This window comes from Medicago truncatula, chromosome 7 (genome assembly GCF_003473485.1).
Source record: "Medicago truncatula cultivar Jemalong A17 chromosome 7, MtrunA17r5.0-ANR, whole genome shotgun sequence".
Taxonomy (NCBI): domain Eukaryota; kingdom Viridiplantae; phylum Streptophyta; class Magnoliopsida; order Fabales; family Fabaceae; genus Medicago; species Medicago truncatula.
The window spans coordinates 51,611,601-51,682,687 of record NC_053048.1 but is presented as its reverse complement, the minus strand read 5'-3'; the positions used below and the strand labels follow the sequence as shown (position 1 = coordinate 51,682,687).

The following is a 71,087-nucleotide window of genomic DNA, read 5'->3' as shown; positions in this document are numbered from 1 at the left end:
TGAGAAAGGATTTCGTTGGAAAGTACTTAGGCTTGAAAATACGAGATACAAGAGTATTAGGTTCCGTGAGAAACTTCCAACCTTACTTGCCTCACATCGATATTGAAAGCTGAGAGGTCCTTAAACCCCATGCCACCGTATTTTTTATGCATTGATAACTTTTCCCAACTCAGCCAATTGATACCTTGGTGATTAGTTCTACCATGGCCCCACCAGAACGTGTTTATCATACACTCAATAGTAGTGATCAGCGTTGACGGTAAATGAAACAAACTCATGTAGGAGGGAATGGCTTGAAGAACCGACTTGATCATAACTTTGCGCCCTACCTTGGACAAACACTTGCTGCTCCAAGAATTTAATCTTTGCCACACCCGATCTTTAATGTAAGCAAAGGTGGTTGTTCGGTTCCTCCTAATCATAGACGGCATACCTAAATACTTTCCGGTGCCTAATGATGACACTAGGTCATATATCACTTTTGTTATAGTTTTTATGTAATTTTGGTTGAGTTCGGGTGATTTTGCATGAGATAGAAGCTTCAAATGACACATTTGATGTTGGCAAACAAATAAGAAATCGTGCTCCGATTTACAGCATCGTGCTCCGATTTTACAGCAAATTTGAGACATTTTGTCTCGTAAAAAATCGTGCTCCGATGGAACCAAATCGGGCTACGATTTGGCAGACGCTCCAGCCAGGATATGACTTTAATGAAGCCATCGTGCTCCGATTTACAGCATCGGAGTACGATTTTGGCGTATCTGAGAATTTTCCTATAAAAGGGAAGTTGTTTTCTGAGCCAAGGGTTGGAAAATTTGGAGAAAGAAACTGACTTTTGGAGCTGGAGATCTGGAGAGAAGGTGTGAGACCATCGAAACTCATATTCGGTTACCAATTTCATGTAATGAATCCTTCTTTTACATTAGTTATTTGTGCTTTAGTCATGAGTAGCTAGATCCTTTGTGATTAGGTCAAGAGATGATTTTGTTCTAGCTCATGTTTATGTAACCTGCAACTCTTAATCTTTATGAATGTCATTCTAGTTTATTCAGTATAAATTGTTCTTAAAGCTTTTATGATTCTGACCCAATATAATTGATTTTAGAGTATATATGACTACCGACACTAGCGTTTAACTCTGACATATTTATACTGTTCAATCTAACGGACAATCTAGGGATGGAGCGTTGTTAGGTTGTGATACTTGAATTAACGGACTTAAAACCTTTGATGACTATAGGTTCACCTAAGGGATTAGGGAATTATAATCAGAAAAGAGGGCTTAGGATCAAGGGATTGACCTAAGCTATTTTGTTAATTTGTCGTAAACTTTATAGCGTTCGTAAACGTAAGAAATAGGTTGCTAATGAGCGATGAGCAGATGAATCGAATGACCTAGTCATCACTCCATATTATTTCTTAAACCAATTTTTCCTTAACCATTTTATTTTAACTTGCAAATTAAACCAATTGCCTCAGTGCACCCCCCATTTTACAAACATCCTTAATAATAACGTTACTATCGAGTAGAAGTTGAAACAGTCCCTGTGGAAACGAATCTTATAAATTTTATTACTTCGATATAAGTTAGTACACTTGCTAATTATCTATCACCTAACACTGCACGAACGCCCAATATATTAGCAATACTGTTTTTCAACTCATCTGAAACGTTCCTACTGTAAAAAATCTCGAACTTCGGTAAACTGTTAGCTCGCCCCGCACATTCTATATTTGTTCTTTACACCTTTACTTTACTATTTCAGTTTCACTTGTTTTTTCATTGTTCCTTGTGTTACAATGAATCTTGTACCTCCTACGTTAAATTGAATTTCATTTTATGGACTGCCTATAACAATGACGACCTATTTTGGTAATTCAAACATGTTTCCGTGCCATTTGCCTCTTGCATACAATTGATTAAAATAAAAACAACAAATTCTCTAAATATAAGATTCAACAACCACAGAAACCAACACCTTAAATCAATATAATGCTGAGCTGGTTCTCTCAAAGTTTATGTACAATTATAGTATATAAACTTGTTTTCTTCATGTATTTTCTATCACAAATCCCCACAGTTCAATATCCCCTGCCAAAGCAGGGGGTGATTATAACCTTTTATTCATCTCTCTCCATCATTCATTCTCTCTACAATTATGGAACCAAATCTTGAAAATTCTAACATCACCATTCCAAATCTTCCTCAAGAAGACGTTGAGCCCAAGCCAAAACCAGTTCTCACCCGAAAGAGGAACAATGGTGCAATGGATGTTATTAGGCTGGCACTTTTCATGTTGCGAGGACGTTCTAAAAAGAAAAGCGTGATTCCGGTAGATGATAAATCTACAAGCATTTGGAGAAAAATTGTTGGGTCAATTAGACCATTGCATCTTCAAAGCAACCAATCACCGCCTTTATTTTCTCAATCCAACAGCCAGAAATTCGATCAACCGGTCATTTTGCTACCGTCATCTCCTCCTCAATCTATTGGTGGTGGCAGCGTGTTAACCGATTTTCCAGCCGAGGAGCCTTTTTCACCTTCACCAATGTCACCGGCGAATAGCTGTTATGCTTCGGCCATAGGGTTGAATGAACTCGTGCAAAGTGACGAGAATAGCCGTTATGCTGCTTCGGCCATAGGGTTGAATGAACTTGTGCAAAGCGATGAGGATATTCGTTATGCTTCGGCCATAGGGTTGAATGAACTCGTGCAAAGCGATGAGGATAGCCGTTATGCTTCGGCCATAGGGTTGAACAAACTCGTGCAAAGTGATGAGGAGAACGACAGAAATGACTTGATTATAGAGGAGTGTAATGAAAATGGGGATGACAAGATTGATGATAAAGCCGATGAGTTTATTGCTCAATTTTATCAGCAAATGAGGTTGCAACGATTGAATAACGTTGATCGTCGTTATCAAGAGCGAAGCCAAAGGTCATTAGGATTGTGATCATTATCGTGTAAAAAAGTGTTTTGAATCATAATATCAAAACAAAAAACAAAAACAGAAACAAGAGCATTAATCTCAAACTTAAATATAACCTCATGCATGCTTTTGTTAATTGTTCAGTTACGTCTTGCAGGCGTACTATAATAATGTTTCCGATATCTAATCACGTATGTATATGTTCAAAATTTTCTAATTTCTTTCTTTTTATTGATTATTATTATTGATGGGGAAGGTTGAAGGCAAAAAGAAACAGAGAAATGAAGAAATGTTAATAAGTAATAACCATAGTCGATATCATATTAGGGAGGAGGATTAAATTAAATTGTATTAATCTATCCCTTTTAGGTTGAAATAAACTACTACGGAACGTCATGGTTTTATTATGCACCTTGCATTTCCTCCCCCTACTTTCTTCTTGATGAACTCTGGTCATTCTTGGGATTTAGATTCATGATCTTAGCAGAAGATATATTTCAAACAAAACAATTGTGAAGAAAGTATTATTAAAAGTTTGTACCTTGAAATCTTGGTCTGCCTAACGAATGAGGTTGTGTTTGAGTAATTAAAATCAATTTGTTTGTGCTAATCGCAAATTGGCACTTAGCACAAATGTTTTCAAGAATGCATACATGAGATAAGAGTAAAACAAAAGCATATACAATGCATTATCAGATATTGATGACCGTAACATTAATGCATTTGTACATTGCATAAAAGTAATAGCTATTACTATTAGTAGCCATGAGTGATTTGAGAGCATTTTTTCTTGATCCATCGAAGTCCTTTCTTGAGTGTAGCTTTAACTTTCCCTTCCACGCTGTGAACTTTATACTTGGCTATCCTTTTCTTCCTCTTTGCTTCTGGATCGTTGAATCTCCATGGCTTTTCATTCCCCTGAGTTGAATTTGCTGACCGAGTTCCACTGGAACCGTAGCCTTTCCCGCTCATCACTACATCCACCCTTCTATTGCCGTCGTAGGATGGATGACCCGACCTGTATCCCTCCATGTCGGATCACACCTACTGCGACTAGGAGTAGTGAATTTGGGTTTGGAATTTTTAGGATGAATTGAAAATGAAGCATGGAAACGTGTATGTGCAATGTTTTGATATTGGAAAAGTGGGCTCTGCTTGAAATCTGGAATGGTACTTTCTGTTTTGTTATTAAACAAATAAATTAATAGTAGTGAGCATCTTTTGCTAAAACCAATTTGTTGGATTTATTCAAATAAATTTTAAAATTAAGAACTAAAATTAGCGTTATGAATCTTAAGATGTACACTATGTTGTTGCAACTTGCTTGAAACATATTTTCAATGGAATCAGACTGCATATGATAATATTTGAAACCCCATGTGCGATGATTCGTTTCGTTTAACATAAGACATGCACCAAAATTGACACGCTTCTCACGTCTCGAATCCCAGTGGTGTGGTGTTGGGGCCGGGAGTTTGACACTTCAAGTTTAAAAGATCAGAGGCCAAATTATCTTCAACACCAAGTGTGAATTTCTTCAAATAAACATAAAAATTCCAATTTACTATTTTAGAACACGTAGTTTATAGTATTATCGGCTTTGCCTTTGCCAAATCCGATGCCAATCTTTCTTTTAATAAATAAAATAATTTGTTCTGAATTTTTTTAAGTGAAATTGCGTTTGGGTCTTTCAAAAAGTAAAAAAATCGAAAATAAAATAAAATATGATGTTTTCTTGTTAAGTTTTTTCCTTGCACATTTCAATTGTGAAGAAGTTGGGTATCCGGGATTGAAACTCCGACAATTGTACATAATATGTAATATCCCTATCAACTGATTATCTCTTATCTCATGTATGCATTCTTCCATAGAGATAACCGAGCATGGATAAACAACAGATGTTGTGATACACCGTCTATATCCTTATTTCTGAAACAAACGTAGATCATTCTTCCATAGAGAAATTAATGACATGAACATTAAAACTAGAGCTTTCATAAAGAAGAGAGAAATTTAGAAGGACATGTTTTTACTTTAATGCACGAGAATTTTTATCCGTTTTGCTTATGTCTAATATGTTACAACAATTCTCCTTTTATAGTCAATGAGGTACACTAAAAGACGGACAACACAATTATTCATGCCCGTGTCATTATTTCAAGTATTATTGGTATGTTTTACAATTATACACGACACACTTTCATAATACATTAAAAGATGAAACACAATCATTCATGTCCATATACCATTACTTCAAGTATTATCGGAGATACTCTTACAAAAACACAAATACAGATAAAATTATTTCGACACACACATCATTAAAGAAAATTAAATTAAAAGATAAATAAATTAGTCACATCATTAAACAATTTTCTCTTTAAAAAAGAAGTATTCGTGTGAGTGTGTCTAATTTTTTTTTTGTTGGAGAAAGTGCGTCTAAATTTTTTTAATTTGGGTTTTCCCCTAAGCTAGTATTTATCGTATTATTAATATGTTTTACAACTATGAACGGCATACTTTCATAATTTACTCGCTTTACTTGTAACCTACTCGTACTTTTGGCCCATAAGTAGCTTTTTGACTAAATAATACCAACACAACTTTTGTCTCACATACAAATTTTCAAAAATACCAAAATAGCTTTTTGTCGATCCAAAAATCGTATAAGATAAAAAATTATTTAATACTATAAAAATTTATTATATATTGTTTTGTTTTGTGTTGTGTTGTTTTATCTTACGGTATTATATCTTGTACATATTATTTAACATATCAAATGCATCTCGTATCTCAAAGATATAAATTTTAGTGAGCAGTTGGAATAAAACATATCACTCTAATTATTGTGTTTCTGATTATTTTTTTGGATTCTATTTTTTTAAACCTCTGTATTATGTGTTTCTGGTATAAATTTTGTCCCTGTAAAGAGTTATGTTAAAAATGATCGGAATAAAACAAAAATATTTGTAAAAAAATTATTTGTCTATTTTTTTTTTATCAATCTACTTAAATTGATTTGATAGTGTTGATTTAAGTATTGACATGAGACATATGTATAGAAATTAACTTAATTTTATATTATAGTAGATGATTTTTTTTGCTAAACTTAACAGTTTACGTAACTTTCTTAAAGCGGGTCTTTAAGCTAAATCTAAGGCAAACACGAAAAAAAGATAACGTATAAGATAGAGAATGATTAGCCCCTTTTCACTTCCTAGAGCATTCTACAAAGGTCTTCTTTGTTGCACAGGATATCACGTTATCATACTCCTCTCATTAGTTAATTACTTCATAATTGATAAAATTACACGTGGCAAGAGGCTAACAATGCCACATGTAAGTGGCAAATCCAGAAAGTCCCTCCCATTCTTTTTTCCTTCTCAACTCTTCTTAATTCTTCTTCAGTCTTACTCTACCACACAGCATATATAGAACTCTTCTTAATTCACATCAAGACACAAAAACAAAACGCAACAACGTTATGATGCATCTAAAACTAACTCTTGATGTAACAAGAAAATCATACCAAGCTTTTTCTTCTTCAGCAATATTTATTAAACGAGAATTCGCCTCTCGTAGCCACACCGCAGACCCTGATATTCATTCAGGACAGCAGAAACCCGGTTACACTAACTACAGAAACTCACCCCAAGTAAGAATTGATAGAAATTCATTTTCTAAGTTGTATTATTATATTATATATATGTACATATTTATGAGGACTAAGAAATAATAATATTGTTGTAGGGTACAAGTAGAGGTGATAGTGACACAAATACAAAGTTTGCTGAAACAGAAAAAGAAGAAGGAATTTTCGAGTCACCAAAATCTCCATATCAATCTTCCCCAAAACTAAGGAGCACAGGGGTGAATGAACGATTGGATCCAAACATTCAACAAAAGAGGAAACAAGGGACAAAAGCTGCTTTAGAAGATTTGAGTTGTGCAGGTTTAGACGGAACTCCATGGCCTGAAGAAGAAAACGACAGGACCAAAGACGAACAGAATGAAGATAACAAAGAATACTACAAGCATCACAAAGCGTCTCCAATATCGGAGTTTGAGTTTGCAGATACAAGAAAGCCTGCGGAACGTGTCATGCACGGGACTGTGGATGCTAAACAAAATGGAGATGTGATTGGTTGGTTGCCGGAACAGCTTGAAACTGCGGAGGAGACTTTGTTGAGGGCGGCTGAGATGTGGCGGCAGAGGGCTATGCGTGGTGACCCTGATGCACCTCATTCAAGGGTTCTTAGAACTCTTCGTGGTGAAGACTTTTGAAATTTATGATATAAATGAATGTTATGTAATAATGTATATGCGTGGTTTCAATCAATATATATTATAATAATAGTAGTGTATTGTGAAAATAAATTAACATTACATCTAATTTTAAACAGTCTCTTAAAAGCAGTTTTAGATTGTAATATTTGATATACTGGAATCTGGAAAATGTTATGACAATATTTTCAGCACAATGAATTTCATTAGTCTTACGAAACATGAATTTGTGTTCTTCTACTAGGGTAATTGTAACTTTGATAAAATTCTGCCAATGAGAATTTTGATCGACAGGCATATGGACAGAACACCAACACCCTCAAAAGAAAAACGCTACATGATACTTTGATGGAAAAATAAGAACTAATGAAATTCATGATGATGTGAGTAATATGACAGCACGCCAGCACCCATATTAATAGCCTCTCAAACAACAGAAATCCTATCAAATCAACTCAAAATCACAAGACACTATCAGCTAACAATGGAATGTTGTTGCATATTCCAACATAAGTGTTTGATATTGTGGTTATTTTTATAATTAAATGTTTGTTGGCCAAGATTAGAGTTTTAAATCATTAGTGGTTGTATGGCATATGGTCATATTATATTCCGTTAGTGTGGAAATATGGAAGATAGCATGTTTATGGGAGATTGGAGGCCATTAACAGTTGAGGCTCTAATGGTTGTTCAGCATGTAAATGTGGTGCATTGCTTCCTTTACAAATTATTGGTGATTCCTGACTTTGAATTAATGCGGTCAATTTGTTTTTAGAAAATTGCTAGTAGTATAATAATTTTTATTTTGCATATGAAAATTAGTTGTGCCAAGTTGATTATGAATGAAGTAAGCTAAGTAAATTATTAGCCAACACTAATGTAAGAAGTTCAAGTCTTTCTGGATAAATCGGCATTGTCTTAGTTGCAATGCAAGAACCTGTTTGTAATGTTTTCACGCTCTGAAATTTGGAATTTAAGAGGATGAGATGTCATTGCAGTTTTTAGGTTCGGAATGTATGCTTTATTTCACACTAACAGAAACCCTGACGTCTATTTATTTTTTCTTTTGTAATTTGTTGTATCTGCACAATATCAGTTTTACTTTAATTAATTTGTTTGATTCAGTTTTATAATATCTATATCATCTACAATTTATCTAAATTTCAGTACCAAATTAACCATCAATAATTTTAAAATTTGAAGAATTGTGTCGTTGAGAGTAAGTTTCTACCGGAAAATATTCAACTAGAAGTTAGTTTTGGAGTTCCGTATAATTATGATGTATATTTAAGTTTAAAAGAAAATCTAAGAGTGAAGTTGCCCAGATAAAAAACCAACCAAAAGTAGCTGTTATCTTGGCAGTCAAGTTTAGAACATCTTTACAATATAATGGTATAGATGCACTCAGCATCTAAGTTAACAATTTGGCACACATATTACTTACTATTGCATGTATTCATAATGCCTAGTTTTTTACTTTAACAGGTTTCAATCCGCAAATGGTTTGAGAAGATGCAGGCAGTTAGCGAAGCTCGAGAACTTGTTTCATCTTCACAGAACACATTTGGTGCTAGAGTTTCCAACAGATTTTGCGTCACCGTGTAAAGGAATAAGGATCGACATAATCTCGAAAACTGAATTCGATATATGGTGCTGTTTATTGCTAAATGTAGGTTTTTCTGAACACATCATTACATGAACACAAATTTCAAGGGGGCAAAGAAAAGCATAAATACTTAACTATTTGGTGTTTACCTATCTAGTTTACACATACTACGTGCAAGAGAAATTCTTTTACTAGACAGAAGAAACTGCCATGAGCCGAATCAATGTCGAAGCAAAATAAAAAAAAATCTCACAAATACTAAATGTGTTCCTCTTCTTAGTATAGAAGAACATCCACACAGCTACTGTTGCTTTCTACGTGTTATAATGAGAGGAAAATGAAGATCTAATGAGAGGAAAATGAAGATCGTAGAAGAGGGGAATAAAAACCCAACCAAAAAACAACCAAAGAGACAAGATCAGTGCTTCTTTACTTTGGATCTTCCCAGTTTTTTGGAATTACGGGTAAGTGGGTATTTCTTCTTCTTACGTGAAAGCTTACCATCAGAATCAATTGGTAGAATCCCTTTCAAGAGTAATCTATGAAACTTGCTCCTAACTCCCCATGTCTTGTATCGATATCTTGTTGTCAGGGAAGCTTTCAACTCGGCGGTTGCATTTGATATAGCCTTAAAGAGTGGTTTAAACGGTCCAGGTTTGGCATTAACAATGTCAGATACAATGCGGCTCTTGCTAGTTCCTTGATGAAATGAACCTACTGTAGCATCTCCCACCTTATCCTCTTGCTGCCCATATAGGAAACTCAATATTATGTCATCATAGTAAATGCTTGAGTCCTTGTTTGGGTTACCGATTTCAAGGCTATAAAAGATGGTGCCATTTTGATCTGAAGGTCGGTCTATAGAGATTACCACGATGGAGAAGGAGGGGCTATTTGGTCGTAAGGCCAGCCATAGGCACAGAACAAGAAGGCCTAGGAGGCATATAACTTGCAACAGCCATATATAAAAACTCTTCCCTTCTTCACACATCATTTTACAAAAATGTCAGATAATGGAGAGAACGCGTTGAATTTATTATCAAGTGGTGGATGGTGCAGTAAGCTTTTGTATTTAAAAGGGTTGGAAAAGGTTAATATTTTGAGTGAAGAGATGACTAACTAGAGGAATATATATAGAGGTGAAGCAGGTCACCAAAGTATCAAGGGATTGCCAAAGTAACAAGGGAAAGGAATCCTTTTTGAAAAAATAAATCAAGGGAAAAGAATACATGCATTTCTTTAGAATGACCCATACACTACATGAGAGAAACAGTAAGCATCAATGATATTCTTATGCAAGATTTTTTTCCCATTTTAGTTCAAGCTTTTATGTTATTTCCATCATTTTTGTCCCTATGCTGCTAAACAACATGGGGCATGATGAACAACAACAAAATTTGAGAATCTTTTGACATTCTCTACATGAGGATTAAAAAAGTTCGAAACTTAATTTTCGTATTAAAATGCACTGCAATAAGAACTACAACATGTACCACAAACATGTTATTTCAAACAGATACAGATCTTCCACTACAAGATATATTTTGGGATGTATTAGTCAATAGATACAAAATTGACAAGACTTGTGCGCAAACCTAAAATATGTCTTCAACTCAATACAATGCATCTCCATTTGACATAGTTAAAAATGGGAGAACAAAAGAGAGGGGGAAATGACCTCCAAGAAGCAAAAATATAGTCATTGATCGTATTGGATGAATCTATTTATCCTCAGCCATCTTCTTTCGTATCTCATGAGCCACATTAAAAATGCCAAGCGTAGGCTGATTGCAGACAAAACACTTCTTATTCTTTGCATGATGCTGCAAGTAAAATGAACAGAAGTTAGGCATAATTAAAAGGGAAAAAGAAATTAAGCATTACTAAATAACTTGAAACTGTTATAAATTGAAATTTAATTGCTTTGAAGTTAAGGGTGTACCTTCAATGCACAATGCTCACAGAAGTAGTGCTTACACTTGGTTGAGACAGGATCCACAAATGGGTTTCTACAAATGAAACACGCAAATGGTAATGCGTCTTCATCATCATCTTCATCATTCAAACTAGCGCCTTCCTCTTCCGCATCCTCACCTGTAGCCAATCTCATCTTCCTTGCTTTCTCAGCTTCATCCCATTCCTTCTCCATCTGCCACCCAGATTTGTAATCACCTCGATCATGCATAAACTTACACGAATCACCATACCCACAGTAACCAGTTTCCTTATAATCCTTGCATATATCTGGCTGATAATCAAATCTTGCTGAAACTCTTATGTGAGCTGAAGCCCTGAGAGGACCGTGTGACCCACCAGCCTTTTCACTGGCAATTGTTTGCTCTCTACGAAATCCAGCCTTATGATCTGTATAATTATTGATTCCCTTGTATAATTTTACATCCTCGGAACTGGTACTCTTTCCCTTGAGACTCTCTGTCGCTTGCTTAAGAGCTCTTTCACGGATGGCACGGGCATCTCTTGAAAAATCAGTCTCAGTCTCCAAAGTTGCTGTTGCTTTGCTATCATGTTGAACTTGAATCTCTTTAGAAGACTCGAAATGAAAGCTAGGTTTCTCAGATTCTTCATTCGGTTTAGCAGATGCAGAGCTCTTCGAAGAACCGGTGGAAAAGAACAACTTATTGTCAGCCTTCGTGTTCTTTTTCTGAACATGCATCAAAGACTCTTCGTTGTTTGAGTCATTTTCATTATCTTCATTCTCAATAGTTCGCTTCCTCATATTCTTCCTATTAACAGGTTTTCTAAAGAAACTACACACTGACAATAAACAAACGCATAGAAAAAATAAAAGTTAATAATAGCACAAAAAAATGCAGAGATGGATAAGATAACAAGATTATGAGTCTAATAATGCAAATATACATACCTTGTTCAGTCTGCTGGTTTTCAGTAGATTTGGCCTCAGAATCTTCCATAGTAAAAAGCTGTCACGATTAAATTACCCAGATCAATTACCAATATGAGAAATAACACTAAAGTATAAATAATAATGTAGAGTCCCTGTGAGCTTAGCTCACTAGGTAAGGGATAATGCATTATGTATGCAGGGGCCGGGGTTCGAACCCCGGACACCCCACTATTTCACCTTTAAGGTGAATTTCTCCAGCCGCTAGGCTTGACCAAAAAAAAAAAAAAAAAATGTAGAGCTCTGTAAATTTTGTCCAATAACTAAACCCGAAATTCAGACTCAAATTGAATTATTTTGGTCGATTATCTCATCAAGAGAAAAATTTACTCAGTGACATAACAAAGAATATGGCTAAACCTAGAAATATATTAATCACATTTAGGGGTCATAATGAAGAGAGTTTAAAAACCATCAAACAGATTTATAATGCAGATTTATAATGGGCGTCAAACATTGGGTACATGTTCAGGTAAGATTATCTTAAAGTTATTCTATTACCATGATGTTTTTCTATTTTAGCAAATGCAAAAATGAATGCAAATCTAAAGACAAATCCCAACTGTAGCAAGACAACACAAAAGATGATTTGATACAAACAAAGCATATATTTCAAAAATATATAAAAAAGAATTTTCATCTGAATTTGTCGAATAACGAGACCTTAAACAAAAAATGGTTGTTCCATTGACTAAGAGCAGCAAAAGGCGCAAGACCGCCAATTAATGGTAGAAACACAAGCAAAGTTGCATAGAACCAAAGTCGGCGAAACCAATATGGAAGAATTATATGCCGGTTCGATTTTTGTGATACAATGACCGATCCGTGTAGCATCTAGAACAGAGTCGGAGAGGAGACAGTTGATAAGAAGTGCAGCATGCACATAATCTCCCAATTACTGTCATGCTATCAAAACGGGGCCAGGTGATCAAATGTATCATTAATACGGACACAGACATGATAAAAAATTAGATAATAAACTCTAATCAGATGTCATTTACATGTATTTTTATATGTTTCTTACCCTGCAATATTAAAGCAGTGGAACTCAAGGCTCAATCTAGACTAATAAAGGTATAACCATTGCTAGCTAGCTTATATCACCTAAAATGGTTCCCTCAACCAAAATTAATGTAAGGGATGCTTAAAGATCTATTCGTGACCAAAAGCAGACCAGCATGTCCTATAATTGTTAAACCAAATCATCATAGAAAACCAAAGTTAAAACAACCGTGTCTTGAGAATTATGCTCATATCTTTATAAAAATAAGTGTATATTTGAATCAGATGCTAGAATGAACATGTTCTGCATGCCACAATTTCTAGTGGAATTAACAACTTATGCTGCCTTATCCAGGATAAGCTATCCTATAATACATGTATGTATCAAATCCTGTTCAATTGATAGTGGAAAAGTTACTTTCAAAGCATCTTGTTATTACGACTTCCATGGTATTTAAGAAGCCTTTGTTTAGATATTGATTTTTGAAAGTAGATAAGAGGTAATTCACCATATATGAATGAGAAATTAGTTCACAGAGATGTCCAAATAGGATGGCTATTATTTGGAACCATCAAATAAGTCTACTATTATGATAACATGGTGAATCTAAAGACATGCGAACCTAGAAACCTTAAAATAAGACTTCTATTTAGCTAAAATAAGGTGAACTAAAATCTAAAATTGATAATCATCCTATAGAGAAGAACAGCAACAAACCTAGAAATCATCATCTTATAGACAGTGGCGGAGCCAGACAAAAATGTTTGGGGTGGCCGCCATAAAAATTGAAACGCAGCCATTATTTGACCGCAATGTGAGTTGCGACATCATGGCTTTTGATATCGCCGCGTTTGTAAGTAACTGCGATTCATGCTGCATCAACAACATTTGATAAACAGCAGGCTTTGATTCAATGCAAAGGAAAAAGAGACTTTTCATCAAACTGCTTCGAATAAACAACATTTGTTATTGTTCCTAAACCAAGAACATTGAAAAACACAGCATAGTACTAAAACAAAAACATAACATAGTTAAATCAAATGCAAAACTCATGAAACAAACTATACACTAAATCACTTTCCAACCACCATTTTAGCATAAAGACACAAACTTTCATAAATCTTTTGATGACCCATTTCACAGAACATTTCATACAGCAAACAAGACATGTATTCACTAATCAACTAGGTTTAACAACAACGGATGGAAAACTCATTGAAATCAACTAAAGAACATGTAATCATTAAAGAAAAATCAGAATTGAACGAAATTACATTCAATTTCACATTACCTTATAATTTAGAACAATTAGGGTTTATGGAGAGAGATGAGATAACTCTCTAATCAACACAGAAAACGCAGGAGGATGAGACGGTGATGGATGGAGAAGGAGGTGAGAGTGGTTGCGGCGGCAGTGGTGTGGTGAATGGAGAGCGGTGGTGTGGTCTGGGAGAAGAAAAAGAAAATCGCGTTTCTGATGAAAGAGAAAGGGAAAGGGGAAATGAAGTAGAATTGGGAATACTCAGGGTATAATTGTAATTTCCTGTATACAATGGGGGTGGCGGTGGCTCCCCCTTGCCACCCCAGTTCCGGCACTCAAATGAAATCCTTGAAAAGTAGTTTCATATAATACATAAGGTGGCAACTAGGCTACCCATAAAAGAATGATGGATAATTTACTCCAACCGATACACATTAGCCACATAAGCATATATTCATGAACTATCTTGACCCCATAAATAAATTGCTCATTTTCATTGGTTGGTGGATAAATTACCACCATTCTTCAAAGGTAATTTAGAAAAAACCTACAAATAAATTGTAGCACATTTTCATATAATTTGAGCCTTTCATGTGCTACTTAATCAAATATGAAAAAGTTCTTGGATTCGCTTTGGTGAATATGTCTTTTAAATAAATGGTAGACATTTATCAAATTCACTTCAGGTGAACATATCAAACTCTGTATATATGTAATTTACCATACTAATTCCTTTTTCGCGCGAAAAATCATATATAGTCATTTAACTTCACACCTTCGAGTGTGCAGACTACAGGTCCAAACAAAGTCTGCTTCATGAAACGAGTTTGATTTCAGTAGAATCGTCTCTTTCCATTCTGTAGATATTTTATTTATCTATAATCTTTAGTCGACTTTAACACATGATCCTCATTATTACTTATCACATATAGCGCTATATTATATGCAAAAACACGTCAATGTTGACTTCATTTTGGTTCCATCTCATTCCATTAAGATCTTTTATTCATGACATAATTTACCAATATTTTATAAGTTTCGGGTACCTGATTAGTTCTTCTGGAATTGAAAAATCAATTATGTCAGAAAACTCTTTTAGAGTTTCTATCTCCTCGTTTTGGGCTATCTTTCCTTTAAGCTCCTTTTCTTATTCAAAGCTTTTTATATTTGGAACTGATTGATCTATCATGCTTCAGGCACGATGAAGACTCATTTGCAATATTAGATTATCCGATATGGACATCTATTTCGATTGGAGCATTAGCAGCTAATAAGATTTGTTTACCTTTGCAAATGAGTTATATCTTGAGGATCAAGAAGAGACAGTAAATATTTCCTTTCAAATAATTTATTTGAACTTCAGGTTCACAATTTTTAGTTGCTTACTATCTCCCCCTAATATTGGGAAAACCAAACCATCAATTGATAATCAGCCTACTAGGCTGTAAACAAGTTGGCTCAATACAATTAATGATAGATGGAGATTTATATCAAATATATTTTTCCAATATTCTTTCAAGATTTATCAAAATGCATTATATTGGAGCAATTGTGACATACACAACACTTCCAAAATTTCACTTAGATGAGAAATATTAGGTTGTTAACCTTAAACCAATGATAAATTAAGGGGAGAACTTACATATAGTAATGTGTTGGCTTGATGCATATCAATATCTCAATAGGCATGGCAATGGGGCGGGGTGGGGACGGGTTTTACCTTCCCTGTCCCCGTACCCGATTATCATATACTTAGTTGATCCTTTAAATATCAATGGTAGTTTTTATTAACATGACAATTATCAAACAAAATAACATGACATATCAACATAAAATATTTTTTTACATTTGGTACGGGTTTGGGTATGGGTTCGGGATAGGTACCTATATACCCGTGTTTTGAAATCGGGAAAAACTCATACCCATACCCAAACCCAGTCAAAACGAGGAAAACCCGTCAAATTGGATTTGGTTCGGGCAGGTAACCGCGGGTATGGGTTTTGTTGCAAAATTATTGATTCCCAAAATTGAGTTTATAAGGTATAGTCTGATAAGTATCAATTATACAATTAATTTTGGACGTCTAAAGAATGGACCTTCCAGTCCATTTTATGAGCATATGCTTGTTCAATATCAATTTCAATTGAAAAATGATACTTATCAAATGATTTCTGAAAAAATTTAGAAAATAAACTCTCAGTCAAATTTGTTGAGAAAATAATCTCATAAACTTCTGGCTATGAATATACATGTGATCATTTAGTTGATGCATCGATTCAAATCATATAATATCCAAGTGATTCACATGATCAGTGTATTAATTTAAATAACACCTTATATAGGTGAGACACTCATTCCTTTAAATTGTCAACTTCCCTTAGGAACTAGTAACACAAAAATATATATCCATAATAAAAAAAAAATCAACTAGTTTATGCATCACAATATATCCGGGACAACTCAACCAATCTTGCCAACCATAAATTTAATATGATTTGTAAACTTCTGGTTTACGATATTATGTGCTTTCATTGCATACATAATATAATATGTAAACTTCAGGTTTACAATAATATGTGTTTCCATTGCACTAATATAAGTGTATTATAAATAAGAGACAAAATAAAATTTTCATTACACTTATTTTCTCCAGAGTATATCTCGTAATATAGATATTTTTAACATTAAAATTTTACGAGAATGCAGTCTCAATGTTTAACTTTGTTCCTCAATGTAACAATAAATTAGTTATTCAGGAGCCTTCAATAATTTATTTATTTTGAAGTGCAATGCTAACATTGATTCCTTGCATCATAATTTATGAAAAATATTCATGGTTCTTCCAAAATGCATGTTTGAAACCATATTATTGTAAAATAAAATTAATAACAATAAATTTCAAATATCATAATCATGCTACAACCTAAATATTCAATTTCAAATGAAATAAAATTGAATCATATATATACCAAAAAAATATTCATACCACTATTGATTCACTACATATGAATGATTCTTTAACCATTTATTGTATAGTCGATATTTATCAATATTAACGATCAAACCTTTGTTTAATGTACTACCAAATTGAATAACAAAAGATGAGATTCATCTTTAAAATACACCAAATATTCCTCAAATATATATATCATAATCAAATATATTTCTAAATACAAATTTTATACATAAAATTTATGTGAATCAATTTTAATTTCAAATAAAAATTCAACAATAGGATATAAAACATTTTTTTTTAAATAAAAATATATTTTCAGGACAAATCAATTCACCTGAATTAAATTAAATCTAAATCTTTATTTGCTAACAACATATTTGTGTTTGATGTTACAATGATCAAATACCCATACTTAATAATTCAAAACAAATATTTGTATACAAGACATTCAAGTGCATATCGATGATGGGTTTTAAATAAGTTTAAATCAAAATCAACAAAAAATTGCCCAAATTACATGAAAGCACAAACATAAAAATAAAATAAAACAGACATATTGACAAGACCAAATTGATGTACATATCTCCTTTATATTGAACTTCAGTTTTGTCGAAAGTATAGAAAATTTTTAGTCGAAAAAGTTGACCAACTATATTTAGAAAAGGGTGTGCCAAAATTCAAGAAGTTAAAACACAATAATTTAGGTGGCAAACACGATTTTAGTGGTTGAGGAATCAATTCACTTCTAAAAATAATGATTTTAACCAACTATTCTTCTCAACAATAAAATTTGTGTTAACTAGTTAAAATAAAATATATGATTTTAATTAGAGTCTACCAATTGAATTAACGTTGGATCCATAACAAACATGGACCGAAAAGTTAGAAAAAAAAATTGAATTAATTACATTATCTTTTTGAATTAGTTTCTTATTTTGGAAAAGTAAAAATATATAGAATTTAGAAAATAATTTTTGGATCAAATTTTCAAATAAAAGATAATTGATAAAATTTGAATCCTTAATTATTATTTTTTTGGAAGAAAAATTGGATCTTTAATTTAATATTATATTTGAAACAAACTCAAACGTAAAGATATGTTTCAAATCAATTATAATATATATATATATATATATATATATATATATATATTTAAATTAAATAAAAACTAGTTGGTTTATTTTAAACCCAACAAAACTGGTTTCAGCAAAACTAGTTAGTTCTTCAGAAACTACGGTTTTGAATTACTCAGGAATTCACAGAGAATAATAGTGAGTTCTTTATGAACCGCACTTTTGAATTCTTCCAAAATTCACATAGAGTAATATTGACTTCTTCAGGAACCATATAATAGATCTCTTTCATTTTATAACATGAGAAGATCAATTCTTATGCAATACTTCATGATTATATATGGAATAAATAAACACAATAATATATTACAATTCACATAACAGTGATTTAATTTATCTATAAGGCACTGATTTCAATTGACTGAATTGTAACAGTATAGCCTACAATCATTGATACAAAATTAAAACTTTTTACATAAAAAATAGATTAAGAAGAATTGTATACCTCAGTTGGTAAGCTCGTGCTGATAACGTGTTATGAAACTATTAGAATAAGAACAAGAATAAAGAGAAGCAGAGAGAATAGAGATAGAATAAAGAGGATTATATTATTCTCTTGTGATGTATAATTAGGTTACATATGAGCTTAATTTATAGAGAAATACAAAGACTTGGGTAGCAAGCACAACAAGACCCAATAAGCTAACAGTATGATCCAATAACCCAATTGCTATATGGACATCCACTTGTAATATTCATAACAAATTTTATGTAATTTAAATATAAAAAAAAAAAAAATAGAGCCGAATACACAATAAAGGGAAGAAATAAAAAATACTTTGGAACGAATCGAACCAAGAATGCTCAACTCAAGGCTGGCCGCTTTAAACCACTATGGCAAGTCAAAGCAATTGATAAGTGGTGCTTTTTGCTAATCAATAAACGCTATTTCGAAACAGCTTACACTAGCGCTTCATAGGCGCTATTTAATGTTGAGTTATATATAGCGCTTTCTTTATTAAGCGCTGACTAAGGTTAATTTTTTATTTTTTTTTATAAATAATTAATATATTTTTATGGATTTTACATAGCGTTTTTTATACAAAACACTATTTTAAGCTAGTACCATAAATAGTGCTTTTTCAAATAAGTGCTGTCTAAGACCTCCGTGTTTCCTTTTGTAGCGCTTCAGTGGAATAAGCGCTGCTAAACGGGCGCTATTTTTTTCCCTATTTTGGCGTAGTATTAAGAGCAGCAACTCCATCACCACCATCGAACTTTCCTCCACTAATAATATTGATGAGAGGGATCGATTCATGACCATGACCATTTGCAGTTTTTCAGGATCAGACATCATTCAATGGATACAGTTACATGAGCATATGACACGAGAGGGATCGATTCATGACCATGACCATTTGCAGTTTTCCAGGATCAGACATCATTCAATGGATACAATTACATGAGCATATGACACACTATATTGGCTTAGTGATATATGCAAATCATTTGGAGGCTAAATCTTAGTTTCTTGTCTAACTTTGTTTCTTTTCAAGTTGTTTTGGTACTGTTAGCCTGTATTTTGTTTTATGCACTAAAAAAGAAAATGTTACTTATAGATATGATCGGATGAAGTATATTATACATACTCAATTTTTTAAGATCTATCCCAAGTTTTACGCACGTAGCCGGAAACATTAACTCATTTATATATACAATTAATTATAATTTCGATTCGTTAGCAATTCATGTGATTAGAAAGCATTGTTGGATTGTACAAAAAAAAAACATTGTAACTTGTAAGTATTTTGTTTTATAGAAAAAGCCTAGGTTGAGGGGATGCTTAGTCAAAAGCAGAAGACATTAGAGCTCGAATAATAGTAAATATATACATCTATCTCGTTTTAAAAGTATTAATAGATCTTGAACCAAAAATCTCCGAGTCCAAAACATATATTTTTATTACTAGAACAAACTCTAGGAGTTTAAAGCAATGTCATGTTTTTATATAAAAAGAGATTAGTTACATCTAGTGAAAACGATTGATCCCAAACAATTTAACCTGACAAACTAAAATCGAATCACAAACTAGATAGTATATCAATAGCTAATGATCGACAATGTCTCAAATAAAATTATTTTAAACAAATAAAACTTATAAAAAAGATCACAAGGTGAAAAAATAAATGTGATATTGATTTTAGATTCGGAGGTTCACATTAAAAGTTTAGTCTAGTGTTAAAATATAGATTTTAGATTATAAGATGCTAGATTCAAGCTCTTTAGCATTCTTAAAAAGAGATAAATGTACATATTTTTTCCTTTTGAGAAAAAACTATATGTTTTTGTCAGTGTAATTTAAACTCAAAGATACTACTAATTCTGTACTACTTGATCTCTTTTTTTTTTTTTTGGTACAAGTACTACTTGATCTCTATTACAATTAAAACTTTATTTTTTAGATTTATATATCTAATACATCATTTATTGGACGAATTTAAGAAGTATTTTACACCGGAGACCGAGAGCGTACCTTAGACCGAGAAAGGCACCTCACTCTAAGTTTCTTCAAACGAAAAAACCAATGTTGGTGTAAGAATGCATCCATTGTACTCGGCATATATCATGCGAGTCCATAGAATCCGCCGCTTCATTTATGAAATCTATATCATAATCAATTTGCATACGTTGCCGACAGTAGAAGATTACAAAAAAGAAGAAAAATAACAATAAAAATGTTAATCCTTAAAAAAAAAAACAATAAAAATGTCAAATTATATCATGCACAATGCTATTCAAAATTTAAGCTGCTTTAATAACTTATATATTATATTTAAAGGTTAAATATGTATAATTTCAACAAAATTACTTCAAATATTTTAGAGACAATGTTTTAATTTTGAACCCTTAAAACATTGGACATTGAGATTGATATATGCAAAACCTTGACCCTTATATAAATTGGCGAAGGTATCTGGACCCTTCAACATTTTAGAGACCTTGCGTAGAAAAAGAAAAACATTTTAGCTAGAGACTTCAAAATTTGGAGTTCATTGGTATAATTTAGTTCAAAATTTTAAATTTAATTAAAATTTACACCCTTACACATATCTATTTAATGATTTTGGGAGAAAAACTAACCATATTTTTCAATGTAACAAAATAAACTATTTGCATAAACTCATCATCCATTTTGTTTGATTATTCATAATTTTTATTGTTGAAAATGTTTTCTCCATAGGTTTAGAGACCAAGAGTGTCAAAATAACACAAATAAATTCAATAATCAAATAATAATATTTTTTTTATGATCATTTTTTATTAAGAGACTTGTTTGAATTAGCTAAAAAAATATTTTAGAATAGCTAAATATAAAAATATACTTAATCATTCAACAATTTTTTTTTTTTTTTGGGTTGCCATATTTATTCCATTTGTGATTTGTCCAAAAGCATTCGCCCCGGGACAAAATGACTTAGGTACCGTTTGGCCTAGCTTTTTTTTCAGCTTCTCTACAATTTTAAGGAGAAGTTAGACCAAACACAATATCAATAAAGTACCTTTGAAAAAAAGTACATTTTTTTAGAAGGCATAAAATTGAATGAATTGGGCTTTAACCAAAAGTTGTTGAATACTACTTCAAAAAACTACTTCTCCGTAATTTATTTCACAAGCACATCTCTTCAACTCATGCAGGCAACCTTTTCTTTTATTTTTTAATATTATGTTTCAATTTATTTTTTTCTTCCATTTAATTTTTTTTAACCAGTCCATATAATTTTTTTTAAAGGAGGATTAATTTAATTTTATTATCTATTTTTGAAGGAATTTTATTATCTTTTATCACTTATATATTTAATTTTAATATCGTTTAATTATCACAACCTCACAAATATTTTTATTAATGTTGTCATTGAATGACACCAAATATTTTTACTCCCTTTTTTCAACCTCACAAATACACACACACGTTAGCGTATTTTATGTCCGCATGTCTGTTTTTTTGTTACACTAATGTATATAATTTTTTTAGTGTTGCGTAATGCGTATAATTATTATTTTTATAAAATTTTGATTTTAATTAAAAGTACAAGTATAGATGCCTAAAAAAATTATACTTATATATATATATTTTACACATTTATATTGTAACAAACTATGCATATCTCTCTTATTAAAAAACTTTGACATATCTTTCTCAATGACACCAACAATATAACAAATATAATATCGTATAATATAAATTTTTATCTTTTTAAATGACACCAAAAATATGATATTCTTATAACAAAATTTGTTATACAGTATAATTGGAAGAGAAAAAAAACTATTATCTAGCTTAACTTAGTTGATATAAACAATGCATAAATATATGCAAGGTCGCGGGTTCGAACCCCGGACACCACAAAAAATAATAAATTCAAAGTTTTGTACAATATTTTATCAAACAACTTTTAACTTAAAAATAACTTTAGAACTAAAAAAAATAAAGAAAACCAAACAAGTTTAGTTTTTTTTTTTCTTAAAGGGCTTTATTTTAACTTTGTTTTAAAGTAACTTTTAGACCGAAAAAAAAGTCTGGCCAAACAGTACCTTAGACTCATCCAACTTACGAATTTAGGTTCAAATTTTAAATTACAAAAGCAACCATATTTAATACAGTGGAATCCACTTAAATTTATTTATTTTTGTCGGAGTTTGAACTTCGAACCTTGCATATATTATGCATTGTCATTATCAATTGAGCTATGCTCACGAGAACCCATGTAAATTTATCCTTTTTTTTTTGTGGTGGTTGGGGTTTGAACCCCAAACCTTACATATTTTATGCAAGGTCCATACCAACTGAGCTAAACTCACGAGAAACATAAATTTATGTAATAAAAGAGTGAATGCATGTAAACATTTTAAAAAGTCTTATTGCACTTACCCTTATCATCACACCACTACTGTCCTGTGTGTGCGGGAGTGGAATGAAATCAATAAAATTGTGTGTTTTACAAGCTATGTTTGATAGATTTGATGATGAGACAATGCCGTAGAAGGTAATACACCGACAAGATAAATGATATTTGTCTAATCATTTTCTAACAATTTTTATGATAATTTTTTCTCATATACTTACATTATATTTTTACTTTCTCTCTATTACTTTAATTTTTGTACCAACGCATACTTTTTTTTTGTAAAAATATAGTTATCAATATAGTTGTCAATGAAATTGATGTTCAAATATCATTGTTACACCGACAATTGGTGCGGTCACCAATATATATTTGCTACTCCCCCTCAATAAAAAAATATATTGCCACTCTTATAAACGTGCATATCGCTATAAAAATCCCAATCCAAAACCTTAATTTGTGACATAATAATAACTAGTATTTATTTTTGATTTAGTTCCACCTAGCTAGCTAGTTTATCCCCTTGCTCTCAACAAACAATTCCCAACTCAAAATCATATGGCTAATTCATTGCCTTTCTTGCTTATTATTTTCATGCTTGTATTTTCAGCCAACACCAAAGCTACTTCATTAGTAGCAAAAGACCAAGTTCCATGCACAATGTGTGCTGAGTGTGAGAATCCATGCCAACCTCTACCACCTCCACCTCCAAAAGTGTTAGAGTGTCCACCACCGCCGTCGCCGTCACCACCTCCACCAACGCCACCGCCATCACCTCCTCTGCCACCAGCAATCGTCGAATGCCCTCCACCTCCACCAGCTCCAAAGTCACCATGTCCAAATAATTGTGAATCTCCACCAATGACTCCATACCCACCACAAAATTCATATTTTCCACCAGGAACACCATTTCCATATTATGTACCTCCAGATTATTATAACAAGAATAGCGGTGAAACGTTGGTTCCATTTCAAGCAATATTCTTCTCGAACCCGAATTCTCACTTTGTGTACTCCATAATTCAATGTTTGATTAATTTGCTCTTTCTCTGCCTTCCATATGTATAATTTATAGGTAAATTATTGTTATGGTAGTTCACGTCCTTAATTTGTGCTTCCATATTGTATACTTTTAAGTTAACTTTGGTAATTCATTCATGGTCCTTAGTTTGTGCTTTCGAGACCGAGTAGCTCTATACTAGAAGACTCAGATATATATTCGCATGACAAATGATAGAAATCAAACATCTTTGTAAAGTTTGAGAGTTCCCACCTTTAATCAAACAATCGTTTTTTTTTTGTTTTTTTTTTTTTACAATAATCAATCGCTATTTTTTTAAAGGATCAAACAATCACCTGGTCTTTGTTAATTGTTAGATTTCTTATTATTTTTCCGTTAAATGGAAATTGTCATATTCAAATCGTGTGTATCCTCTAAAAAAAATCATGTGAATATGTAGCAAACTTTTTGATAAAGAAATCCTTAATTTACAAACCCCATGTAGCTTATGCAAGAGGATAGTCAATAGAACCTAACACCAAACCAAAACAAGCAAATTAATAAGACAAAAACTTGTTTACGGTTCATTCCAGACCTAAATAAACAAAAGATAAATGTTAACGAATACCTACAAATACTTTTTAAAGATCTTTAATGGTAAGTTCTTTTTATGAAAATTCGTATTTTCAGTACATTTGAATATGTGATATTTAACTTTTTGAAGGAATAAAAAATTGAAATCTTTAAAACAATTATATTTAATTGTTATTTTTATTTAATTGCATACTACATTAAAACTATAAGGAATTCATTCCACTAAAAATACTATATTAAAACTGTCATCTTAATCTTCATGGTTTTTAACTCAATCAACCAATAAAAAAGTTGAAATTGCTTAAATTGCATGATTGTCTTGTGTGCATGAGTTCCACATATTATTGTCATTTTGTTTTTTCAATTCCTTAATGTCCCAAATTGAACTTGAAGCTGGCTCAAGCCCAATATTACATTTTCATCATTCTAAATCCTAACACTTATTTTGGAGACATTTTAACTTAGAGAAATGATATTTGAACAACCAATTTTTGACAATTTTTATGACAACTTCTCTCACATACTTACATTATGTTTTTACTTTCTCTCTTTTACTTTGGTTTTTGTGTCAATATTTAATTTTCTTTATAAAATTTTAGTTGTCTCAAAAGTTGTCATGAAAATAGATGTTTAAATAACACTGTATTATTTAACTTAAGCATCAAACTAATTTACGTCTCCGTTGACGCGGGAGACGTAAATTACTACAAAACATCAACATCCCAAAGTTCATACATCTATTTTTGAGTTCTAAACTAGAACACTTAACATTTGTTCGGAATTTTTTTTTAATGTACGTATAAGCTAATTTTTTATTATTATTTTTGAACAAAAAATTTATGAGTTTACACTTAAAAAAAGAGATAAATAGTGTTGTTTGACTTGTTTCCGTTATCTTTTTCCACCTCCTCAACAACCAACCGAAAGATGGAGGACGCAAACTCCCTTGCAGACTTCATTAATGACCATAGAGACCACAACTGTTCTGTTTTTATTATCTTTCAAAATCGATTTGAAGCCACCCCTTCCCAAGTTAATGTCATACTTCCTCAGAAAAGTTGTTAATGTAATCAATGTGTCTATTTTGTATGTTAATATTGGATCAAATTGTCTTTAGTTTGTATGTGTATTAAATTTGATTTTTCATATTTCAAGACAATAGTATTAGTTAAGGGTACGTTTAAGAAAAATAATAATAAATGCATTTAGTATTTGAAAATGAATTTACAATTAGGAACAAAAATAAAATCAAATGAGTGCTTGGATACAGAGATGAATGAAATATGTTCCATTCTTTGTATAATAGTTACGTTGGGTTTTAATGTTCGGACGATCATTTGAATCCGCTCAAGTTTGAGTTTGACCAAAATCAATTAATTCATTTAAACTCAAAATGGTTTCGAGTTAGTAGTTTATGATTTCAAATTCGTGTAGACCCACAAATTCAATCCGTTGAAAAAATTGTTACATTTTTTTAACAATATGTTCAAGTATTTTTAGTAAATTCAAATGTTAATAATTTAGATTAAAAAAAGTGTAACAATTTAAAAGGGTAAAATTCAAATGTTATATATTTTTTGTTAATTTTATAAAAAAGAAATTATGTCAGGGTTGTTGATTCAACCCAAAACAACTCGTTAAAATATTATGTCACAATCATTGATGAAAAAAAAATACAAAGTTTCTTGCTTAGAGCAAACCAATTAAGTTTGATTAGGTTGGATAACAAGTTTGATCAAAATCGTTCAATCCAACTTGTGAACACCTCTACGGTTATGGGGTGAAGATCCTCTCCATTTGACAAAATAAATGGAGTTTTGCAAGTTGGAGAGAGATAGACACAAAAAATAGATGGTGGATCCGACCACTAAGTGGGTCTCCCTCCATCATTAATTATATTTTACATTTTTCAAGATTTTATGTGTCTTTATCTCAAATTGAAGAAATGGAGAAACACATAAATGGAGAGGATCATAACCCACGGCTATGCCTTTTATTTTTAAAAATTAAATGAAATTGAGGAATGGAATATACTTTTTTATTAATCAAAATGACATTACTAGACATTTAACGACAACCATTTGTGGTATTTCAACTCTGTCGCTTGAGAATACAATGTTAAACTCTTACTTATGAGTTAACACTATATGTACAAATTAACGATGACACAGATGGTCGTTTTACAATGTCTCTTTGAGATGCAAATTGCATCCCTCAAGACATAGAAATGTCTATGCTCATTGCATTGATGTCTCCATTAACTTAATTATTTTGTTACAATGTATTGAATAATTTTTGTTGTTATTAAAAATGAATATTGTACCTAGACCAAAACTATTGAATATTTTTATCTATGAAGAATCAAATAGACAATGATATAAATTATTGAATCATCATTGTTTGGCGCATACACATGAACTGATGTAAACATTTCATTTACTTTAATCATATACTAACTTGAATATCAGATTATTTAGAGGTATACTCCCACCATTAGGTATCATCATCTCTATAAATTCTGGTAAAAAAGCTCCTTCAACGGAGCAATATTTTTTCCATCATTTTACAATCACTTTGAGATACTCTATCTTCATTATTAATACCATGATGTTCGGATCACAACACCTAGCCTAACTAATTTTTTTCCTGGCAATATCTAGCCTAACTAACATGTTCTTGTTAAATGCTAACATTTTCACACAAACTGATACTATGAATAGATGTATTGTTATCAATTGGGTGATGGATTTATGGTATTAGTAACCCGGAAAGGGAAATATACTAACCCAATGGGATACTGCTTCAATCGATCCTACATCGTTCGTTATGGAAAGTGACATTCGTGGGATCAATTAAAAGTATCACACGACTTTTTATCTACCAACAAAATAATACAGAATTACAGCAATACAGATACCGTCCAACACTTAAATACAACTGGTTTTTAGTAAAATAATATTATTAAATTTAATTAGTGTTAAATATGATTTTTTTTGGTACAAGGGTCAAATATGATTTTGGTCTATCAAATTATATCAAATTTTTGTTCACCTCAAAAAAGTTGTTTTGATCCCTCTAAAAAAATTTGTTTTTTTTGCCAATATTCTGATTTTACTCAATTTTTTTAATCACTGTTATTTATAAAAGTTCATGTTTCTTGTTTCAAACGATATTTTTTTATAACACATAATTTTTTTTTTTGAAAGGTATAACACATCATTTATAAGACCATAAAATATACTTATATTTTAACAATTTATATATACCATCAATATAAATATTCTTTACACTCTTGACCCAAAAAAATAAAAAAATAAAAATTCTTTACACCCTTAATTCATCAACATACATGTCCGATCATTAAAAAAAAATATCTTTGAATTTAATCATATTTAGTTGGACGTAAATCCTGTTTAAGGAGTGTCCGATTGAAAAATAAACATAGAAATCTCACATCTTTCACTATACATAACAGTTAACCCTCATTGGCTTTGATTTGTTGATAATGTAAAAAAAAAAAATTAGGTTTTCAATGTATAAATATATATATTGACACATATGCACACACATACCAAACTGACTTGCCTCCCTCATTACTTTCGTACCAACTCTACTCTACCTCCCTTCTGTTACATATTGTTACCTTCCCATTCATTTAATTTCCGTGTTTCAGCAAAGAAAGGACACCATCATGGAATGCATCACAACCAGCATGCAAAGGAGTTTGAAAAAGTACTGGAAGAGAAGAAAGGGATCATATCAAAGAATAAACAAGTCAGGTCGAAAGACGAACACGGTGAAACTTGGAGGAGGAGCAACCACCGGAACAAAGAAGAAATGGAGGATCAAAATTTCTCCTAAGATAAAATTTCCAACAATTTCTTCTCCTAAGAAATGGATGGTGTGGATGAGAGACTCCTATGTGAGGATGATGCTTGGTTTGGCTAACTCGAAGGTAATGAATTTGACTAGCTTCAATGACCCCACTGGTGGATTTGGGAGGGCTCCACAACCTAAGGAGTACGATAATAAAATGCTTGTTCATATGTATAACTCGTTGGTTGTGGCTCAGGGACATTTGGTTCCACTCGATAATTTACCATCAAAATTGGGCTCAAAAACAGCTTGAAAAAAGTTTGTTTATTCCCTTTTCCCTTCCATTTTCTTCATCATTTTAATGACTTCTTGTTTAATTTTGCTTGTAATACAATTAACTAGTGCATCAATTCACAGTCATGAGTGCCATCATAATTTATAGATATAGATATGCTTTGTTTATAGCATAATCTCTTTGGTAAATGCAATTTTACTTTTCCTCACGTTTAGATCTTATCATCCTGTTTATTTATTTTTTTCTCTTCCGGAAGGCCTCAACATAATAATTTTAAAATACTATATATATATATATATATGATAATTATTCTTCTAATATTTTTATGGGTACAATCTCTTCTAAAAAAAAAAATTGAAAGAATTTTCTTCTAATATTATTATCAAGTTGTAAGCGGAAATGCATTTTTTTTTTCTCAGATGTTATGAGGCTGATACGCAAATAGAGGACCACAATTTTATTTTATTTTGATAGATAGACGAAATGATAAATAAATTATAAACTCAGATACATAAATCTTGAGAACCGAGCACGTAAGGAAAAATGCTAGTAGATGGATTAAGAAAATGATAACGAGTCAATTACTCGAAGTTTGGGGTGGTTAGAGTCTACGTATTTCCCAACGTTACGTATTGATCCAAATCTCATGTTAGTTTTGTTCTTTTACTAAAAATCTCATATGTTAGTTTGTACAATTTTCAGTAGTTACTCTCTCATCAAGCCAAGAACCTCTCATTTTTCTGTTTTTTTCTTTCCAAATTAAAATAGAGATAGACACAAGCAATTGTTTATTCAATTTCGCTTGTGTTTAAAGTTTATCAAAATTGTGGTGTCTATCTCTTCCATGTAATGTAGATGTGGGAGAAATGAGAGGAAAAAAATAAAGATGATCCAGATTGAAAGTTTTGCATATGATAATGAGAATTGCTAAATATAGTACGAATGAGTCAACACATGAAATTTCAAGAATATCTGTCATGTTTTTAATTAGGGCTGATTAAATAATTTATCCTTGTGAATCTTCAGAAATTTATTAAATCGCAAAGATCTTATTATTCTCCAATAGAATTTTTGTGTGACAAGGGGATCTATTTTTTTTATGGCAAATGACATCTAATTTTTTTTTTACAGGGCTAAATCAAAATTCGTACAAATGACTAGAAGAAATATTGTTTAACCTTAATTTCAAAAACATCTCACACAACCTACTAAGATATTATCTTACATTATTTTCAATGCTTTACATCATTCATTCATGACATTTTCACTCAAAACATGCTAAGATCATCCAAAGTCATATATTCCTATGCCAATAACTAACGATCAAACCATTCATTACAAACACCAAGAAAATCATATATCAATATAAAAATCAAAACATTATTCATTTTTCTGAAAGAAAGAATATAAATCCAAACCTTATTCATGACTACTTAAAATCACGTATTGGCAATCAAACGTAGCAAAAATTAAACTTTATCCACACACACCATGCATCGTGTTTTCTTTTTTAAAACCTATACACTAGGCCTTTTACTTATTAGAACAAGGTTCTTTGAGTCCCTTGAAAAACTAACTAAAGAGGAAGATTAAAAAAATTGATTGGAAAAACACTAGAATTAGAGACAAATCAGAGACAAAAATAGTAGATGAGAAAATTGGTGGAAAACCTTACCTTTAGGTTTTGTTTGGGAGTTTGGAAGGGAGGGGAGGGGGGAGAGGGGGTTTTGGGGATGAAAATATGGAGGAGAATAGAAAAATCTTTCACATTTTTTTAAAAGAGTATTTTTTTAGAAAATGATAAACTAATGCTTATTTTTTTTTTTGAAGGACATAAACTAATGTTTATGATTCATATATTTATAACAACATATATTAAATTTGAAGAATTCATATGAACACTCTCTAAAACCCTCAAAAGCCCTCCTCCAATACAACGTTCTAATTCTCTCAAATGAGCAAAAAAAATTATCAAGAAGAAAACTTAACCCCCTAGAGCCATTCTCTCCCAATGTTCTCTATTTCTTCCACTTGCTCCTTCATTTTTTCCATTACCCTCTCATCTCTTCCCCTTCAAACTCGCAAACAAAGCCTTAAGGTCACACAATTTTTTTAAGGAAGAATATATTGCTTATGCACATGTGACTGTTCATGAATTTATTTACGAAAAAGTAGGAAAATATATTGCTTGAAAATTGAGAATTAATACTTGGATGGAATAAAATACAAATGTTTTGGTCTAAAAATTGTGTAAATGGGAGTATAAAAAGAAAGATTTATAAAAAGGAAACAAATCAAATCATATTCCTTTTAAGAACAAAGCATGTGTGTGAGAAGCAAGGTACAAGGGGAAATCCCATTGTGATTTTTTAGAAAATCTTAGGTGCGATCAATAGCAAAGAGGGGAAACGTATATCTGAAACCAGTGACAACCGAAGCCCAAAATAATCACCAACCCACTTAGCCATATTGTTATTTGCACCACCACAGATAATATAAATAATACTAATTTATCACATATGATTTAGGCAAAATTACATTTGTGGTCTTTTAATTTAATTTCAAATAATGATTCACTCCTTTATCTTTTTATTTTTTTCATTTTAATCCTTTGCGTTCTGAAATGTTTAACACAATTATCCTTTTTTACATCTTTAGACAAAACATTTGTCATGCACATGAGTCTCGCACATAGTATAATTTTTTTTATAATCATAGAAATATACCCTTATAAAATATAAAAGAAATAGGTGATTTTGGGTAGAATTTTTGTCATAATTTCAATTATATCATTTTGAACCATTGTAATTTTGGGCTTTAGCCCTCTTTCTTTATGATAATATTTAAACAACCCTCTCTAATCCACGTTATATTCTTACTCCTTTTTTTTGTCTTTTATCTATTGTTTTTGACCAAAAATAGACAAGAGTCTAGAGATTTGTCTTCTTTATTTTGTGCGTGAAGATATCCGATTTAAAAATTAAATAAAATATATACACACACATTAATTGTGAAATAAAGAGGTTCTGTACTCCTTCCTAATTCATCCGAATCGAAAAAAGAGATATACACCAGAGTTTAGGGTGTTTTGTTTATAAAGAACACCTGTACATATGATGTTTGTAAATGGCGATAATTACAATTAATTAATTAGCAAAATAATAATTGATTAATAAGTGTTGAATAATATTTGATTTTCGATACTTGATCAGTGGTGGAAAAGGCAATTGCAAAGCTGGAAAGGAAAAGCTGTCTTTCTGCACCACTCCGTCCCACATCTCATCTCATCTCGTTTCCTAAATCCTATTCAATTTAATTTCTCCACCACATATTGAATTTCAATTCAATTTGAATGTCCAAAATATGGTAACAAAAGATTCAGAATCAAAACAACAAGATTATTATTACTAATCTCTACCAATAAACAAGGTGCGTACTTTAGCACCTATCTATCATGCTCATGGATTCTTCTCCCTTCTCACGGCATCCTTACTCTCACTGACACTCATACCAACCAAGACAACAAGAGAAAAGAACCAATTCCTTTTTATTTTTTATTTTTTATAGTATTCTTCTTCCCCCAATTCACAAAAAGGAAACCCTAGAAATTTTCTCATTCCTATTAATTCCCATTCATTTCTTTCCATATATACAAATCTTCACCCATTACATATACTTCTGGAGTAGGAGGGGGGTTTTGTACAAAAACAAAAATTTCAATCAAACCCTAGAACACAAACAATGTCGTCGATTATCAAATTTTCACGGTTTTTCTCTGCCGTTATGACCGTAATCATCATCTCCCCCTCCCTCCATTCATCTCATTACCCAGCTTTAGCCATAAGATCTTCTATCATTCATCATATTCCTCACCATGATTACCGTTTCTACTTTCACACATCTCCGTTTTTTCGTAATGCCGATCAATGCGAACCGATTTCAAGGGAAATCGGTGCATGTCATCCAAGTTTGGTTCATGTAGCTATTACACTCGATGTCGAGTATCTTCGTGGTTCAATCGCTGCGGTGCATTCCATTCTTTATCACGCTTCTTGTCCAGAGAATGTTTTTTTTCACTTTCTTGTTACAGATACGGATCTGGAAACATTGGTTCGAACAACTTTTCCGCAGTTGAGATTCAAGGTGTATTATTTCGATCGGAATATTGTTAAGAATTTGATTTCAACTTCTGTGAGACAAGCGCTTGAACAGCCTTTGAATTACGCTAGAAATTATCTAGCGGATCTGTTAGAAAGTTGTGTGAAAAGAGTGATTTACTTGGATTCAGATCTTGTTTTACAAGACGATATTGCGAAGCTGTGGAATACTGATTTAGGGTTGAATACAATCGGAGCACCGCAATATTGTCATGCTAATTTCACCAAGTATTTTACGGCGGCGTTTTGGTCCGACCCGGTGTTTTCTACGACGTTTGAGAAGAGAAAAGCTTGTTACTTCAACACTGGGGTGATGGTGATGGATCTAGTGAAGTGGAGGAAGAAAGGGTACACGGAGAGGATTGAACGGTGGATGGAAATTCAGAAGGTAGAAAGGATCTACGAGCTTGGGTCACTACCACCGTTTCTGTTGGTTTTTGCAGGACACGTGGCGGCAATTGAGCATAGGTGGAATCAACATGGTTTAGGTGGTGATAATGTGAAAGGTAGTTGTAGAGATTTGCATCCTGGTCCTGTTAGTTTGTTGCATTGGTCTGGTAGTGGAAAACCATGGAGGAGACTTGATGAATCAAAACCTTGTCCTCTTGATGCACTTTGGGAACCCTTTGATTTGTATGGACATAGACGCAGATATGAATCATTATAGCTAGTTGATTGATTCATTTTTTTTTTCTGTTAAATGTCTCTACTCTGTGACTGTACTCTTGATTTGATTATTTTGGTTAATTTTTTTGTTCCACTTATGAGATTATTAACCAGATAGTGATATTTAGTCATTGATTTTCAGTTTTTGTTCATATTATGTTTGAAGTTTGAAACCTTGAATTCGGTTAAGCTTATCCGTAATTTGAAGAAAAGTTAGCGCATTTAATTACTAACCCATTAAATTTGATGCCCTATCGGTGCGTGCGGTAGAGAAGTTCTGAGATTTTTATGTTTTATCTGTTGAATTTGTGTGTGTTGGGAAGTGGCATGTTATTGCTACTTGCCAAAGAGGACAAGGAAGGAACAGAAACAGATGTTAAAGCAGCTAAACATTGATAATAAGGTGGAAGTGGAAGACACGTATGTTATTAAATGATGCATGGTGGATAGCTTAGCTGTCCACGTCTGCAATAAGTTTTTGATATATATATATATATATTTGAAGACATGATTCACATGAAGTATCTAATTTAGTCGGCATATTTATACATGAAAACAAATAATCTAACGAGTGAAGCTAAGCTATGGATTGTGTTGGCAGAGATGCTAGGTTTGGTAGCAGTGGCGGAACGGAGCGTTTTTGAGCTTATAACATTGTATTTTTCTTTGTATTAGTATATGCTATGTTATGCTATTCAATTCAATTTTCTTTGTCCGTACGTCACTGTCAATTTGTCCTTTGCTCCGCTTGCATATTAGCTGGCAATGCTTTGTTCTGTTCTATTTTCTCTTCCACCGTCAGATTATTTATGCTTCTACGTTTTTGACCCCACACTATTATGTCCTTTTCATAAATTCTGACACTGTTGGATTCTTTCATTTTACTACTTTCAAGATAAACTAGAATCATTTAACATGTGGCTTAAGACCATTCATGTTAGTCACTCGTTTACCAATTTAGTAGCTAGCACAACTTAAATAGGCGCTTAAAAACATTTCCAACCAAGAGCAAATAACGAACCTGTTGGTTTCACCATGTTAACGTTATTCAATCCAAACATATTAATGATGTTATGGAACGATACCTTGCACAAATATATGCATGCAACTCACACTATCATGTAGTTCTCGTGCAACAAAAGAAAAATGTTACGCTATGGTTCCATTGTTTAAAGAAACCGATACCTCGGCTCAAGATTTTTTTTTTTTTTTTTTTGTGGTGGTCGGATTTGAATCTGAACCTTACATATATTATGTATTGTTCATACCAATTGAGTTAATTCACAAGGACCGGCTCAAAATGTTCTAAATGACGGGATAAAAAATTGTAGTCTATTTAAAATGTGATTATGAAAGATCTTCTCTGTATTTTTAGGGATCACTTTGTTAAAATGAATTAATATTATTGAAATATTAATGGGGTTATATTTAGTAAAAAAAAAATAGACTTGCTAGATGGATGAATTCGATGCTTATTAGGTGCTAATGAATAACATGCACGAGTGAGACTCACTTCTACATCCAAATGAGATGAGAGTCCTCGGTGCAAGGGATTTAAATACAGTGAATGGGAGGTCAAATGATCTCAATTTTTGATTCATGAGGGGAGAATGGGGGTATTTCTAAAATTCTAAGTGATCTCGAAGGATTTTGCGTCCCACCCCACCCCCTTAAAATATTGTTAGATAATTTTAAATTAATTTCTCCCCATTGCTTTATTTTCCTCTCTAATAAAAAATCATGTGAAGTGTTTCTCTTTCTCATTTCTAACCAGGGTTTTCGGGTCAATTCTCTTTACCCTTGGTGTCAACACATGGTTCTACTTATTGAATATTCCATATTTTAAATATACATGTACTTTTTTTTCTTTTCAAACACGTTAAACAACATTCTAACATTTTAATACTTCTATTTAGGTCATAAACTTGTGTTATCAAACTCGACTTAAATATACATATATAATTTCCTCAAATATATATAGATGTATTTTTTTATTTATTTAAAAAAAATATGTGTTGTATAATTATAATTATTAGAGAAAACAGTAAAGAAGTAGCAATCGTGCAAAATACATGCGATGGTAGGAAGTTGACCTTTCAATTTTTATTTTTTTTTAAAGATAAAATTTAGTAAAATTTAGAGTAGAGATGTTTCATCCTTATGCAAGGTCAAGAACAATCTTCAACTTCGTTAATAATTTGCAACGAAATTATGTATAACCAACTTATCAACTTAGAAATTCTGAATTTAAAATCAAGTTACAACGAATACAAGCAGAGATTAAGTGTGTGGTTATTTCTACATGTAAGTGTACCAAAATTGATTTCGGAGGTATATATTTATGATTATGAAATGTTTGATTGTTTTTTAGTAAAATTGATTTTGCTTCAAGAATCGATTCTTCTTGAAGTTATACTTTATAGTTTTTTTAATTAAAAAATTGATTTTTACACACAAATTTATAATTCAACTCGTATTTACATAAATGTATTTAAACATCAAATGCAAATCATTTCACTCTCGTCGCCGTATAATTAAACATACACATACTAACTATGCAACCCAAGTTGAACGAATACTATATTCAAAAGCATGCATTAGAGTGTCCTTGGTTTTAAGCATTGCTAGCTGTTGTTATATAATCGATATTTAAATAATGGAATGATATGCAATGTTGGGTTTAGGATAATATTTACAAACTAATATTAACGGGTTTGGACGTGGAAAAGTGAATAAATATTTTATTTTGATATGGTCATCTTTTATACCGTTATTGTAATATCATTATTAAATAAATACAAGTTCTTTTCTTCTTATAAAAAGAAAAAGAATACAAGCTTTTTGATTTAATGTCTCTATATGTTTTGGACGGATCTAAAAGATGGATATATAGACGTTAAAGATGACATTATATGAGGTTGAAAGCAAACCAATTTTCAAGGACAGCTAACCGCACTGGATTTTTTTTTTTTTTTTGTATTTATTAAATTAGTTTTTTTAATATACAAATATTAGTCGTTAATTTGTTAGTGAGATTGAACCCTTAACCTTTTTATATAACATTCCTTTTACGAATTCATTCCACTGGGTTACACATTGAGGGAAGATTCAAGGAGTTTTAAGAAGAGTATATGACGAAATTTAAATGAGTTTTTTTTTATTGAGGACAAAATCAATTTTAAGTCATTAAACTTCTTCAAAAATATTGAATTCATCAGAGTCGCTTTTGGCTCTTCCAAACTTGAATTATCGCATGCGATAGATAATAGTTTTATAAAATAAATTTTGTTGAAATTATGTTTGAAATAAGTGATTTCTTCAACATTTTTCATTCTAAAAATTAATTTGTTGTAAAACCTGCTATAAATTATGAGAAAGGATATTTATATAACTATTTTGTGACAACTTTTGAATAATTATCTCTTTTATACTCAGATCATTTGTTTACTATCTTTCTTCTTTTTTCACTCTGTAGTGTTGTTGACCAATAGAAAGAGAGAGAGAAAAAAAAAATGTTCTCACCAAAAAAGTTTAAATATATTTGAATTGAATTTTCACTAAAAGGAGTTGCTTCGCACCAAATTTTAAGCAGGCAAAGTTAGTTGATTCATGTGAATGAAATTGGAACCTGTACCCTTTTATAAGGTGATCAACAATTTATTATATTTTCATAGCTTTGTTGTAAACGGCAAATAAATGGATGAATTGAGCCTAATATCTTTGATCAATTGGCTGCTATCTCTTTTGAGTGTACATATGAAACATGATTTTCGTTCCTTATGGTTCAGGGGTGGTATGATAGGACAATATTTCCATGGCAAAAGAACATAACAAGGTCCATGACAAATAGGTCTGTGTCCCTATCAGACTACGTCGCAATCATTTGCATACTATAAGCACAAAATGGAAATTTAATGCAAATCCAAATGCCAATTTCGTAAGCTCATGCTGTCGGTGGAATCTTGTTCTTGTATATGAGCTGTCTTTCTTGAGAAATAAAATGAATTGTCATCACTCGTCACTGTAGTAAACAAAATTAACTTAGCACCACCCCAAAAAAAAGAAAATTACCATTAGATTAAAAAGTCATTTTATTGAGATTTATTGATACAATAATAAAAATGGTTTATGTATAATGAAACAGTTAAATTGACCAACAAATTATGTTAAGTTACTATGATATTGATAGTAAGTTTTCACTGTTATTTAGTAGTAACTAATCTTTATTAGAGAATCTATAAATATACAATACAAGGCGAATTATTTTCATTTACCCGGATTTTTTCAATATACATAAGTAAAAAATTAAATTGTTGACCACATGATTGAGGAGTCCAAACTCATTATCACTTGAACGGATCGGATCAATTGTTGGTGAATTGACCAACAAATTAACCTTCACTTTTACTTACCGGTGCACAACTCATTCGGACAAGGGTACCAATATAAGTAATAGATTCTCTAACAAATGTATTTAACTATTTGATTCAAGATTCAACTCTTAACTTATTTATATGAAAAAACATTTGTTAGAATGGATCTCAGTTATATTTGGTTTACTAAAAAATAGTATGACAAAACAAATCTTATAACGAATACTTAAAATAAATAAATAAAAGGTAGTTTCGAGGAGAATGAATCATATTGACGTTAGACATTAAACTCTTTTGTTTAATGTTTTTTTATTAATAATTTTCTAATTATTTTGGTAGGTTTGGTTTCTCACTTTCTCATGTCTTCAAACTAGTTTAGGATCTTTCCAACCGAAAACTAAATATGTTATGTCTCATGAGACATTAAATAAAAGAAAAGTGATAAAAAAATACTATAATGGCAATCCAGAAATAAAAGTGATATGAATACTAGAATGCATTTTTAGACAAATAGGAGAAGTGATATTATCTCAGTCATTTGAGACATTAACAAAAGAATTTGACTGATAACTAACTACAGCACCAAGTTTGCAAATTCCTATTTTTCTCTCTCTAGTAGTATATGGAGAGAGTGTCACACCATCAAGATAACAGAAAGTAAAATATACCTAAAATATTACAGCATAGACAAATACATGAAGTAGAGTAACTTCACTTCTTCAAACTAAGGGAACTGAAAATTCAGATAATCCTGTGGTCTTGCACCAGAAGGAGGGTTAATATAAACCCAAAGCATAGAAATAATGATTGAGAGTAATCCAGACCAAACATAGATAATGGTTGGAACCTTTCCTCTTCTTCCCAGAAGCCCTTTTGCAAATGGATAAAGATGACACAAAACCCAGAAGCTGAAAAACAACCCTCCAACTAGTCTACTCCATTGTGGAAATGGACTATAAAGAGTCCTAGCCACTCCCACTGCAATAGCAATAGTGTTCACCATCATAATTGTGATTGGAGGAACCATTAGAAAGCTCCATTTCACCAAATAAAGATCAGCAAACTCATCTTCTCCATCTTCTGGTGTGGCTGACTTTGATGTTAGTGTGAATGAGATGTCAACTCCTGCTATCACCTTCAACAAGCCTTGTAAAACAGCTGCAGGATGTGCACTCGTTCCGCCGATTAACCAAAACTGTTCATTTCTCCACCAATCATGTAAAGTGATTCCTGACCATTTGATCTCAAGCAGTGCAAGCAAGCATAGTGTGACTGTGATTCCAAGCAAGAATACTAGAAATGTTACGCTCAAGGATTGGACTATGAACTGTCCTGAGAATAAGGATAATGCAGGTAGGAAGCAGTACACAATCAGAAATATTGAAGTGAAAGGGTACATTCCAACATTGAAGTAAGCCACCCTTTGCAAGAATTTCATTCTAGGACTTGCCAATAACGCGTTGTTCCTTGAGAAGAAGATTTCGACGGACCCTGTTGCCCAACGAAGCACTTGGTGTAGCCTATCTGTTAAATTGATTGGAGCCGTTCCTCTAAAAGCATCTCTTTTGGTCACACAGTAAACTGACCTCCACCCTCTATTGTGCATTCTGTAACCGGTAACAACATCTTCTGTAACTGAACCATATATCCATCCAACTCTTTTCCCCCACTCAGTTTTATCCTCATAGTAACAAGATATGACACTAATTGCCTCAGCAACGGTAGCGGCATCTAACGGTTCGCGAGGCCCGGCAAGAGAACCTGCAGGCCTTCCTTGTGTTCCATTTCCTTTGGAATCTTGTAGCAATCTTCCTTGGAATTCTGCAACTGGAATGGATGCAGCTAGATAAGAAGAATTTCCAAATCTTTTGGGAAGAAGCAAGGACTCAATATCTGCATCGTCGTCATTGTGATCATTGATTGGCACAGAAACTTCATCTTCTTCCTTTTTTGACACCTTTGATTTTCTCAGAAACAACTTAATCTTCCTCCTGCCAAACCACCCATGATGTTCAGAAGCTCTAGGAGGACTAAAACCATATAGAGCTGTTCTTCTGAATATGCAGCCAGTTCCAACATACATTGGACCTTGTAAACCATCAAGAGCTCTCATGCTCACATCAAAGAACACGGTGTTGTGGTTTGCATATCGATCACTGGGGTCAATACCTTCAAACCTTTGAGGGAATTGAACATAACATATCCTGTCACCACCTCTGTCAAGCATAAAGCACATACCTTCCCTCAAGGCCAAGGAGTTGTAGATGTAATGATCACAGTCAAGATTGAGAACGAATGGTCCATTGGACATGACAGCACTAGTTCGAACAAGAGCATTCATGGCGCCAGCTTTCTTGTTGTGATCATATCCCGGCCTCTTCTCACGAGACACATAAACAAGCATTGGCAACCTAACATCAACATCTGTTGTGTCAATCAAGTTCTCTCCATCAGCTTCTGAACCATATTTTGGTTCTACATTTGGTGGAGCCAACATTGCCTGGAAAAACAGATCAATTAAGCATATAGTTAGTGATGGTGATCTAATATTTCATATCTATCATTCAAACACTACATTAGCACACATAAAACAAAATGTTAGGATTATTACGCACAAGACACAATGCTGAAGAAGTTACCGAATCTAAGATTCAAACACTTTATTCAAACAAAAAAAAAAAGATTCAAACACTATAGTCAGTGATAGTGATCTATCTAATATCTATGATTCAAACACTACATACATCAGTACACGTGAAACACAACACTATTACACACAAGACATAACACCAAGTAATTGATAATGCTGAATTGAAGAAGTTGCCCGAGTCTATGATTCAAACACTACACTTAGTGATAGTGATCTATCTAATATCTATGATTCAAACACTATATTAGTACACATGAAACACAACATTATTTAGACACAAGACGCGTGAACACCTTGTAATTGATGATGTTGAAGAAGTTAACACACAACACTATAGTTATCGATAGTGATCTATCTATCTAATATCTTATATCCATATTCAAAAACACTACATTATTACATACAAGACACAACACCAAGAAATTGATAATGTTGAAGAAGTTACCTGAATTATACCAGCATGGTCACCTCTGGAGTGGTCAGGTTCTGCTGATGACCATGTTCCAGGCCAAAGAGAACCATCAGACATCCAAGTTGCTTTAGGAACCTTGAGTTCTGATACATCTGAACCGGTTTCCATCTGTTTCTTCTTGGCTCTCAACTCCTCGTGAGCATTGTAAGCGTCTGATCTTCTCCTTATTGATTCAGGTAAGGAATTGATCCTCACTTTGAATTCATCATATTCCCTCTTCACCCTTCTCCTCTCCCTAACAAAGTCCAACCGGACCTTGTTCTTGAGAAAATCGCGCTTCTGACCGAAATAAGCTTCAGGATTTCTTGGCTCAATTTGGTGTTTTCTACAGAAAGGAACCCAAAATCTTGCAAAACTAGCAGTCTCAGCAAGAGCTTCAAATGTCAAAAGAGCTCCACCATCATCAGACAAATAACAAGCAACTTTTTCCACAGGATAATCAACTGCAAGGATAGATAAAATGGTGTTTGCAGTTACAAGAGGTGGCTCTTTTTCTGGATCTGCAGTTGAAACAAAGACATCAATTCCAGGGAGATCAGACCTCCCTTTCGGGTTTCGCAGATTTGGAGACTCGAACCGTTCTTTCAAAACAGACAAATCAGTAACTCTGTTCACAGGACACAGCTTTGGAAGCTGATCAAGAAGCCATGAAAATGCAAACCATAGCTCACAAGTCACTGACATTGCCCACAACCACATTGCCTCATGGTTTGGGTGTCGAATCCTCCATGTAAGGAATAAACCAAGTGCAGCAAGACGCATCAGAATAAGCAACCTTAATCAACAAACAAACCAAACAAATACATTAGAAATTGGACACTTAAATTTACTCAAACAAGTTGTTTTCTTATTTTGGTTCTAAATTGAATATTACATTACATAACCAATTCTAACATGAACATATTTAGCAAGTATTAAAATAAAACATCAAGAACCAAGAACAAAAAATGATTTTTTTTTTTTGGTCCGACAAAAAATGATATATTTAAAAAGAATAAAAAAAATTCACCAACTAAAAGCAAAAGGTTGTATATTTTCAAATTAATATTCAAATTTCAAACAAAAAGAAAAGCTTGGATTGTGAAAAGACTCACCTATAAGGACTGAGAATAGCAGCAGAAACACCAACTTTTCTTGTCAAGGGTCTTCTAGATTTCTTTCCAAAATCAGGAGGAGGTTCATAACCATTGGAACCAAATCCATCTTTAGGCCAAACAGCATTTCCATAACCATAAGTTCCTTTAGTTTCAAATAACCAACGAGTATGATCAAAATCAGGTGGATGGTTCTGATTCTGAGCTTTAAACGATTTCACAACAGAAAGCCTCTTGTCCAACTTGAATTCTGCCATAGAAGGTAACGGTTGAGCTTGATCTTCGCACTCAGAAACCTCTTCCTCTTCCTCTTCTTCATCATCACTAACATTATTGTAAGAATCTTTGCAACCTGGACATTTACCACCACCTCCATTTCCACAAATCTCTTTGTAACAATCCCTACATACCTTGAAACCACATTCACAAGTACAACCCTTGATCGCTTCTTCATCACAGCCTTTCATTCCACACATCAGTTTAGATTTTAACGGTAGATCTTTGCTTTCGTTGGAGCATTCGATGACATGGCCTCGTGTAACAGAATTAAAACCTCCGGTAAAAATCGTACCAGAGATGAAACTGTTGTTTTTGTTGTTTTCTTCGGGGAGGCTTGTTTGTGAAGATGAAAGTGGCATGCGATCTGGTGTTGGAGGAATATGAACTGTGTATGAAACATATTCCGATGTTGTTGTGTCTTCTGTAACATCATCTTTGGACATGGATGAATAGTTACCTCCACCACCTGATAACCTTCTTATGGCGGCGCCGCCGCCGGAAAGCCGGTTTGAACGGTTGCTGAGAGGTGAATTGTTGTTGTTAGAGACTGAAGAACGTGGTAGTGGACTTGTTAAACCCATGTTTCTGCTTCCTCCAGTTTTGCCTCCAGAAGAGACAGTGATTTTCACAGGAGAGGAAGAAGATGTTGTGTTCACCATGTTTATTGGAATTTTCAAAGAACAAAGAAAGAATGAGAAAGTAAGAATAGAAAGAAAAAAAAATTAGATTTTTCAGTGACACATTAGGAAAGTGAAGTTGAAGTGAATGAGGAAAGTGAGTGAGATGAAGAAGTAGAAGAAGATGAAGTAGGGTTTGAAAATGGACAACGGTCGAATTTGAATAAGAAGAAAAAAGGGTTGAGTTGGGATTTAAATGCAACGGTCGATAGATCTGGACCGTTGGATATGCTTTCGTTTTTTGCTTTTTCCTTTCTAATATAAGAAACGGTTCATTTGAGAGTTTAGTCAACTAAAGGAGTTTCAACTTTTTGAACTGAAACGGTCCAATAACATGACATGGAATGTGTGTGTCTGTTTTTTGTGTGTGAACAAGATGTGACTTTTCGAATAATAGCTTTTCAAATTACAAATTATTACGTAAAAATTAAATTTTGCTGATTAACGGCAGCTCTCATAATTATAATTGAGTTGGCATAATTAAATGATGATGACGGGCTAAATAACAAATTCAAAAATTAGATTTATGGCAGAGATCTGTTTTTTTTTTTTTTATTTTTTTTTATTTTTATATTGTTACTGCACCATCATACAGAGAGTTGATTTAACTCATGCTGTAATTTTTTTTGTTTAAATCGTAAAAGTAAGTCATGGATTCGATGTTAAATCAAATAATAAAGTGTTCTTGCTAATCACTGACACTTTCATCCTAAGAAATCTTGTCTTATGTGGTTAATTATATTACTGGTAAATCTATCAAAAAGCTTCAGCAATAGGGCTAGAAAGAAGTTAAAACCAACCCACATGTCTCCTCTGTCATTTAATTAGTTTTTTTTTTGTTGGATATTTATTATTCTAGATCACAGAAATTTTGAATTTCACCAGCATATAAATTTATGAAAGATTTCCTGAATTCCGATATTTAAATTTGAATAAATATATTTATGGTCAAGACAACTTGCAAGGAAACATGTCGGACCAAGCAAGGAGAGGACGAAATGCAGGTATTGTCCGTGAATGCATTAAAATTTAAAACCAGGAAACCTCACAAATGCCAGGATCCAACAATAAGGCCAAATCCCTTACAAGTTAATTTTTTGTGCCGGCATAGTATTAAATAGAAAATTATCTTTCAAAAGGAAAAAAATGAAAATTGTAGTAGTTTGGAGAGGTGGTAAACGTAGAAATATATGTAAATTAACACGTTTGATGACTTAGATGTATCACATTGAAAAATTGTAGTTTGCCCTACTACTTGGTTTAATTCAATATCTGTTCTTGCATAAGACTAAATCGACAGCAAAGAGGTTGCTGAAAATCACTCACTATTTACTTGATACAGTCGGTTAAATCATGTACAAGTCTGTCTTCTTTCTAAACTAATCTCAAGCACCTACAACTACAATGCAACAAACTATTTTGTGGGCAGCATCCCCCTATTGCCATTCAAATTCTATGATATGGCTGATTTTGTAAACTCAATGCCTTTTGAGAAACCAAACTCCAGTACCTGAAGCGTCAATTATAACTGTCTTCAAACAAAATCCAATTGGATTCAAATAGACTCGAAGAAAGTGAATTAGCTCTCGTGTTAGATGGTATGTAATGCAGGTAAATTAATGTGGCTAGAATATTATCTCCTTGAGGATCAACAGAACTAGCATGACAAAGCACATGATAACAAGCACTGTTGCACATGTAATCATCCCTCCTTTTTTCTGTGTTCTTTCTGCCTGTAAGTAAAATGTTTTAATAGATTTATAACATGCTTATAGCAGCTACAAAATTAAAAAAAAAAGGTTGATAAACAGTGGCGGATCTTGAGTTGATTTGTAGGGGGTGCCAAACTTCTATGGAATATATATTAAACGGTTTCAAGAAGATACAATAATTAGTAACTGACCTAGTGGTATAAATTGTTTGAAAAGAACAAGAGGATGTGGGTTTGAATCCCCTCAAAAACGTTTTTTTTAATACAATATGTAAAAGTAGAAGATTAAATATGTAAAAAGAAGATGTGGAAGTGTTTAACCGGCGACCTTTAGTAAATTACAGCACCCCCCTTTCCACTGCAACAGCCGAAATTTAATTGATATAATACACCTAATATAGTATATAAGGAAAACCTGGGGGATGCCATTGGATAAGACTGCCCCTAAAGAGATCCGCTACTGTCGATAAATGCACTGACTCGCAAAGACCGAGAAAAATCTTACAGAAGTAGTAATTTAAGAAGGTAAGAGAAAACAGAACCTTTTGCAACTGCTTCAAGCCCTCCTCAACGGTTGTAGCAACACTCTGAATGTTGTAGTCAATTCTATCCACAATTGTTCCCTGCAGAAGCATCAACTTTTGAGTCACTTTTCATTCCATAATAATAAATCCATTTTGCCAAAAAAATAAATAAATCTATTTCGTTTTATAATAAAAAGGGTACGCCACTTACCTGGTCTATCACAAGAACGGAGAGATCCTTCATGATCTGAGCAAGTTCGTGGACTGATTTAGCAACCTACAGTAAATTTCACACTGTCAGACAAGATACATAAAGTGATTTTTCTACAAGCGAAACACCAAATGCCTTCAAAGTACCTGATCAATTTCTCTTTCTCTTTCTGCTGAGATGTGTTCATTTTTCTTTAGCTTTGTCATTTGCTCTTCACTAAAACCCTGAAATCAATCAAAATATCATCATCTCTTTCTTAGGATACAACTGCATCAGGATATGAAATTTGAGAATGAAAAATATATAATTCACCGTGCGATTCTTTTTTGATTAATCCATGATGTGAGATAAGTGATAAACTATCATATTTTAGATAGTTCAATAAAACCAAGTGTGCTGAAAACAAGAAAAGGGATCGCTTTTCCATTTTTCCTTTTATATTAAAAAGATATTGGATTTATTTACAAAATTTAGATCGTATTGCAGCAAACTTTTTCTTTTCTTTTCTTGGAATAGAAAAATCAAGAGGAAGTGTTACAAACACACAAATCAGAACTTAAGAATGAAATAATAATTAATGACTAATCTGTTGCTGAAGAATGAAAATCTGAACAACGAAGGAGAAATAATTATCCTACGAGGGTTTCTCCTTTCAAGTTTCATTCTGTATAACTATCCCACTTGGGTTGGCCTGGTGTTGTTAGCTTGGGACCTTGGAGTGTGCTCCTCCTCAAAGTCTCAAGTTTGATTCCCTCGGTGTCAATTTTGGTGGGCTAATTTAGCTTCTTAAAAAAAAAATTAAATCCTTTCAAGTTTCAACTATTTTCCCCTATCTGTTGACCATTTCCTTGTTCGTAAACAGTAGAAAGAAATATGTCAAGTGAAGCCCGGAACAGTAAAGAAAGAAGGGTGTAAAAAGAGAAATGAGATTGCAGGTTTCAGCTGAAAAGGATATGGGTCGAAGCTTGTACGTTTCAAGCGCAAACTTGACTAGAACGTTGTGCACGAACAAGCAACTACTAATAGATAAAAAGCGAGGAAAAGATAAGGCCTTGTGTACTTCCTTTCTAAAATAAATGATGAATGTCAAAATATGTTTTTCTGATTGTCTCAATGTGAATTTCGTAAAACAAATTCAGTATTTTTGAAAATGTTGAAAAGACACCTTTATTGTTTCTGAAAACCTCATTGTCCCTCACCAACTGCATATGGTGGTCAAAATGAAAATTGAGCATATGGTAATATCGGTGATCATAAGAAGAAAGTTGTTGTTACACATATAAAATCAAAAATGAAAATTGAAAACATTATGAAGAAGTAAACAACCCCTAAATGTCTTTGAATCGGTGATCTAAAACCTACAACAAAGCAAGTAAAAACTCATGGATAGGAGGTTCTTAAAAATCCCTAATCCTCCTAACCAAAGGAAACAGCAAGAGGGAAAAAAGAGAAGAAAATAAATGTCTTTGAATCCGTGATCTAAAACCCACAGCAAAGCAAGAAAAAACTCATGACACAAAAAGAAAAATATGCATCTAACATGTTGACTAACAATTATTAAAAAAAATATAATTATATGAGGATGCTCTATATATAATGATATAACTGAATCTAATATTTCAGAACCGTTATTTTAAAATCAGACATAACATTAATTGAGCCCAGAAATAAATATTAATTTCAAATTTCTGTTTTTCTTTAGTCCTATGACTATCCCATTCCCGAGCACACACCCACACAATTTTTGCAATTAGAGGATTGTAAGAGGTCAGAACACATCACTGTCAAGTTTGAACCGAAATCATGGAATTTCACCATTACAACTTGCCTTTGGTTGGGAAGAGAAATCATCAAAAGTTACTTGTTTGGGAGGGACTATAATTCTTCCTTTAGTTACACTACACGAGGTTTTTTAAAATAATATTGTCCAGCTAGAGAGATTAGTTACAATAAAACACATACCACATCATCGAATTCATCATCCTGAAATCCAGAGCTACTCCCTTTAAAGTTCATTTCCAAGTCAATCCCGTCGTAACCCTGTGTAATTACACCCAAATATAGATGTCAGTGACGCAATATAAAATACAGACAGGTGTAGTTCCAATCACAGAAACTCGAGGGTCAGAAATGTGGCTAGTGATAATAAGTTCAATCAATTGAATACCAAAAGAAAGAAAAAATAATAGATTAATTTCTACGCACTGACAGTGTAATTTTTTTTTAAACAAACATCCAATCAAATCACACAACAGTGCCACTTTCTTAGGTTAATTCCTGAAGCATCGCCACAAATATCTAAATGGAGTGATTTGATTGGGCATGTGTAAAAAAGTTTTATATTGCCGGTGTATGTATACAATTAAATCCAAAGAAAAAAAGATAAAAAAACGGCAACATTTCTACAAATGTAAATTCGTGAACAAATAAAGAAAAAGGAATAGTAAAAATGTAGGAGGATAGTATGAAAGAATCAGCAATTGAAAAACCGGATAGACATGAAAATTTGTAACCTCTTGTTGCTGCTGTAAACGTTTCAAATATGTTGACTGCTTCCGCCGGAGGTCCATTGACAGGTTCTGAAGGTCTGTAGCAAGTGAACGCTGACAAAGGTAGATACAAAAGCCGGTCATACAAATTCCAGGAAGTCGGACTCGTACAAACAAAATTTTGCACACAATAAATCGCCTAAAATATGCAAGCACTCGAGATAGAGGTAAACTCTTGTATATTTAAAAAAGCCAAATTTACGAATAAACCATTTTCAAAGTGAACAGTAAAAAATCAGTCAAGTAAAAGTAAAAGAGCAGCAAAATTCAGATGAAGTAGGATATAAGTTAATGTGGAATAATACATGAAAAACAAGGAGGAGCAAGATAAGGCAGGATGGGCTATTGAAGGGTGGGGAGAGGCAAAAGCTATAATTGACCAATAACACCAGTTATTCATAGTTGACTTAAATATAACATTTTCGCAGGGTGGCGAAAGGCAAAAACCATAATTCACCAATAACACCAGTTATTCATAGTTGAATTAAAGATAACATTTCCTCAATAGCTTATATGCATTCAGGACAATCTCCTAAGTCCTGACTAAGAGAAGTCAAAACCTAGATTGTTCGGTAACCTGAAATGTATCTATCTGTTTTGCTTCCAAAATAAATATTAATCAGAGTCGACATCTACCTTCCTTAAGAACTATAAAGTCAACCTCAACTGATAAAAAATAGCAGAGTTGAACAAAATAGAGTGCACTACATATGATTGTATAGAATTTTTCTACATCAAAATTACCTGCACATTTTTTCTGACATTAGAATCCTCAGAAGACCCTCTACCAGCAGAAAGCCTTTTTAGCCTCACTTCAGACTTTCTGAGGAGAGCCGTAATTTCCCGGGTGAGAGTCTCAATCTGACGTTGATCATCTTTACCATCACCAAAGGAAGGCATCAAAGCCTTTGCATGAGCTTTTGTTAACTCAGACATTTTAACCTTTGCACTTTGTATATTTGTAGCTATTTCTTCAGAATCATCCACCCAAGATGGCGGCAAACCCACAGTAAATGCATCACTGACGCACCAAAACACAATATTTTACGATTAATTGCAATGACTTTCAAATACACATTTTGAATGTATCAAGCCCAACAAATTTGTAAACAGAAATTTTAGTTGAACATCAATTTAGGACAACAAAATTCAACAACCTTTTGAATTGTTAACACAGTTCAATGAGTGGTTAAAGGATACATCAAAATTAGATAACTCGTTAACTATCAATTGATCTTAATTAACCACGGATTTGAACATTATTAACCACAATTTTAGGTGTTTTCCAACTACATGTAGATTTTTGAACACTTGAAAGTCGAGGTTAATCACATTTAAACTTGTGCCAACAAAATTCCGTAGATGATTAATAAGTTGCATTAACAATTTTAATCAAACGCTAAACTTTTATACTCACAAAGGGACATTGGAAATTGCCCACGAATCAAAAACTAAACTTTTACACTCACAGAGGTCCATAGTGATAAAAAGATTGAAACTTAACTACTGGGTCAAATTCTAATACTAATACATAATTAGCATCGCTATAATGCATAGAATTGAAATATAAACGAAGAAAGGAGGGAAAAAAACCTTGAAGAGGATGGACCAGGATCATGGGTACTGAGAGGAGTATAAGAAGATCCATTATTGGTACGAAGAAGCGAAGTGTTGACCATTTCAATGACAGGACCACCACCGGAAGAAGCAGAAGCTGATGAAGAAAGAGGAGTGCGTAAGCTTTTGACGCTGTCTCTGTACTTTCTGAACTCTACGGTTCGATTTCTCGTTGCCATTGAATGATCGAGGATGGTTTGGTTCTTCGATTTCTGAAAGTGGGTTGATTATCAGAAACGTTTTGGAAATGGAAAGTGGAAATCGACGAATTCAACTACACCATAGGTGGAAAGGTTCTGTTTTGGGTTTAGGAATCGTGGAAGAGTTTGTTTCGTAAATTTACCTCGTCCATCCCTTCTCTTCTCTTAGGTATCGTTTGTTTCGAGAGAAAGTTTAAGGATGGATAGCTGCAAGGAAAGAAAGTGTGTTGATAAACATTTCTTCCACCGTTTGGCATGTCCATAAGAGATGATGGAAAATTTTAATTTGGTGGGTTCCACATCTGAAACCTTTCCTTCTTAAATTGTGCATAAAGCCTGACGAAACAATGCTTTGGGCATCTAACATGGAAAAATGATAAAAACCATCTCACTTTTGAAACGCTATTTTTCTAAAACGGTGCAGTCCATTTTTTCCCCTTCCTTAAATTATATTCAATTTTTTTAATATAATGTTCCGTTTTTTAAGTGACTATTGTTCCGAAAAAAAACTATGGTAATTTTGTATGGATATGCATAATTAGGTTTTATCACACTTTATATACATGCATATATATCATTGTCAATATATATGTCCATATTAATACAAGGGTATTTATGTAAACTAATAATAAGATATCTTTTTTTCCTTCAACTTTCTTATCACTTTCACTTATACCAAACAACTAAAATAATTATCTCACTTTCCACTTAATTTCTAGTCACTTTCATTCCTTTACCATTCTTTCCTCTTGCTAACTTTCCTTCCACTTTCTTCTCTCATCCAAACAAAGCCTTACAGTAGAAGTAAGACTATCGGGTCAAATGACCCTCTTGCTAACTTTCCTTCCACTTTCTTCTCTCATCCAAACAAAGCCTTACAGTAGAAGTAAGACTATCGGGTCAAATGACCGATTAATCCTGGTGCTAATTTATTGTCGATTGACAAAGCCGATTTGAAGTCAGAGTAAAGCGAAAGCAGATTCTCTCATGTGACCGGGGAGTCTTGTGAAATCTAAGGAGGGTGTATTGGATTAAGATTTGAAGGGATTTTAAACGATTTTTTTATCAAGAAGTCTTTGTGATATTCAATCAAGACTCTTTGTCATTTAAAAAAAGTCTTGTGGTATTTAATCAAGACTCTTCATCACTTTAAAAAGGTCTCGTGATATTCAAAATCATTCATATTTCTAAAGACTGTTTAATAAATTGAATTTTGTGGAATTTTCTAGTGAAATTTTAGAATGAAAAAGTCTCTCATAAAAATATGATATTTTTTTATCTCTATCCTCTATTCATCTTTCTCTGTATCTCTTCTCTATCTATCTCTTTCCCTCTCCCTCCTTTCTCTAACTTTCTCGTAAAAATAATAAAATAAGAGTCTATATTAAGAATGTTACGAAGAGAGTGTATTATAATCATTTCTCTAACTTCCTCGTAAAAAAAATAATAATATAAATGAAAGAGTCTGTATTGAGAACATTGTAATCATTTCTTTCCAATGAATCCTTAAAATTCATTAAATCTTTTGAAATCTTATAAAATTCATACAATCTTTTCAAATCCTTTAAAATCTTACGATGCAAGTCCGTTGAAATCATGCAAAGTCTTTTAAAATCCTTAAGACTTTTTTGAACAGAAATTGTTTTTATTTTGTTTATTGCAGGTACTTATAATTATTAAAAGGGAAATTGAAGGTTCAGATCTACATTGGACAGCATCGAGTGAAATTCTTACTGAGAGGATCCAGGTCCGAGTAAAGCTTATAAGGACTCGTTCAAGTCTAATATATTTTGCGTAAAAACCTCAAGTCTACATAATTACGTAAACTCGGTTAGGTTTTGTCGCAAACTAATTTTACACAAGTGTTTTTTTAAATATATATTTTTTAAAAGAATTGTGTGTTTTTTACATTTTAAACATTTGATTAAATCTTATCATATCTCATTTGATTCGTTGGTGAAATTTATTGATCCAACGATAAAAGCTAATACGTACATCGTGTAAGATTTATCTTCTTATTGCACCATAGAACTAGTTATTATTAGTTTGACCATAAGTTTTTATAAAAATTTAGGGTTATAAGACTATACAAACAACATTTATTCGTTTAAATTGTCAGAATCACATTGATCAAGAATGATACATATATCAAAGTTGCTAAAACCGAAATGGATGAATCTGTGAATAAACCCACACCGCTTAGGTTTATAGCTAAAAACTGCAAAATGCATACAAATGCGATAAAATGCAAATGTCCAAAATACTAATGCATTCGTATCTTTAACGTTTAAGACACCAAAGCCATTGTTTGAATTTGTAATGGACATCAATGAAGAAATCGGTCAATCTGACCCGAGCAAACGCTGCATCAAGATAGAAAATCAAACATCGTCGCACCAAGATGACGAACAAAACAACATTATCATAATTATATAGAAAAAATCCACTTTTTAAAATAAAAAGAAAATAATAAAAGATTTAGAGAGGTGATTTTGGAATGAAAAAATGGCCCTTAAGCTCCCCCTTCTCTAAAGGACGAAGGAGAAGACCGCTAGGTTAAAAAGAAAATTGCCAATGAGCTGCATTAATGTAACATTTTCATAGACATTTGTTTTAGCATGTGTTTTGTTAATTATCTTCTTTTTGTTTGCACTTCTAATCTTTTTTTTTGGTACAAACACTTTAAATATCTTTTTGGATGGATTAATTTATCTTCTTAAAAAATAAAATAAAAAATCTGTTTATCGACAATTGAAATGAACACTAGTTTGTTTTTTTATTATGAATAAAAAATGAATTTGCTTCAACATAATTTATCTAGGTAATTTATCTATAATTTTTAATTTTTAATTTTTTTCGCATAATTTCTCTTCACTTTAACTAATCATATTTGAATTATTTCATATTTGACGAGTGTCTAACACTAAATGTGAGTACATCTCACAACCAAAATTTAAACTTTGATTTGCCGTGTTGTGGGAGTTTAGCATTTTTGTTAGACTCGACCTCCTATTGTTGAAAAGATGTAATTTGTCAATCTTACTAATTTGACCTGTAATATAAGGATCACCGCCACTTATGTTGAAGACTTATCTCATCTAGTATGTGACTTACAACATACTCCTCACATTAATGATGCTAAAACATGATCTGAATTATCTGATAGCATATGACCCGACACATCTTAAATAGACTTTGATACTATCTTAAAACTTACATTCAGGTTTTATTTCATCCAATCTAATGTGGATGAATGGAACGTTCTAAAACCTTGTCTCTACACAAATAGCATTTTAGAAGGCAAACCATTTTTTTGAAGGTTTTGCTAACATGTTGCCCTGAAACACTCTTTAAAAATTTCAAATTAAGAGATTATTTCTTAAAAAAAAGTAAAATACTTTATTTTTCAATGAATTGAATACACAATTTTTTATAAAAATTTGCAATTTAAGATTTTTAAAAAATACACCGAAGCCACACATTAACATTATTATTTTTTTACTCAAAGCCAAACAAGGCTTAAAGTGAAATGAAAATAATAAGAATCTATTAGACCACCCACAACAAGATATCATGACTCCATAAGCATCAATATCTAGCTAATACTCATATTGTGGAGAAAAGATGGGTATACAATGAGAACAATGTCTCAAATACGTACCCTCACTATTTAAGGGTCTCACTCATTTTAAAGATTATAATATTAAAATATAACGATATAAAGTAAAGTTATTAATAGACCCCATTTGAAAAATTTATGTAACATGTTGGGTTCAATAATTTATTTTTGAGAGGTGTTGGGTTCAATAAATTAAATGCTTATTAGATACTAATACTAACAAATTATAAATAAATAAAATATGCACGTAACAAAGTAGTTTTCTCCATTGCGAATGATCTGATCTTGGTTGAGGAAGCTTTGGCAACTTAAAAGATACAAAGAGAAAGAGTGGCATGAAGGGTGTTTTGGTAAATGTAGAATTCGTGCTGGCTAAGGATTCAATGTCCAAAGCAACAACCACGCACGCACGCACACTCGGAAACCGAAATTCCTCAGTACTTTCCTCCTTCTCTTTTCCTTAGCCTTTGCCTCTAACATGTTACACGTATGTACTTTGAATTCCTTCCTTCTATCTATCTCTATCTTTTCACAACATAACATTTTCCACCCACAACAATAAACACTATAAATCTTTCTGTCGGACACAACACAATTTTCATCGTATTTGTGAAAACAACCCTAGTACTTCACATAAGTCAATGGAAGATGAGACTTCTAAAAGCTACCAATCAAGGCTCAAATCCCACTTAGGTGATTCCTCATTTTCTTTCATTATTACATTACATTCTTGTTCGAACTATTTTTATTTGTGTTTTGTCTTTATGTATTTAGCTAAATGTTTTTTTTTTACATGTTTATTTGGAACAGAGCTCTTAATCGATTTTGAAGAGGTTAATGGAGATGAAGAGTTGATGACGATTTATCCATGTCCATTTTGTGAGGAGGATTTTGATCTTCTAGAGCTATGCTTCCATATTGATTTGGACCATCCAATTGAAGCCGAATCTGGGGTATTTTACTTATCTCACACCTTAATCACTTTTCTACTCTTATTAACTTTTTAGACTCAGTTAGTATATAAATAATTCATGTACCTTTGTTATTGCTCCATGTATTAAGAATCACACATTCAATGAATGAGATACTATGCCTGAAAATGAGTTTATAGATAGAAGGCACCCCTTGCCTTACAATCCGGACTCAACTCAAATTTTAAGACCGAGTATAACTTATCCGATTTGGAACTTTATAAATCCATAATTTTGATGAGCTGGAATCAAACTCAAATACCCGGGACTTGCACACTTACACACACTACGGACCAACCACCTGTGGTAGTTTCATGTGTTTTTTCAAATCCATTTTAAGCATTAGTATAATTTGCAATTATTAGTATGTCAATAAAGACCTCATTGAGAACTCCCAGATGGTTGTTTTCTGCTTGACAAAGAAAGCTCATCGGTTTTCAGTTTTCATTTGTTCTCGCTCTTTTAGAATCAAGTAATCAACATGTTTATTCATGATCTTCAAATTCACAAAGAAGCATGTGTTAGTAATTGCTTTGGAGATTCAGTGCATTCAACAGTTGCTATTTATTTTGAAAAAAAACAAACATAAAAAGTAAAAAGAACCTTTGTGAATCACTGTGGAGCGTGGTTATTGACTTATGTGACGATGCTTGTAATTTGAGTTGAATGTAGTTTCTTTCGAATATGGATTGGTTTGATGTAATTGCTTCTCACTTTTCCAAGGCCTTAGTAAATTGCTGTTTCCTTCTTCCAAAGACAATGATTTTTTCCACAAGTCAAAAATGAATTCCAAGATGTAGCATTTTATCCTTCAAAAAAAAAAAAAAGATGTAGCATTTTATGATACACTTAATTTAGAAGTTTGCAAATTTGAATTGCCTTTCAGGAGAAATGTTGCATTTGGTTATTGGTCTAGATCTTACTAATACTTTCCATTAATCATTTGACTGATAACATATTTGTAATTGCACGAGTTTTCTTTAATATATATGATGATAAATATAAAAATTTGAATACTTTATTAAATTTTACTTCAATGTGGATTATAAGAAGTGATAATATTAGTAAGATACTCCATATTATCACAAGTTTGCTAAATGACCTATTAATAATGTTCCTCTTGATTTGAGGGTTCAATTAGCAGACTTAGAAGTTGGTGATGATGACTACCTGCAATAGCCCATGAAATCAAAGTGTGTATAATTTCTTTTATACCATAAAAATAGATTTCTCTACTAGCTTATCATTTGCAGTGCTATTTATACTCAGGTTTGTCGAATTACTCTCATTTATATCCATCTCTGTGTGTTCATGCAGATTTGTCCAGTTTGTGCCATGTGGGTTGGCACAAATATTGTTGATCACATAACTGCACAACATGGAGACTTATTTAAGATATCCTTTCTGATTTTCATCATAGAAATGATTTTACTTCGTCATAATAAATAACATTAATTTTGTTTTTGCCTCCTTTTACTTCTTGTCATTGTTTTTTCATTTGTCTTTCATTCAACCGTGTGTTTCCTTTACTGGAGATTACAGTCATCTCAAATCAAAATCCCATAAACATGATTCCTACCAAACCCTTTCCTTTTCAAGAAAGGGTCGACGGGACGGACACTGGAAATCTTGCTCTGATGAGTTGTCGCCTGTGATGCCTACCTCCAAGACGACTTGTGATCCATTTCTGTCATTTTTATGTGGTGCAACTGCTTCCGGTGAACATGAAAATGTGCAGCTCGATTCATCAAGTGAAGCAAGCATTGAAGAAATACACTCACATGATACAGTGTTAGAAAGGTAAGATACAGTATCACTCTTTCAGCTTCTCTTTTTTTCAATATTGTCATAGACATAATCTTCAAATTAAAAGTGTTGGTTAAAGTCTTTTTAAAAGTAGCGACTATAAGACTTGAGACCCTAATATTGCTTGTAAAGTTTTCCCAGGTCATAGTTCATTTTAATTCCAACAATTTACTTTTGATTATGAATATACCACATTACTCTTGTATTATAAACATTAACTTAGAAATCATAAATTTGTTGTCCATACAAGTTGCTTGATCCTATCATAATTAGCTGGTGGATCATTGATTGTTCAAAAAATTTACCTCTAGATATTCTTAACAGGCATTTTACATTAAATCACTAGAAGCATCCCTCTAATACAGTTGGATTTGATTTATATTTTGTAATATTTGTAATTATTAATGTTTTTCAACTTTGTAACATTCACTGCAAAGTTAATAATATACTTGAGGAGGCAATTTAAGTCTATTCTTTTTTTTAACCTGTGCTACATCTTGTAATAGTATAGGTTATGCTATCAGGTTCCAAACAAAACTTTCTCACTTTATTAAGATATTTGATTCACTTATCTACTTTTATCTCTCTTTTTGTTGGATATGTAATCTAATTCTTCTATACTATTGCAGAGATGTTCCACCATCTTTATCTCACAAAGACCAAGTAGAGAAAGCAAGGCGTAGTGAGTTTGTACAGGGGCTTTTGCTGTCCACTATTCTTGATCCCGACCTTTGACCCAGACAAATAAGAATCAGTTTTTATCAATTTGATGGAATAAAAAAGGAGAGTTAAAGAAGTTGATGTCCATCATGAAGAGGATACATGATATATGTAGGAATTATATTTATTTGTATGAAATGAAATGTACATTCAGGGGCTATGAAATTACATTAGTTCAGGAAACATGGCATATACCCTTGTCTAATATCTCTCAGGAATTATACCTTCCAACAGTTCTGCTTTGCTTTAAGAGTGTGAGACTGTGAGTGAGAGAGAGGTAAAGTGAGAAATTTTACTGAGGCCTAATGTCAGAAGTTGCAAGACCTTTAAGTTGTAAAAATTGTGCACAGTGAGTGGGTCTATAATCATAATCATAATTGCCTATACCTAAAACAAGAGTAGGATTGGATTAGCTTGACAAAATATAATAGGTTTCAAGAGCACAACTCATTTGATAAGCTTTATGGACATTGACATGCAAGGGTCAGAGTTCTAATTTCATATTTTCCACTTTTTGATATTTTCAATGTGTGGTCAACACTTATGACTATGATTTAAACTAATAGTCTAATGAATATATCTTAATAAAAGAATGGCTTATATACGGTTTTAGTCTTAGTTTTAATTGCGAAATTTTGGTTTTCAAATTCAATTTGTTTTGCCAATCCATAATTTTAACGATCCAATTTGATAACATCACAATAAATCTTTTATATTTTTTTTTGGTCAAGTAGTCTAGTGGTTAGAGCTCACACAATTTAATTGTGGAGAAGTGGAGTGTCCGGGTTTTGAACCCCGGCTCCTGCATATAATATGCAATATCCCTACCAACTGAGCTAAGCTCACGGGGATATAAATCTTTTATATTTATATTTCAATTGATTTTATTTTGGGTATGTTTGCTTTGTCACAACTCAATTTAACATCATCCCATCTTTAAAGACTTTCAACAATTAAATTATTTATTTTCATGTCAGATCACTTAATAATATTATTACGTTGTCAAATTGGATGATCAAAATTATGCACCATCAATTTTCTTAAAAAGAGACCGAAACCTTGCAATCTATTTACTAAAGTATCATAAATTGAGAAGGTCGTACTAACCTATACGCATAAGAGAGCTAAAAATATTGAAAATAATAAATTGTTGATTTTATATTTAAAAAAATAAATTTTTTTGATTTTCATAAAGCCGAATATACAACTTCTTTATATTTCTTTTTTTATAGTGGTCAGAGTTCAAACCCCAACCGTCGTATATATATATATATATGATGCATTGTCCATAGCAAATGAGTTATACTTGACTTCTTTACATTTTCCAATACAAATATTTTAGTAATTTTTTTATTTTTATTTTTATTTTTAAGTGTCATACGATATTAAAGTTAGTTGATGGGGACCTATTGAGGAAGGGTAATTGTGGATTGGTGACGGAGAAGCAGAGAAAAAGGAATGGTTATTTGTGGTGAGGTGACAAATTTGACTCTCGTGCGTTGACGTTGATAGATACATAGATAGAACCCTAATACTCTAATCTCATTCGTCTCAAATCGATCCATCATCGAAACAGAGACTCTGTCTCTCAATCTCTTTCCCAGTTTCAGGCCATGCGACCTTGTTCCTCCGCCATAGCCCTCTCCAGAGAGGACTCTTTTTTCACTTTCATCTCTCTTTCTATCGATTTCACCACCCATGTCTTCCTCCGATGCCCATACCGCACCCACTAATATCAACCCCAAATGTATCCTCTTCAATGCTGCATCCGGTGCTTCCGCTGGTATACCTTCTTTTCTCAGCTGCCCTTTTTTTTTTTTTTTTTTTTTTTTTTTTTTTTTAATTTAATTCATTTATTTATTTATTTATTTATATTTCTTCCTGTTTAATTTGATGTAGGAGTTATTGCTGCTACGTTTGTGTGTCCTTTAGATGTTATCAAAACTAGGTTTCAAGTTGGTGTTCCCCAGCTCGCTAATGGAACTGTTAAAGGTACCATATAACCTGCCCACTCTTCTTCTAGGAGACAATGTTTGGATAAACAACTTAAAGTAAGAGCTTAACATATAAGCTATTTCTATTATGTAACGTATAATAAGGTCAAATTGTTTTCATATGATATACTTCACATTTATAAGCAAAAAAATAAAAATAAAAACTTTCTAGGTTCATTGAATAACTAATGTATGTAGTCACATTTATAATCCAGATACATTAATTATTCAGTGAACTTAAAAAAATGTTTTTTTGCTTATAAATGTGACCGAATGCAGTAAGCTATAAACTGTTTTCATAAGTTAGCCTTGAGAGTTTATGGAAATAACGTGAAAACAGCTTGTGGACATGTCATAAGTTGTTTTCATAAGCTCTCCTGAACAGTTTTGCAAGTGGTTATGCTAGTAGATAAGCTCAATTAAGGCAATCCAAATGGGTCCAATGAAGAGTTGTCATGTAGATAATTCTAAATTCTAAATACTTGTTGTTTAGTATTATACTTTTAAAGTTTAAATAATTGATTTTAGATATGAGCTTTTTGGTATTATTACATGAAGGATCAAATAACAATATGAAAGTTAGTCAACAGTTGAACTACTGAAACTGAATACTGCAATTTTGGTGGATTGGGTGCTTTTGTTGCCAGGTAGTGTGATAGTGGCTAGTTTGCAACAAATATTCCACAAGGAGGGGTTACGCGGCATGTACCGTGGGCTGGCTCCCACTGTGTTAGCTTTGCTTCCAAATTGGGCGGTGAGTCTTTGTTCTCCTTATCAATGTTCTGTTTGCGACTTTGCGTGTATTATGTTCTTAATAAGTATACGACTAATAGAATCTCAACAGAGTTATTACATTCCCGTCTAGTATTTGTTGTAACCTTGGCAGTTCTAGCCTCAAATTGGCAATGAATTATATCTACAGTAATAAATAATGAATGCCTACCTCACTCTTGGGAAAAAGATGACAGTTCCAAAACTGTTTATGGATGCTTGTTTAAACTTTGAAGTCCTTGGATTTATGCTGCTCTGCAGGGCCGTTCCGGTAAAATCGGAGACCATGTTCAAATATTAAAAATGGGCCCCTATGGAAAAACAAGATTTTTTTAAGCAATAGTAATCATCTATTTAAGTTGTAAATAACATAAAAAAAAGTCATTCTTATTAAGTAAAAGTAAGTTTGTATGGGAAGGACTAACTAACTTGTGTTGAACTTCACTAACCACTAGTACTAGCATGCATGATTAAACTTAAAACAATAGAAAAAATACTAATTATTTAACGGATTTAATTTGCATTGTTGATGGAAATAGATGACAAAAAATTCAAGATGTATAGTAGTTTTCTACATTCACAGATAACTCTGAAATGCATTTTAAATTGTAATGGCCTAGTAGTTGTGTATGTAATTGAGACTTTTATATTTGGTTCAAATTCACACAAATGCTCGGGATTGAACCTCAAGACCGATGACTCAAGTGCTTTCTATTTTACCACTAAACTATTCCAAGATGTCTATTGATTTTTTATATTTTATTATATATACCTAACACTTTTGAGTGCTATATTAAAAAAAAAATTGAGGCTCCTAAGATTGTGAGGCCCGGCACCGTAGCTTACCTTGCACATTCCAAGGGTCGGGCCTGCTGCTCTGAAATGCCAGGGTATGAAGTCAGTTACTTGCAACTTTACCACTTCTCGCTGATCATAGATTTTGTGATTTCTTGACAAAGATTGTTTTCAGATGCTTCTTCTTGAAATACTAGAGCACACGATCGCTGTGAGCTAGATTTTTTTCAGATGCTTCTTATTGAAATACTAGAGCACACGATCGCTGTGAGCTTGATCTCAATTCAACTGGCCTTATATGTTTAGGGTCCGTTTGGATTGAGCTTATGCAAAACAGCTTATGCAAATAAATAAGCTTTTATTTATTATTCATAAGCTTGTTAAGGTAGTTTATGAAAAAACAACTTATGACGATACAATTTTTATTAATTAGAACTTATGAATTAATATAAAAGCTTATTTATTTGCATAAGCTATTTTTCATAAGCTCAATCCAAACGGGGCTTTAAGGCTGGTTCTAAGTGATTAAGTTATTGGGCTTTACTATACATATTATACAACAATGACCAAAGCTTTTTCTCTCTAAATGGGATCAGCTGTGTGGATTAGACAATACCATCATGTCCTGTCACGAGCCATAGCCTAAGATTAATCATTTAAATTCGAATCGCTTTTGACCTATAGTTTCCCTTGATCTCTACTTATTGCTAATTATTGGGCCATCTTCCATCGTGTCTATCTTATTTATTGATGCTTCCACGGGTTTTCTTTGCACATGTTCAAATTACTTAAAATGAGACAATCATATTTTCTACTATGAGAGCTACCTCAAGTATCTTTAGAAAGCTATATCACTATTACCTGACATTCTATTCAGCATAACATTGCAGTTCTTAGTTGTGTGATAAAAATTTCGTTTTCGTTTTCGTAGACTTCTTCCATTTCATCCACGCTATTTGGTTCCTATGGTTGACATCTTCTATCTCTCTGTCATTTTCTATAATAAATCCAAGTTGCTAACACACACACACACACACACAGTTTAATAGGACTAGTCAGAGCTTGGGGACCAATTGTCTGTGACTCATGACTCAAGGCCCATGTTAAACTAATTATTACCGGTTACTAAGATACAGAGTGGAGAGACCATTTAAGTCAAATAAATTACACATGTAGCATATTCTTGGAGAAGACTAAGTATTGGACTTTAAGAGACCAATTGAAATTGCTAAAATAAGTCAAGACAAAAACCAAAGCAAAACTAATAGACCACATGTTGCTGACCCCAGTAATTCTTGATAGTTGTGAGTCAAGCAGAGCTATCAGCATTCCAATGAGACTTAATAGTATTTTTAGGCCAAGCTAGTAAAGTCCTTTGATCCTTAAGCTTATGCCTTTTTTTTTTGTCCTTTCTTGTTGCCTAATCAATTTAGCTTACTGTTAGATGGTTTATTTCTTAGGCTGTACAAATCTCAAGATTTAATCTGTCTACATGCTTTTCAAAAGCATAACACTGATATCTTATGTCATAATTAAGTGTTCTAAATGTATTGTAAACTTGCAGGTTTATTTTACTATGTATGAGCAGCTCAAAAGCCTTCTTCATTCTGATGGTTAGTCCATTGCTTACTTTCATATTGAACCAAATTAGGGGGAGTTGTTAACATAATTCTTTTTGTGATGTAAATAGTCCACTAATTGATTTTTAATTTTGGAGATGCCAACTTGCTTTGTTTTATCCTATGAAGCCAAGATAGTTTGAAAATTGAAAAGTATCGGTGTCTAACACGTGCCCAGGAAGAACCTTATAGTTTTCTATTCTTTTTAAAAATATTTCACCCAATACTTAACAGCTACGTCTTACCAAAGGAAGAAACGATTGTCATTCGGATACGGTACATTTTATATATGTCTTACTAACTATAGACACAAAATTTTGTGTTTTTCTTTGACATATTCATAGTAGAAATAATATGTTTTGATATGCGTTGGTGAAAGATATATAACTGTTAAGAGTCCCACATGTGTGAGATATAGCCTGAAAATGAGTTTATAAGTAGGAGGCATTCTTCACCTTAAAAGCCAGTTTTGAAGGGTTGAGTTAGGTCTAACCCAAATTTTAAGAATAAAAAAATGCCTACTTAAGTAAGTTTTTTTTGGGGGAAATTGTGATCATATATTGCATAATGACAATTGATATTTTATGTATTAATGAACAATTAGTAATGTGTATGTCTCTTAACAAACATTGTGCATTTTAATGTTACAAAAACACTGAAGTATCACGATCACCAGAGATATGTAATTATGCTTACTTATTACGATTACTAAGTATATCTTTTTAATAAATTGTGATCATTATATATTGACTATTGATATGTTTATATATTAATGAGCAATTAGTAATGTGAATGCCTTTTAACAAACACTGCATTTATGTTGCACACAACACTGTGAATGCCTCTTAATGTATCTTGGTTGTGTCATATCTTGCTTTTTAAAATTTCATGGTGTCCCTGTATTTGTGTCGTACTATGTGTGGGATTCATAGGTTCTAGAAGCGAGTTATAAAAATGTACAAATTATATATAACCCCTATAATATTTATGCAGATGAAAGCCATCACCTTTCAGTTGGATCTAATATGGTAGCTGCTGCTGGTGCTGGAGCTGCAACTACCTTGTTTACAAATCCACTCTGGGTTGTCAAGACTAGACTTCAAGTGTGTTTCTTCAATTCATGCCGAATGTTCTGCTAATTATTTGATTATGTTAGCAGCATATAATTGGCGTAATGCATGATCTACCTATATTCTTAGTAAAATTCAATTTTTCTATTCTTAATAGCACACAGTTTCTAGGATTGTGTGGTAATCAAATGAGGAGGCAATGAATTGCTCAAAAAAAAAAATGAGGAGGCAATGAAGTCCTTGTGCATTTGACATTGTTTGGAAGCTCTGTGTATCACATACATGGAAGATAATAAAACCTCTATTTAGTGGGTTTAATAAAAGATCGAGCACATAAAACAGCTAGTGTATATATTTTGTCTTGGTCAGATCATATTATCTATTATTCAGCACATAAAACTCCATCTTACACGCATTATTATGTGTTGAAATCATAGAGTAGAGACACAATAAAAGAACTAAAGAGCTTCTTTTGTCTAGCTTATAATCAGTGCACGTTTGTATATTCTGCAATGTAAGCTTGCTGCCTTTTTAATGCAGACCCAGGGAATGAGATCTGGTGTTGTGCCATATAGGAGCACACTATCTGCATTGAGGAGAATTGCAAGTGAGGAGGGCATACGGGGGCTGTACAGGTTGGTGTTTTTTAATCACGAAAGCAACTGGATGGTCAATGGACATGACATTATGATTAATAATTAACACTTTAATGACGGTTGGTATATTCTTTACCATAAACAGTGGCCTTGTACCTGCTCTAGCCGGTATCAGTCATGTTGCCATTCAATTCCCGATGTATGAAACAATTAAATTTTATTTAGCAAATCAAGGTAATTTCATGCCTGTTCTCTTCTCTTTATACTCTTGAAATTTTGGCAGTCACTTAGTTTGATCATTGTTTTGTATTAGATGACGCAGCAGTCGATAAACTTGGTGCACGTGATGTTGCTATTGCTTCATCAGTCTCCAAAATTTTTGCATCCACATTGACATATCCCCATGAGGTATGTTGCTGAACACTTAATTTAGATAAAGATATTTTTGCACAATTGTAGGTAGGTAGTCACGCCTCTTGATGCCTGGTCTTGTGAATGAAATAACCTTGCTAATCATTTGATGGAAAAATAGTTTATAGTCCTTCAATGTTTAAAGAACCCAAGAATAATACTTTGGAATTAGCTTTTTCTTGAATATTTTGAGCATAATACACTTTTTCATCATTTCCTCTCTTTAACTGTCAACTTAGAGAGCCATATCCCTTTGAATTGAGCAGGGATTCTTAAATTTAATGTTACTCATTTTCATTCTTTGGGCTGACAAACATTAAAAAGTAACATAATTTTGAATTATATTTGCAGGTTGTACGTTCCAGATTGCAAGAACAAGGGCATCACTCTGAGAAACGATACTCTGGTATGATTGACTGCATTAGAAAGGTTTTTCAACAAGAAGGTGTGCCTGGCTTTTACCGAGGATGTGCTACCAACCTTTTGAGGACAACACCAGCTGCCGTAATCACATTCACCAGCTTTGAAATGATACACCGTTTTCTTGTTTCACATTTTCCTTCTGATCCACAACCTCATATTTTATGATATAATTGATTATGGACATGATCATCTATCATCTATAGCAGTAGATAAAAAACATTAGCTAGTCCAGCTAATTAATGATTCTCCTGGCGATGCATATACCATTCTTTATATTTTTAGTTATTGTTAGGTAGAGCAACACATTATTAAAGCAACAATTGAGACTGTTTTCCCTAGTCAAACGTCTGCAAGGTCATTGTTTGTACTTTGTAGAGAGACCGATGGATAATTATAGATTTGAGAATGATGATGACGATAAAGACATTAGTAGTATGATACTGTGAGGATGTCATTTATTTTATTTGGAAACTACTGAATAATCTTATCATATCATATACTGCTTTTAACCTAGAATTTCCATCACGAGTTCTTTAACATGTGTCATTTGTCTATTAAAAAAAGTTTGAGACTTTACTAAAGTGGGCTATTATCAAACCATGAAGATTAAGGACTAGTAATCAACTAATCATTAGCGTCCACTTCTTGTTTGGCATCCAAAGTTCAAGACATAACTGAACGGCTCGACATGACACATTGGATTGGATTCGTTTGTCCATTCCTATGAGTATGACAACCAAAAGAAAACAACTCTTTGCTTTGATTCCAGCTCCTCTCAATCGGATTTCTATCAACATGGTTTAGTATTATTTTGGGCTATAAGACGAGGCAGATAAAGACAATCAAGAGGCCAGAGGGTACTGCTTGAAATTTAGATGGCAAGGAGTGGCGTTATTGGGGTTGTGATATAAGAAACAAAAGATATCAAGTGCAAATTACACATACACATTATAACAAGAAATAGGAATATGACATGCGAAGAGCAAAACACTACTTTCACTTTCTAGAGTGCAGAATATATTCCATAGAAATCCTTTACTAGAGAATGGTAAAATGAAAATTATACTTGATAATGAGAAAATTAATTATTCAATAGAAATCCTTTATTAGGGAGTATAGTATCAAGTATTTGCAAATCCTATGAAGCTTAGTAGGTGGAACCTTTATTCGTACTAATTTCCCAGACAATTGCTCCAATAAAGGTTCCCACTTACTAAGTTTCAAATACAATAATTCAAACTTAAAATTTGAGAATCATATAAGGATGTAAGTTTTCTTTATAACAAAAATTTTATCATGGCGTTCAAATTCAGAGTTTCCTCTCACTTTAAACAAACCAAATTGTATGATGCCAAAAAAAATGTAATAATGTTGACACACAAGTATGTTTGTCTTCTTTTAAGCATGCATGTCAAATAACTTGTCATAGTATTACTCAAATCTACTAGTAACTATTTTTGACAAAAGGATAAATACAATAATGTTTTCAAATCGGTGAGGCTTAGGTTACATTTAAAGAATGTGGATAATTTAGCCATCAATCAATCAAGATTAGTCAAATATGTAAATACATATTCGCATGGATCACCTATTATTGCCGTAATTATATAAAATATAATTATATATGTAATATGGGAGTTCCTAATATGGACCTCTTTTATTATGGTCCACCCATGGTCCATACTAATTAACCGGCAATAGTAGGTAGTTTTTATTCCTTTCCATTTTACACCATACAAATAACCTTTTCAATTCCCTTTCTATTTCTTCACTCCATTCCTCATGTACATAGGAGCAGTGGGAGAAGACCTTTATCTGCCAGCACCCAGAGAAGGTTGGCTTGGAGTCCATTAATGTTCATCCTTGATTCGTCGCAAGCCTTCTTCGTTGCCTCTGCTTCCTAGAATGTTACCTTCATCTAATTTATTAATATTTGATCAAATTAAGAATTTGGAATGAATTTCCTATTGCTTAATGTTATGATTGATCACACAAGGATGTCGTAGCCTTTAGATTTGTTGGTAAGCTTGTCGAAAATGATGACAGCTTCAAGGATGTCGCTGTACTTTTGGAAGTGTTATTACTGGGTTTCGTCACCCCTTTTAAAGGATCAAATTGAAGATTTAGAAAGAAAAAAAGTGAGCTGTATTTCTTGCAAATTGGGTTATTCATTCGTTTTATATTCCAAAAACTCAGTCATGATAATTGTGGAATTAATTGGTCGGCGGTGGTTTCCAACACAATACCATTGCAACAACTTACTTTTGTCTCAGATTGGTACTTTATACGGTGTAAACTGGAAAGGATAAAAAAAACTACCTGCTATTGCCAGTCAATCAGCAAGGACCATGAGCGGACCTTAATAAAAGAGGTCCATATTAGGGGCTCCCATGTAATATTATTTAAAACAAAAGGTAATATTGTGAATATTTAAAGATATTAAACAAAAATTATCAGCATTAATACATTGTTTCGATTACTTAATTTTTCTTTTATGTGCAAAAATCTTAAAAATATTTGCACAACAACCATTGTATATTTTATCAGCTTCAAATGTTTATGTACTAAGTTAATGCGATAAAAATTTATGACTATTTCAAAATATTAACATTAATGTAGTGTTTTTATTTTATTTGTTGTTATTTTATATGCAAAACATTGTTAAGTATTTGCACCACACCTATTGCATATTCTATGTGTTTATATTTATGGAATAAAAAATTTATATACTGATAGGGGAAAGTCGACATGATAAAATTATAAAAAATCAAGACTATTTTTAAAATATCAACATTAATTTAGTGTTTCTATTAGATATTTTTTTATTTTATATGAAAACACCATTATATGGTTTCACCACACTCGTTGTGGATTTTGTGTTTATAGACGCTGAAACAAATGCTAATGTATTAATATGAGAAAGTTGATATGATAATATTTTGAAAACTCATGATTATTTTTAACATGTCAACATTAATGTATCGTTTTTGATAAATAACTTTTTATTTTATATGCAAAAGAATGTTCAATATTTGCACCACACCCGTTGCACGTTTTATGTACTTGTATCTACATAAACAAATTGTATATACATATATGACAAAACAATATGATAAAGTTTTTAAAACTCATGACTATTTTCAAAATCAAAATTCATGCAGTGTTTCTATTAAATAACTTTTTATTCTATGTGCAAAATGTTGTTCAATGTTTTTACCTCACCCGTTGCAGATTTTATGTACTTATATCTACATAGACAAATTTTTATTTACACATATGCGAAAGTCGATATGATAAAACTTTGAAAACTTGTGCTATTTCAAAATATCAACATTAATGAAGTGTTTCTATTAATTAAAATTTTATTTTATATCCAAAACATCGTTCAATGTTTGCATCTTTCCTTTGACAAATTTTAAATGTTTATATATGCACAAACAAATTTTATATACATATATGAGAAATTCGATATAATAATATATTGAAACTCATGAGTATTTTCAATAAATATCAATGTAGTCTTTATATTAAATAAATTTTTATTTTATATCCAAAACATCATTCTATGTTTGCTGGACGATTATAAAATTAAGGAGATCATGAGTTGTTAATAAGGAGATCATGAGTTCAAATGGGTAAATTAAGAGTTTAAAGACGTGGGGATAGGGACTAGAGTTGGGTGTATAAAGCACATATCTCTAATAAAATATGGAACGAGTTGAAGGTTGAGCTCCAACCATAGTTTTAAAATTCGGCTCGGTCATCGACTCGGCCGGGGTACTGGGTCAATGGGTCAATGGTTGAACCACTGAGTCATTGGTCGAACCGCATGACTGAACCGGAACCACTCGGATGACTCGGTTTGATAACTCGGTCCTTAGATTAAATTTATATAGTTATTTAACCGGATTAACTCGGATTGAATCGGCGACTCGGTCACTTTAGAAACTAAAATAATGACCCCTGTAAAATAAGATAAAAACTATTCAACAATAATAATTTCAGTCGGATTAAATTATTTTTTTGTTGAAAGAGACATGAAATATATTTTGTTTTGCGTATTATTTAATATTAATATAATATGTATATTTTCTAAAAAATTATGATAAGTATATAATTTTTTTGGGGAGAGTTTTTTTTTCGACAGGAAATAATTTTATTAGGGATAGATGATATTTTTTTTTTTTTAAAGGATAGATGATATGTATACTATTATTATTGTATAAATATTATATTTAAAAATGATGTGTTTCTTTTGAACAAAAAAATCGATGTGTTCTTTCCATGGAGAAATTGAAGATGTAGTATACATACACATATAATATATTTCAAGTATTAAAACAAAAAATAGACGTTGCTGCAGAGGTTTGGTTTCTAGTAATACACTATAGGGATCATTTTTTCAAATTCTGATTTTTTCAACAAAAATCAAAAGTCAAACAGTTGAAACCATAGGGATCATTGCATTAATTGTATTAAACCAACCATTAATTAATATTAATTTGCACATAATGGCACTAATTAATGACAGAAAACAGAAAAAAAATATATTAAACCGGGTGACTCTAAAAACCGGCAGAGTTATCGGTTTCCACCGGTTTTTTCCGAGCCACGCCGGTTTTAACCGGTTCAATTGCACAGCCGATCTGATTAACAGTTCGAACCGGTCATACCACTGGTTCACTGTCCAACCGGTCGGACCGGCCGGTCCGAGCCGAGTTTTAAAACTATGGCTCCAACTATCAATATATAAATAAATTGGCTCCCAAACAATTTGTTTGGAAAAATCGCAGTTATGAAGTGTTGCGAGCTCTAAGATTCTTCCAGGATCATGAAGGAGAATCATTCAGGTGATTTTTTCCGAACTTCGTTGTCGCCGTTATGTTACATTTTTTTGAAGAAGCACCATTATGCTACATTATTGTTTACTCCCTTTCTTTTTTCTCTCTCAAACTATCCTCAAGAGCGAGAACAAAACACAAATCTTTTTAAGATCGAAGCAACAATATGGTAAAACGGTTTTTACGTGAATACTATTTATTTTGATTAATATCTTTATTTTTCATTTCATTTCTTTAACTAGTACTCCTTATGTCTCATAATAACTGAACCATTTTCAATATAAAAGTGTCCCAAAATAAGTGAGCCATTTCACTTTTCAATACATCATTAATTATGTTTTTCCTTTTATAACTCTAATTAATACTACTTTCATCACTCTCAACTCAATATATTCCACTTTGCTTTATGATAGTGGAGAATAAACCAATACTTAACAAGAACACTTAAAATCATTTTTCTCTCTCCTTCATTTATACATTTGTCTTAATATGTGTGATTTGAGCAAATGGTTCAGTTAATCCGGGACGGAGGGAGTAAAAGACCCGTACATTCGCATGAGTACATATTATTGACGTAATTATATAAAATATAATTATACAGGTAATTTTGTGAATATTTAAAGATATTAAACAAAAATTATCAGCATTAATGCATTGTCTCGATTAATAATTTTTCTTTTATGTGCAAAAATCTTATAAATATTTGCACAACATCCATTGTATATTTTATCAGCTTCAAATATTTATGTACTAAGTTAATGCGATAAAAAAATTAAATTCACGACTATTTTTAAAATATTAACCTTAATGTAGTGTTTTTATTTCATTTGTTGTTATTTTATATGCAAAACACTGTTAAGTATTTGCACCGCACCCGTTGCATATTTTTTGTGTTTATATTTATGGAATAAAAAAATTTATATACCGATAGAAGAAAGTCGAGATGATAAAATTTTGAAAAATCGTGACTATTTTAAAAATATCAACATTAATTTAGTGTTTCTATTATATATTTTTGTATTTTATATGAAAACACCATTATATAGTTTCGCCACACTCGTTGTGGATTTTATGTGTTTATAGACGCTGAAACAAATGTTAATGTATCAATACGAGGAAGTTGATATGATAATATTTTGAAAACTCATGATTAATTTTAACATGGCAACATTAGTGTATTGTTTTTAATAAATAACATTTTATTTTATGTGCAAAAGACTGTTCAATATTTGCATCGCACCCGTTGCACATTTTATATACTTATATCTGCATAAACAAATTTTATACACATATATGACGAAGCAATATGATAAAATTTTAAAAACTCATGACTATTTTCAAAATCAAAATACATGTAGTGTTTCTATTAAATAACTTTTTATTTTTTATGCAAAACATTGTTCAATGTTTTCACCTCACCAATTGCAGATTTTATGCACTTATAACTGCATTGATAAATTTTTCTATACGCATATGAGAAAATCCATATAATAAAACTTTGAAAACTTGTGGTATTTTCAAAATATCAACATTAATGAAGTGTTTCTATTAATTAAAGTTTTATTTTATATCTAAAACATCGTTCATTGTGTGCGTTGTTCCCGTGAGAAATTTTAAATGTTT

At 32.3% G+C, this 71,087-nt stretch overlaps 10 protein-coding genes across 12 annotated transcripts; 5 read left to right on the top strand and 5 right to left on the bottom strand.

Moving 5' to 3' along the window:
• Positions 1-2,098: 2,098 nt before the first annotated feature.
• Positions 2,099-3,069, top strand: LOC11432031 (uncharacterized). The gene has a single exon (XM_003625901.4). The coding sequence runs from the start codon at positions 2,163-2,165 to the stop codon at positions 2,955-2,957; it is 795 nt and encodes a 264-aa protein (XP_003625949.1). The 5' UTR covers positions 2,099-2,162; the 3' UTR covers positions 2,958-3,069.
• Positions 3,070-3,443: 374 nt separating this feature from the next.
• LOC11430698 (uncharacterized) lies at positions 3,444-4,267 on the bottom strand. Its single transcript, XM_003625900.4, has one exon. It carries the CDS (start codon positions 3,963-3,965, stop codon positions 3,690-3,692), a length of 276 nt encoding a protein of 91 aa, XP_003625948.1. The 5' UTR covers positions 3,966-4,267; the 3' UTR covers positions 3,444-3,689.
• Positions 4,268-6,356: 2,089 nt separating this feature from the next.
• Positions 6,357-7,292, top strand: LOC11432524 (uncharacterized). The gene is made up of 2 exons (XM_003625899.4): positions 6,357-6,588; positions 6,684-7,292. The coding sequence occupies exons 1-2, from the start codon at positions 6,418-6,420 to the stop codon at positions 7,215-7,217; spliced, it is 705 nt and encodes a 234-aa protein (XP_003625947.1). The 5' UTR covers positions 6,357-6,417; the 3' UTR covers positions 7,218-7,292.
• Positions 7,293-8,856: 1,564 nt separating this feature from the next.
• LOC11432523 (NDR1/HIN1-like protein 2) lies at positions 8,857-10,137 on the bottom strand. The gene has a single exon (XM_003625897.4). The coding sequence runs from the start codon at positions 9,815-9,817 to the stop codon at positions 9,242-9,244; it is 576 nt and encodes a 191-aa protein (XP_003625945.1). The 5' UTR covers positions 9,818-10,137; the 3' UTR covers positions 8,857-9,241.
• Positions 10,138-10,297: 160 nt separating this feature from the next.
• LOC11434789 (zinc finger CCCH domain-containing protein 1) lies at positions 10,298-14,352 on the bottom strand. Of its 3 annotated transcripts, XM_003625896.4 has the most exons (6): positions 14,041-14,352; positions 13,467-13,622; positions 12,410-12,652; positions 11,708-11,765; positions 10,766-11,598; positions 10,298-10,646 (listed from the first exon to the last, which is right to left on the bottom strand). In XM_003625896.4, the coding sequence occupies exons 3-6, from the start codon at positions 12,578-12,580 to the stop codon at positions 10,545-10,547; spliced, it is 1,164 nt and encodes a 387-aa protein (XP_003625944.1). In that variant the 5' UTR covers positions 12,581-12,652; positions 13,467-13,622; positions 14,041-14,352; the 3' UTR covers positions 10,298-10,544. The 3 variants fall into 3 exon arrangements, with proteins under 3 accessions (XP_003625944.1, XP_013450398.1, XP_024626416.1); XM_013594944.3 differs by lacking the exon at positions 12,410-12,652; XM_024770648.2 differs by lacking the exons at positions 12,410-12,652; positions 13,467-13,622.
• Positions 14,353-31,840: 17,488 nt separating this feature from the next.
• LOC11430017 (probable galacturonosyltransferase-like 7) lies at positions 31,841-33,623 on the top strand. Its single transcript, XM_003625892.4, has one exon. It carries the CDS (start codon positions 32,390-32,392, stop codon positions 33,470-33,472), a length of 1,083 nt encoding a protein of 360 aa, XP_003625940.1. The 5' UTR covers positions 31,841-32,389; the 3' UTR covers positions 33,473-33,623.
• A 4,693-nt stretch (positions 33,624-38,316) lies between these two features.
• LOC11421507 (cellulose synthase-like protein D5) lies at positions 38,317-43,318 on the bottom strand. The gene is made up of 3 exons (XM_003625891.4): positions 42,061-43,318; positions 40,940-41,741; positions 38,317-40,344 (listed from the first exon to the last, which is right to left on the bottom strand). The coding sequence occupies exons 1-3, from the start codon at positions 42,996-42,998 to the stop codon at positions 38,569-38,571; spliced, it is 3,516 nt and encodes a 1,171-aa protein (XP_003625939.2). The 5' UTR covers positions 42,999-43,318; the 3' UTR covers positions 38,317-38,568.
• An 887-nt stretch (positions 43,319-44,205) lies between these two features.
• On the bottom strand, positions 44,206-50,070 carry LOC25499622 (syntaxin-43). Its single transcript, XM_024770438.2, has 8 exons — positions 49,605-50,070; positions 48,756-49,032; positions 47,976-48,065; positions 47,425-47,502; positions 45,609-45,686; positions 45,463-45,528; positions 45,270-45,350; positions 44,206-44,749 (listed from the first exon to the last, which is right to left on the bottom strand). The coding sequence occupies exons 1-8, from the start codon at positions 49,805-49,807 to the stop codon at positions 44,642-44,644; spliced, it is 981 nt and encodes a 326-aa protein (XP_024626206.1). The 5' UTR covers positions 49,808-50,070; the 3' UTR covers positions 44,206-44,641.
• Positions 50,071-53,803: 3,733 nt separating this feature from the next.
• Positions 53,804-57,328, top strand: LOC25499621 (protein DEHYDRATION-INDUCED 19 homolog 3). Its single transcript, XM_013594941.3, has 5 exons — positions 53,804-54,140; positions 54,258-54,400; positions 55,736-55,813; positions 55,959-56,218; positions 56,854-57,328. The coding sequence occupies exons 1-5, from the start codon at positions 54,089-54,091 to the stop codon at positions 56,957-56,959; spliced, it is 639 nt and encodes a 212-aa protein (XP_013450395.2). The 5' UTR covers positions 53,804-54,088; the 3' UTR covers positions 56,960-57,328.
• Positions 57,329-58,345: 1,017 nt separating this feature from the next.
• On the top strand, positions 58,346-65,118 carry LOC25499620 (nicotinamide adenine dinucleotide transporter 1, chloroplastic). The gene is made up of 9 exons (XM_013594936.3): positions 58,346-58,727; positions 58,844-58,936; positions 59,586-59,692; positions 62,069-62,117; positions 63,117-63,226; positions 63,734-63,828; positions 63,935-64,023; positions 64,103-64,197; positions 64,552-65,118. Exons 1-9 carry the CDS (start codon positions 58,643-58,645, stop codon positions 64,786-64,788), a joined length of 960 nt encoding a protein of 319 aa, XP_013450390.1. The 5' UTR covers positions 58,346-58,642; the 3' UTR covers positions 64,789-65,118.
• Positions 65,119-71,087: the final 5,969 nt, after the last annotated feature.

Coding starts and splice junctions, on each gene's coding strand:
- LOC11432031 (XM_003625901.4), top strand. CDS start 2,163: ATGGAACCAAATCTTGAAAATTCTAACATCACCATTCCAAATCTTCCT.
- LOC11430698 (XM_003625900.4), bottom strand. CDS start 3,965: ATGGAGGGATACAGGTCGGGTCATCCATCCTACGACGGCAATAGAAGG.
- LOC11432524 (XM_003625899.4), top strand. CDS start 6,418: ATGATGCATCTAAAACTAACTCTTGATGTAACAAGAAAATCATACCAA. Junction 6,589..6,683: donor ACTACAGAAACTCACCCCAA/GTAAGAATTGAT, acceptor ATATTGTTGTAG/GGTACAAGTAGAGGTGATAG.
- LOC11432523 (XM_003625897.4), bottom strand. CDS start 9,817: ATGATGTGTGAAGAAGGGAAGAGTTTTTATATATGGCTGTTGCAAGTT.
- LOC11434789 (XM_003625896.4), bottom strand. CDS start 12,580: ATGCTACACGGATCGGTCATTGTATCACAAAAATCGAACCGGCATATA. Junction 11,766..12,409: donor ACAACCATTTTTTGTTTAAG/GTCTCGTTATTC, acceptor TAATCGTGACAG/CTTTTTACTATGGAAGATTC. Junction 11,599..11,707: donor AAACCAGCAGACTGAACAAG/GTATGTATATTT, acceptor GTTTATTGTCAG/TGTGTAGTTTCTTTAGAAAA.
- LOC11430017 (XM_003625892.4), top strand. CDS start 32,390: ATGTCGTCGATTATCAAATTTTCACGGTTTTTCTCTGCCGTTATGACC.
- LOC11421507 (XM_003625891.4), bottom strand. CDS start 42,998: ATGGTGAACACAACATCTTCTTCCTCTCCTGTGAAAATCACTGTCTCT. Junction 41,742..42,060: donor GCTATTCTCAGTCCTTATAG/GTGAGTCTTTTC, acceptor TTGTTGATTAAG/GTTGCTTATTCTGATGCGTC. Junction 40,345..40,939: donor ACCATGCTGGTATAATTCAG/GTAACTTCTTCA, acceptor CTGTTTTTCCAG/GCAATGTTGGCTCCACCAAA.
- LOC25499622 (XM_024770438.2), bottom strand. CDS start 49,807: ATGGCAACGAGAAATCGAACCGTAGAGTTCAGAAAGTACAGAGACAGC. Junction 49,033..49,604: donor CCTGGTCCATCCTCTTCAAG/GTTTTTTTCCCT, acceptor TTGGTGCGTCAG/TGATGCATTTACTGTGGGTT. Junction 48,066..48,755: donor ATGTCAGAAAAAATGTGCAG/GTAATTTTGATG, acceptor TACCTTTGTCAG/CGTTCACTTGCTACAGACCT.
- LOC25499621 (XM_013594941.3), top strand. CDS start 54,089: ATGGAAGATGAGACTTCTAAAAGCTACCAATCAAGGCTCAAATCCCAC. Junction 54,141..54,257: donor AAGGCTCAAATCCCACTTAG/GTGATTCCTCAT, acceptor TATTTGGAACAG/AGCTCTTAATCGATTTTGAA. Junction 56,219..56,853: donor CATGATACAGTGTTAGAAAG/GTAAGATACAGT, acceptor ATACTATTGCAG/AGATGTTCCACCATCTTTAT.
- LOC25499620 (XM_013594936.3), top strand. CDS start 58,643: ATGTCTTCCTCCGATGCCCATACCGCACCCACTAATATCAACCCCAAA. Junction 59,693..62,068: donor CTTTGCTTCCAAATTGGGCG/GTGAGTCTTTGT, acceptor GTAAACTTGCAG/GTTTATTTTACTATGTATGA. Junction 62,118..63,116: donor AAGCCTTCTTCATTCTGATG/GTTAGTCCATTG, acceptor ATATTTATGCAG/ATGAAAGCCATCACCTTTCA.